The following is a 53287-nucleotide window of genomic DNA, read 5'->3' as shown; positions in this document are numbered from 1 at the left end:
AAGTTGTTGGAAAAGGAAGAGTTGTACTAAAGTTCACTTCTGGGAAGGAACTTACCTTTCTGAATGTTCTCCATGTTCTTGAAATTAGGAAAAACTTAGTTTCAGGGCCTTTGTTAAGCAATAAGGGCTTTAAGTTAGTGTTCTAATCCGACAAATTCTTGCTTAGCAAGGGAGGAATGTTTGTGGGCAAGGGTTATTTGGCTGAGGGATTATTCAAACTCAATGTGATTGATGATGTTTCTATTAATAATATAAATAAGGCTTCCGTTTATACTGTTGAGTCTGTTGAACTTTGGCATGCTAGATTAGGCCATATTAATTATCGATCAATGCATAGAATGGCTAATTTATGATTAATACCAAAACATGCTATAGATTTCAAAAAAAAAAAAAATGTGAAATATGTGTTGAATCAAAGTTTGCTAGGCAAACTTTTAAATTAGTTTTTAATAAGTCAAGTGAGTCACTTGATTTAATACATAGTGATCTATGTAACTTTAAATCAACACCAACTCGAGGAGGAAAAAATTATTATATTTCTTTCATTGACGATTGCAATAAGTATTGCTATGTTTATCTAGTTCATAGCAAGGATGAAGCCTTGAATATGTTTAAGACATATAAAGCCGAAGTTGAAAATCAACTTAACAAGGAAATCAAAGTTCTATGATCGGATAGAGGAGGCGAGTATGAATCTTCTGCCTTTGCAGATTTTTATAATGAACATGGAATTGTACATCAAACAATGGCGCCGTGTACGCCTCAACAAAATGGTGTAGTGGAAAGAAAAAAATAGAACTTTAAAAGATAAGATAAATTCCATGCTTAATAGTTCTGGGCTTCTACATAATATGTGGGGTGAAGCTTTGCTTACTGCAAATAAAATCTTAAATCAAATTCTACATAAGAAAACAAATCAATCTCCTTATGAATTGTGGAAGGGAAGGATACCCACGTATAAAATATTAAAAGTGTGGGGTTGTTTAGCTAAAGTTTGAGTTCCTTTGCCAAAGAGAACTAAGCTTGGACCAAAAACTGTCGATTGTGCATTCATTGGCTATGCTAATAACAGTGCAGCGTTCAGATTTTTAGTTGTAAAATCTGAAATTGTGGATATGCATGTGAACACAATTTTGGAATCTATTGATGCGGAATTCTTTGAGAAGATCTTTCCATATAAAGAGAATAAATTAAGTTCTGGTAAAAAGAGATCACATGAACAAATTCATGATAATGCTCCACCAACATTTGATGTCCAAATTACAGAATTGGAACCAAGAAGAAGCACTGGAATGAAAATCCCAAAAAAACTTTGGACCTGACTTTATTGCTCTCTTGTCAGAGGCTGAACCACAAAATTTTAAGGAAACCAAATCCTCTACTGAGGCTCCTTTTTGGAAGGAGGCTATACGTAATGAAATGGAGTCAATAATGCAAAATAACACATGGGAATTGGTTGATTTACCACCCAGTAATAAACTGATAGGTTACAAGTGGATAATAAAAAAGAAATTAAAACCGGACGGCTCTATAGATAAATATAAAGCACGTCTTGTAGCCAAAGTTTATCAACAAAGAGAAGGGCTGGATTATTTTGATTCGTACTCGCTTGTATCAAGAATTACATTGATTAGGATGCTAATTTCTATTGCAGCCATATATAATTTGGAAATACACCAATTGGACATTAAGATGGTTTTCTTAAATGGAGAACTTGAAGAAGAAATATACATGGAACAACCGGAAAGTTTCTTAGTGAAAGGACAAGAGAATAAAGTCTGTAAACTTGTTAAGTCCCTATATGGACTAAAACAAGCACAAAAAATTTGGCATGCAAAATTTGATCATACAATGATTACACACGGATTTAAAATAAATGAAAGTGATAAGTGTGTGTATGTAAAGAGCTATAAAACCTTGTGTGTCATTGTATGCTTGTACGTAGATGACATGCTCATTTTGGGAAGTGATAAAGACGTTATTAATTCCACAAAAAAGATGTTAAATTCTAATTTTGACATGAAAGACTTGGGTCTTGCAGATATCATATTAGGAATTCGAATTAAAAGAATTGATGAAGGTTATATACTGACACAATCTCACTATGTGGAATCAATACTTAAAAAATTTGGTCATTATAATGACAATGCTGCTGTAACCCCATTTGATCCCAGCTGCAAATTAATAAAACATGTTGGAGATCCAGTCTCTCAGGAATATGCACGAGTTATTGGAAGTTTAATGTACCTAATGAGCTATGCAAGGCCTAATTTGGCATATTCCTTAAGTAGACTTAGTAGATATACAAGCAATCTAGGGAAAGACCATTGGAACACTTTGTTTAGAGTACTACACTATTTAAAAGGCACAATGAACTTTGGACTACATTATTCAAAATATCCATCAGTACTTGAAGGATATAGTGATGCAAACTGGGTTTTAGATAGCTCGAAAACTAAATCCACAAGCGGATATGTTTTCACATTTGGAGGAGCAGCAGTGGCATGGAAATCTTCCAAGCAAACATGTATAGCATGTTCAACCATGGAATTAGAGTTCATAGCTTTAGAAATGAGCGCAAATGAAGCAGAGTGGCTTCGAAATTTTATGGAAGATATTTCGTTGGTGTTGAAGCCTGTAACAACTATTTGTATGGGACGTCGAGACATATAAGACGTAGACATAATACAATTAGACAGTTGCTCAAAATGGAATTATACCATTGATTACGTTAAGTCAAAAGAAAATATAGCAGATCCTTTGACAAAAGGCCTACCACGTGAGCAAATTAAATTTTCATCGAGCCGAATGGATCTAAAGCCAATATAATGAGTTGAACCGAATGGAAACCTAACCTAGTTGATTGGAGATCCCATGGTCTAGGTTCAATAGGCAAACTGGTTGGGTAAGACTCAATAGTTCAATAGGCAAACTGGTTGGGTAAGACTCAATAGTTGAACACACAATTGACCATTCCTAGGATGAATTTGTGTTGTCTGCAGTATGTTTTGGTTATGTATTTTACATTTAATGACACTGATATCTTTCTATAAGAGGAATGTAGCAAAACATTATTAATTGGTGGTCACCTATATGAGAGTAAATGTGGGGTCGCATTTTTGAGAATTTTTTTGTCTAAATTCTCTAAAGCTCTTATGAAACCAGGATGTTGTTTAGGACCAAAATGAACACAAAGGTATGAACCTAAGTATGTTGAAATGAAATATATGTGATTCTTATTGTATCGGTTTATCACAAAAAAGATGAATAATTCAAGATCATCTATATCCATTGCGTCATCTGGTAGACCCGATAACTACTCACTAAGAAAGGTTCAAGTCCAAAAGACAACTCTTCTTATGCATATTTTGTTTTGTTTTTCTATTCCAAGGCTGCATGCATTTCATTTGTGACAATTTCCATACAAATGTGGGGTATTGTTGGAGTTTGTATGCAAATTGTCACATATCGTTGGTGTAAATATTATCAAGATACTTGATATTACAATCTTCATATTAATAGTAATTTGGTGCGAAGAATATATTATATGGGTCTGATGGTAAAAGACCGAACATGTATTTGGATAAGCCAAATTCAAAATCTCATACTTTTCTCTTCAATTTGAATTTGACTTATGCGGGCAATTTCTTAACTTCCTAATACCTGTTGGAAAAGGATACCTAATATCTTATATAATAGCAAAGAGGTCAGACATGAGATATAGAATAATTATATACATCTACTGCATATAATATACATATCATTTGGAAGAGAAAGCATTCAAAGGTTCACCAGAATTCAAAGTTCCGGTGTTGGAACTTTGAATTATAGATAGTTGGATCCTAGGGGACGGACGCTCGTTGAACTACAAGCACGGAGTAGGGGCGCAATTTTATCTTTAGGACACTGCAAAATCTGCAGGCCTCTATCTTTTCGATCAAGTCATTTTTTTCTACTTTCTTGTTTCTTTTAGTTTACAATATTTCAATTACGAATTGATTGTAATACAATATTTGATTATAGTTATTTTAATTGTATATTATAATTTGTTATCAATAAAGTTGTATTCTGATTGTTTGTTCTAACAGGGCCCCACTTCATATCGACTTGGAATTGACTTAGCATTATAAAAGTGAGATAAGAATCATAAGATAAAAATGGGATGTGAAGGAAATGGTCAAGCTGACCTTATACGTAAGAGATTTGGTCATTTCGCCATCCCTTCATCGTGGTTGGAACTTGCCAACTTGGAGAGTCCATTTGTTAAAGAAAATGATTTAATAGCAAGCCAAATGATCTGTGTAAGTTTACAAGTCAGCTATTAGATCAAATCATTGCCGAGTTCGCAAGAAACATCCAAATTGGGAGTACTTAGCCTCCTGCTCATAAGACCATGTCATACATAAGTTTTTCTTTATGTGATGTTGAACTATTGAACCGAATGTCGTGTGACAATAAACGCGGTTTATGTGAGTTGCTCTCTTAAACTGAAAGCCCCAATACACTTCGTTGGAAGTAAATCATATGCCTTGTTCGGTGTCTAAGATTGGATATGTCACTAGATTTAATGTATGTTGGATGGGGAGATGAATGCCAACTTTTAATTTTGTCCAAGCTAAGATAAAAGAAGAAATAATCGTTTTTTGTTATCACATGATCTCCATGTAACTTGGAGGTTAATGGTTTTTATTAATTTGTATAATCTTGTAGTTCTCGATGCGTTTGGACGAGTGCTTGAAGTCTACTCATTGCTTTATGTTTAGTGATGCTTTTTTGTAATATTTTTAGATCTAGTTTGGAAGGATCCTTTTGGGGCTGAGTGCTTCATGATATGTATTTGTAGTGCCATTCTTTCAATGAATGAATTATCATACTCTTCTTAAAAAAATAGTAATTTTTTTTTTTTTTTTGTTAAGTGAGAAATAGTCATTTAGTAAACTTGTCCCTTCTATCCCTATCGTAGAGATTGAAATGGATGTCTTCAGGACTAATTTACCTTCAACTTGAAAAAATTTGAAAAAATAGCATCCATTTCAATTTTCAAAATAAGTAGAATTTAGTGAATAATCCATTCTTAGTCCTAAAATAAGGCCTAAATATCAATATTCTAAAAAGCACTAGTCACTAGTCAAGTGCGCGGGTAGGGGTCTAGCGCCTAGGGGACTAGGTAGGGTCTAGGCGGCTTTCTTATTTAAGTGTATTTATAATATGCGAAACATAAATTGCAACATAGAATAATAATAAATTGTAAGTACTAGAACATATTGAGAACATGAAGAACAAACATATAATGTGTTCATCCAACAATTGTTTTAAAATTTATTAAAAGGGTAATGCTACATAAACCAAATTTGTGCACTATGTTTGTGTACCAAATAATGTAACACATTCTACACCATATAAAATTTTATTACACACATTTGGTGCACATAAAATGCAAAAGGAAGTTATGTGAATTTTCTATTTGTGAGAGAGAGAGTTGTGACCCTAAATCATTTTATTAAAAAATAAATAAAGCAAAAAAGTCACAAAAAGACCCACCGGTGTTATCCTTATCTACTCTCTTCTCTCATGACTTTCTCTCATGTCTCTTTCCCCTTGCAAAAATAGACATTTTTGCACATTGCAGAGTCTAAATCCAAATATCAAAGCAAAACTAGAAACAGGCACTGCATTGCATAGCCTAATCCAAATGTCAAAAAAGAACCAGAAACGAGACTGCAACACAAAGTCTAAATCCAAATGTAAAAGATAAACAAGAAAACACTGCAACACAACATTTGAATCCAAATGTAAAAGACAAAACTGTTTGCTTCCAGAGAGTTACGTGATATACGAAGTGCAAGAGACACGAGTGATTCGCGAGGCCGACCTAATTGGAAATACAAGAATTTGGCCACTGTCAGTGGCAGTGGCATAAATTAGTAATTTTCGTTTGATTGAGATGTTATGGTATACCCAAAAGGCTCATCCAATGGATTGGTGAAGTATTGGAACTGAGTTTAGGCCAGAAAGCACGAAATGATATTTTACAGGTTTTTATTTTTATTTATTTTTATTATTTCTTTCTTGACAAAAAATAAAATGAATTCCTACAAATCCCCATCACAGTTGGATGCCAATTATTCGCATCTTCAAGAAGCCTTTTGCTTTCTTAATCTACTAACCAGAAACATACTTTCAATTACAAACGGGACGGGCGGATTGAACATGACCTAGTATCAGCAACTGGTGGACTTAAAAAGCTTGAAAACCATATTATGTACAGATTTTCCAAGTCTGGGGGCACACGGTGACCCGCTGATTCACTCACTTCCGTAGTCCTCGTCATCTCCAAACGAGAAAACGTCACTTTCGGTGCTTGAAGCCTCAAGGCCTGGGGCATTTCCACCACTAACACAAGTTTTTGGTTCACTAGCAGCAGCCCCCTGTTGGGAGTCCGTGTTTCCAATAGAAACTTGCTCGGTCGCATTTGTTAAACTTGAAATTTGATCTGGTTTGGTATTAGACTCGGAACTGGCGGTGGTACTGGCCACGGGTCCACCTGCGGGTGCTTCTGCTCGCCGGCTCTTTGCTGATCCACTTTCCTCTGCGTCACTATCTGAGAACACATCATCCTTTTCTTGATTTATGGGGCTTGTACATTCTTGTGGAGCAGCAACTCCACCCCCGTCATCTGAGGATGGTTTGGTACCTGAGCTTTCATCTGGTTTCTTAGTAGAAGGTTCGGTGTTGGGCGTTGTAGGACCATTGCCGTTGTAATCCACTAAAACCACCTCAACCTGAAATCCTGGGGAAGGAAGTTTTCTCTGCAGAAGCCCATTACAGATATGTTAACTAGTATGGATCAAAAACAGGATAAGTCAATTAGTGGTTTCTAATTGAATAATAATGCATGAGAAAATGGGGGTGAACACGTGTGCCTCGGTACCAAGCATAGAAAACAGAATTTGTTAAAGAATAGGGAAGAAGCAAACGGAGTCCTAGGAGTCTCCTTGAGATACCAAATCAACCACTGAGCAGTTAACTCCATCATAGAATACCGCACTGAGTTCACTCTATATGAAAGCTCCCAGCTATTTCTCTCAATGCACAAGGGGCCACATGATACTCACAAGCGGTGAGATGATTAGCACCAAAAGTGTAGTTACAATGAAATGTGCATGCACCCTTCTCAACATATAACAGCTACGTTTGTTTCAGCTACAAGTCTTGCTTCTATTCAACATATAAATTAATAAACTGAAAAACTTGCCAAGGCACTTTTTTCACTTCAAAACTTCTGATCTAAGACCAACCTTAAATATGTTATCCATGTTCTGGGCATATTTGGTACTAATCATCGATCCTGAGTTTATCCAGGTTCTGGGCATATTATAAAGCAAATACAATGCAAATATGTTTCAACGATCCTGATTTCAAACCAAGTTATGGAACAACAACAATGCGTTTCCAACGTTCTGTATTTTGTAAGTGCAAACCATTGCATCTTGAAATAAATTGCACCGTAACAAGAGATGTACCTTGTCAAACCCATCCAGATCATTGTTGGTTAAAACTTTTCTATTTTCCGTCATCGTTGTGTTCAGCCAGCTGGAAGTAAAAATAACAATTACAATATGAAAACATAAAAGAATAAGGCACAAAATAAACGGGGAGGAAAATAACAAACCAGTAAAAATCTCCTTGATGGTTGTGAAAATGGATTTTGAACTCCCCAACTAATTCTGTCAAACCCAGTTTCCCCGGCAGGGCAAAGACCATTACACCCTTCTTTGGAGCAGAAAACCAATAATCTTCTGGCTGTAGATATAATTTACATGCAAAACCCAAATTAGTAAAATGACAGAAGAGAGCTGAAAGGAATTAAGGCAGAACCATGGATAAAACTTGTATCTAATAGTTATCCAAGAGAAAAACCTACCAAAAGACCTTTTGTTCTAGGATGATCTTTCCTGGAGAAGAGAACACCTGAGGGAGTATCAAAGAAAACCATCAGCATGGTAATAAGCTAATAAACATGACATACAAACTATGCAGACTTAAAACTCTATCCAACATGGGTTTCAAGCTTTTATGAGCATCTGCAGGCATCAGTACGACATTGTTCAATTTGCATCATAGATGCATGTTGAGATCAGCTCCAGGGCAGCTCCAAGTATGGCAATGAGCTCATTGATTATTTGGTTCTTTTACTCTCACTTTTTTTCTCAAACGTCCAACATTCATATAATGAAATTTTCAGAGTTTTGAGGTATATTATTTACTATCCAATATCCTAGTGGATACGGTGTTGGGTTTCCACCCATGTGTCCCGAGTTCAAAACTCCCCCCTCCCCTAAATTATTGTAATGGTTTCAAATCTTCCCCCTTCCCCTTAATTACAATAATTTTTTTTTAAAAAAAAAAAACACAAAAAAAAGAAAAATTTACTATTTAGTAAAGAAAAACAAGGGTCAAGAATCTGCTGGTGTTGAGTTAAGACATCTTTCAATGTTCAACAATTGCAATAATACTTGGAATAAAGAACTAGTGCAGCGAGAGATTTCTCTAGCAGATAACCCTATGCAGACAAGGGTAAATAAGGTAAATATAACAGATGTATTTTGATAGTGGAAACATCCTAGGACAGCATAGTAGGAAAGTGAAGGTTGCAAACAGACAGACCAAGGATGGAAACGCACCATTATGATTAGATACAGTCATGGAGGGTCTTATCCAGTACGGGCACCTATGAAGCCGAAATCCCCTAAGCATGCACCTGCATATGATACAAAAAGTTTCTGTGTCGATGTGTAATATAAAATATACTACAATAGAGATATATAGCCAGAAGTATACCTGCGCCCAGGTGGGTTTTCACCGTTGAAGTATGTTAAGATGCATTCAAATTATTTAACGTACCTCTGAATAAACAACCAAAAAAAAGAAAAATTTAGCCCAACAGTCATGATGTTAGAAAGACAAGTAAGATATCAAGATATGTAGTTCTCAAAGAAAATATAGCAAATACTACTAACAATCTGACTTGGCAGAACAAGCCCTTTTCCATCAAAGCATCATTTCTGGTTGTAGTAGTCAATAGACTCCTCAGTGGTCAGAAAGAACTGCAGAGAAGGAAATTAAGTCCAAAGAATTAAGCAAAATACAATATGATACTGATACACTAACTTATTTTTCCATGAGATTCGTCTTCACATCTTCCAAAACAATACTATGAAGAAACTTACCTTTAAGTATAGAAGAAGACTGGAAATCATCAGTCCTGTTCTTTCCATTCCGGTCTTGCAATGCACAACCAGAACATTCTCAACATCCTCTTTCAGCCATGCATAAGCGCTTCGACAAAATAATGTTATTAAATGAATTGGTGGGCAGTTATGGTCATCAAATGGAAAACTAGCCACCTGCAGGCAAAATGATAAATCAAAAATAAAAAACTGTAGGAAAACCATTGCAAGGATAATTACAATTGCAGAAACAGCACATGCATGTGATTACCTATGTTTAGCCTTTTATTTTATTTTATTCTTGTTCAATGGAAAGGTTATATTCGAGGAAGTAATAACGCAACATTCCTTAAGTTTTATTGCCAGGAAAATAGAGTTGATGCTAAAAATTTTAAGACTTCTATAACAGACCTGTAAGAATATAACGTAAATGTGGAGTCCCATAAAATCATTGAGTTAGGTTACAACCATAAAGGGCGGGTCACTTCTACAAACCTAGCCTATGTTCTCAATATTCCAATACCATCAACATTTATTTCCTTCAGCGCAAAACATTTATTATTTTTTTGAGAAGAAAAACATTTATTATTAATATGCACTAAGTTCCAAATTGTACCATGTATATCCAATGTAAAATATCTCGAGCAGCCCAGGAAAAGAGGCTTTTTCGTACGATTAACGTCTGAATACTCAACAAATTGGAAAATATATTGATTGAAAATCAAAAGCATTAATTCAAGGCTGATTTGTAACATCCCGTCCCGAAACTAACGAAACGTACGTGTGAATTTACAATTTTACCCCCTAGTTCGTTTTTATCACATTAGTGTTGTGTTGTGTGGTGTTGTAGGACCACACACACTCATACCCTCTCTTTTTCTCCCGGGATTCCCTCTCCCATTGTCTCTTCTCTGTCTCTCTCTCTCTCTCCCCCCCTGAGTTCTTCTTCTTCTTCTTTCTTCAACATACGGACACACACACAAATATACTCAAACCTTCACAAATCAAGAAACCAAGACCACCCTCGTGCTCGTGAGGCTGAGAGGAGTCCAGTGGTGCCATTTTCAGGTAAGAACTTCGACGTTTTCACGTCGATATCGCCATGTCCGTTTTAGTTACCGTTCATGCAAACCTTAAACTAGCCTGTTTTTGGAATTTCTAAGCTTGTAGATGTCTTAGTGAGGTCCCAAGGAACCTCGGAGCACTTCGTTGGACGAGTTTGGACGTCGGGATCGTCCTGTTCAAAGTTGGCCGAGTTTTGAATTTGAAGACAGGTATGATCGTGTGATTTTTAGGCCTTAAAACTAGCTTATCGTGATTCTACTAGTCCTAAGCTTCATTTTGGTATAAAAATCGTGAAAAATGGTTGAAAAACGAAGGAGAAAACTAAGTTTGAAATTTTCCCAATTTTCCGGCGCCGTCGCCGGCGCCGGAGTCTCGCCGGAGAAGAAAGGAGAATATTCCGTTAAGCTTTAACGGAATATTCCTAACGGCAGTGACGGCGTCAGTTATGTTTAACGGAATATTCCGTCAGTTTAACGAAATATTCCTGACGGCGTCTATTGACACCGTCAGTGTGCATGGCACGTGGCCGCGCGTGGGGGGCACGTAGGGCCGTGCCTTGGCCGGCGCGTGGGGGAGCGTGCGGCGAAGGAAAAATATTCTAAAAATATGGTTGTGATCCTGAGGTTGTGTAGAGCACGTTGGTATATTCAATTGCTAGTTCTGAATAGTTCTTTCTGACTGTCCGTCTGTCTGTGGATGATATGCTGTACTGTAAAGTAGTCTCGTACCCAAAGCTTCCTGAAAAGCTACCCAAAACTTCGATGTGAATCGTGGGTCACGATCTGAGACAATACTTACAGGGACACCATGATACTTCACAACCTTCGAAATAAACAACTCCGCTAACCGGCTCAAAGAGTACTTCTCTCTCACTGGAATAAAATGTGCTGATTTAGTGAGCCGATCAACGATCACCCAAATGCCGTCAAAGCCATTATGTGTACGTGGCAACTTGTACACAAAATCCATAGTGATATTTTCCCATTTCCACTCTGGAACGGGAAGCGGCTGTAACAATCCAAACGGCTTCTTTCTTTCTGCTTTAACCTGCTGACAAACAGCACAATTGCTCACATACTCGGCTATCTCCCTTTTTATACCTGGCCAATAATAAAATGGTCGAATGGTATGATACATTTTAGTCGCTCCTGGGTGCATGGCATAAGCCGAGATATGTGCTTCATCGAGAATTTCCTTCTTCGAATCCGCATTACTAGGCACGAACATTCTACCCTCTAGCATCAACATGCCATCAGAGTCACGAACTCTGAGATCTCGCCTCCTTCCTTGATCTCGAGCTCGAATTAGTTCTTGAATCTGCTCATCAGCTACTTGAGCTTCAAGCACCCGATCAACCAAGATTGGCCTAACTTGAAAATTAGCAAGTAACGCCACTTCTCGATCTTCTGCTTCTAACCTTACTCCCGTAGTACGCAAGTCCACCAAAAGAGGAATACGACTAGCGTACAACGCATTGATACGGCCCTGTGACTTCCTGCTAAGTGCATCAGCCACTACGTTCGCACGACCAGGTTGATAATCAATCGTGCAATCGTAATCGCTGAGCAACTCCAACCACCTCCGTTGACGAAGATTAAGTTCCTTCTGAGTAAAGAGATACTGAAGACTTTTGTGATCTGTGAAGATTCTACACTTCTCTCCGTAAAGATAATGTCTCCACAACTTCAACGCAAAGATGATAGCAGCCAACTCCAAATCATGTGTAGGGTAATTCATCTCATGGGATTTCAACTGCCGCGAAGCATAAGCAATCACCCTACCATGGATAACGGTTTTTAATCGTCACCCGATTCAATTGTCTGTAGTCGATACACAGCCTCAAAGTCCCATCTTTCTTCCTCACAAACAACACTGGAGCGCCCCAAGGCGAAGTACTAGGCTGAATAAATCCCTTATCCACTAATTCCTGTAGCTGCACTTTCAATTCCCTTAACTCAGCGGGAGCCATACGATAAGGAGTTAACGAAATAGGATTAGTACCTGGAAGTAACTCAATAGTGAACTCCACATCTCGATCTGGGGGTAAACCAGGTAAATCCTCAGGAAAAACATCAGGGAAGTGTCTGACCACTCTCACATCCTCAACTCTGTTAGGAACGGTCTCATCTAACACCACATGCGCTAGATACCCCTGACAACCTTTAGCCAACAACTTCTTCGCTTGCAAAGCTGAAATAACGCCGTGTCTTACCCCACTCTGCTCACCCACAAAAGTAACCTCAGGTAATCTAGGACGGTGAAACGTAACTACTTTCCTGTAACAATCAATGTTGGCACGATAGAAATGCAACCAATCTGTGCCCGAAATCACATCAAAATCGACAATATCTAACGGGATAAGATCAGCGGGCATAACAACACCCTCTACTATCACTGGACATCCTGGGTACATACAATCTACAACACATCTCTCTCCTCTAGGCATAGCGAACTCTAAATCATACCCTAGAGGTGTGGGGCGAGGTTGCGTTACTTGAGCAAATGTATGAGAAATAACGGAATGTGTAGCTCCACAATCAATTAAGACTCTAGCAAAATAACCAAGAATGTTTAACGTACCCATAATCAAGTCCGGGTTGTTCTGAGCATCCTGCAGGGAAATATTGTGAATACGCCCCTGGCCCTACTGTCGTCCGCCGCGACCTCTGCTCGCTTGAACACCGCGACCTTGAGCTCCACGCCCCTGGCTGGACTGACCCATCTGTCTCGAAGACCCTGCACTACTAGTGGCAATCTCACCCTGTTGATATTGTCCTCCCTGGTACCATTGAGAACCACCTACCGGAGCTGGAGGATACGGCATGTAGTTGCTGGGATACGGGGGATAACTACCCTGTGAATACGGGTCCTGGGGGTACTGATACTGTCCCGAAGCATAGGGAACAACATCACCCTGATAGTGATAGACACCATCTCTACCTGCTTGACCATGATTACTCGGACCCTGGATTTGCCGAATTGGTGCAGGTGGCGGCATAAAGGTCTGTTGCGGCTTCTGCTGCTGACCCTGGGGACAATTCATCGCTTTATGTCCCACCTGTCCACACGTGAAACAACCACCGCTTCCATGTCTGCACTCTCCGAAATGTCGGTTATTACACCCACGGCAAAATGGAACTCGGTTTCGGCCACCATCACCTTGTCTCTGGCCTCGAGCACCTCCATAAAACCTACCTCCTCGTCCAGAGGCACTGAAACCACCACTAGACGAACTTGAACTAATACCACCCCTCTTGAAGTTCTGAGTCTGGCGAGGCCCAAGCGACATTTGACCTTTTCCTTTGTCATCTTTCTTTTCATCACTGTCCCTCGACATATTCTCAGAGTCCTCTATCCTCAATAGTATCTCGTAAAAATCCTGGTAGGACTCACAGTGAGTAGTAGTCGCCAAAGAACGCCATCTCTTCCTAGTGCCTAAGCGGAAACGACGAAGCATCTCCGCCGGATTACCAGTGACGTCAAGATAGTAACGAGACAGATCAGTGAACTTACGATAATACTCGTTAGCCGTCATCTTTCGCTGTTTCAACTCGGTGAATTCCTGTTTCCTACGATCAATATACTCAGGGGGTACAAACCTCCTCTGAAACACATCCTTGAAAACATTCCAATCAGTCCTCTGAGCTGGAGTCAACCTACGAAGCTCCTGTTCCCACCAGGCTGCAGACTCCATCTCCAGAAACCATGAGGTTGTCTCGACCCACCTCTCTATAGGAAGGTTCCCCTGATTATGCAACACACGGAAAGTCTTCTCTATGTGTTCCAACCACCGTTTTGCGCCTTCGTGACCCTCACTACCTTTAAACTTATCCAACTTCAGATTATACATAGTCTCCAGAGGAGTCCTCTGGGGAGGGCGCATCACTGACTGAATGGTTGTAGCAATAACTTCCCCCAACTGAGCAACATCGGGGAAGCTAGACTCAGAAGAACGACGTGGTTCCCGACGAGGCGGCATGATTCTGACAGAAGACACCAACTATTAGAATACTCACAAAGACACAGGACTGCCAAACCTAGGCTCTGATACCAAGCTGACACACCCCGACCGAGATCAGGGAGTGCTGGCCGTCACACGAAGGTGACGTAGCCATGTGCGCGTGCGGAAGCTATTAAGATAGTAAGGTAAAAGTACGAATAATTAAAAACTAGCATACAAAGTACTAAAACAATTGCTAGCGTATGTGAGACACAAATTCAGAGCAAATCTACAGCAGTCCAAAAGGAAAGATACGACATAAATACACCCGAAGGTGACCCTACAATGGTGAGTGTCTATCAGAAATGCCGGGACGCCCTCTGGGATAAACCACCGAACTTGCTAGACCACTAGAACCTAGAGGGGCGCAAAAACAAAAGCGTGAGTGGGCAAAAACAAAGCTCTTTGAAAACTCTTTAGCAAAAATACATTCTAACCCCTCGCCGTAAAACCTGTATACTTCCCAGAAAATGAACATATATACGTATGTATAGATATGCCAATCATGCTCCAAAATATGCCATTCATGCTCGAGAATATGCCACAACGGAATCTCGTAATCAAATGTAAATGCTCAAGCGTAATTCACATCAATAACATATAATCTGGCAGCCGGGAGTCACCTAACGTGACCTGTACGGCTGCATATAGAGCTCCAATCTCATCTCAATAACTGAATCTGCACACGAGTCGGAACCACCTAACGTGGTCTGTACGACAGGCTTGGTGTAATATATATATATATGCTCTAGTGCTACGATCACGTGAAGCTGGGCGATAAATCGCGGGTCACCTACAAGTCGGAACCACCTAATGTGGTCTGTACGACAGGTTGTGCACCTAACTTGGATCCAAGGCGAGCATGCGGTGCGGGAGGTGAACATACACGTGAAAGCTATGCCCCTAACTCTGGGCGGGAGCACTAACACCGGGGGTGCGGATTATGAGCTCTCTAAGCATCTCAAACTATATTGCGTACAAACATGAATACCACTTACCTGGCACGTACCTGTGCGTCCACAGCACCAATATACATATATAAATGTATGCCGCTACTAATGCATGTGATGATGCATAAGTGATAATAATAAAGTGCATGGCATAAATCAATTACCCTTTTTAATCTATTTCTGAGAATATAAATGTATATAGGTATATACGGAAAACAAAAGCCCACTCACTGATAAGTGGAAGGGTCGTAGCCCCCCTGCCTCGAATGCGTACGCTCGTCCTCGGAATACGTATCACCTATACGCGCAAAAGCTACGAAAACGTTAATTTAAAAGCACATAACCAATTTCTCGTAATAACTTCTCATACATTGCTCAAAATGGACAATTGAATATACCAACGTGCTCTACACAACCTCAGGATCACAACCATATTTTTAGAATATTTTTCCTCCGCCGCACGCGCCCCCACGCGCCGGCCAAGGCACGGCCCTACGCGCCCCCACACGCGGCCACGTGCCATGCACACTGACGGTGTCAACTGACGCCCTCAGGAATATTCCGTTAAACTGACGGCATATTCCGTTAAACCTAACTGACGCCGTCACTGCCGTTAGGAATATTCCGTTAAAACTTAACGGAATATTCTCCTTTCTTCTCCGGCGAGACTCCGGCGCCGGAAAACTGGGAAAATTTCAAACTTAGTTTTCTCCTTCCTTTTTCAACCATTTTTCACGATCTTTATACCAAAATGAAGCTTAGGACTTGTAGAATCACGATAGGCTAGTTTTAAGGCCTAAAAATCACACGATCATACCTGTCTTCAAATTCAAAACTCGGCCAACTTTGAACAGGACGATCCCGACGTCCAAACTCGTCCAACGAAGTGCTCCGAGGTTCCTTGGGACCTCACTAAGACATCTACAAGCTTAGAAATTCCAAAAACAGGCTAGTTTAAGGTTTGCATGAACAGTAAGTAAAACGGACATGGCGATATTGACGTGAAAACGTCGAAGTTTTTACCTGAAAATGGCACCACTGGACTCCTCTCAGCCTCACGAGCACGAGGGTGGTCTTGGTTTCTTGATTTGTGAAGGTTTGAGTATATTTGTGTGTGTGTCCGTATGTTGAAGAAAGAAGAAGAAGAAGAACACAGGGAGAGAGAATATATTTGAGTATATTTCTAAGCTTGTAGATGTCTTAGTGAGGTCCCAAGGAACCTCGGAGCACTTCGTTGGACGAGTTTGGACGTCGGGATCGTCCTGTTCAAAGTTGGCCGAACTTGGATCGTTGTTGCAGGTATAATTCCTTAATTTTTTTAGGCCTTAAAACTTGCCTATCGTGATTGTACTAGTCCTAAGCATCATTTTGGTTTAAAGATCGTGAAAAATGGTTGAAAAACGAAGGAGAAAACTAAGTTTGAAATTTTCCCAGTTTTCCGGCGCCGTCGCCGGCGCCGTAGTCTCGCCGGAGAAGAAAGGAGAATATTCCGTTAAGTTTTAACGGAATATTCCTAACAGCAGTGACGGCGTCAGTTAGGTTTAACGGAATATTCCGTCAGTTTAACGGAATATTCCTGACGGCGTCTATTGACACCGTCAGTGTGCATAGCACGTGGCCGCGCGTGGGGGGCGCGTAGGGCCGTGCCTTGGCTGGCGCGTGGGGGCGCGTGCGGCGGAGGAAAAATATTCTAAAAATATGGTTGTGATCCTGAGGTTGTGTAGAGCACGTTGGTATATTCAATTGTCCATTTTGAGCAATGTATGAGAAGTTATTACGAGAAGTTGGTTATGTGCTTTTAAATTAACGTTTTCGTAGCTTTTGCGCGTATAGGTGATACGTATTCCGAGTACGAGCGTACGCACTCGAGGCAAGGGGGCTACGACCCTTCCACTTATCAGTGAGTGGGCTTTTGTTTTCCGTATATACCTATATACATTTAAATTCCCAGAAATAGATTAAAAAGAGTTAATTGATTTATGCCATGCACTTTATTATTATCACTTATGCATCATCACATGCATTAGTAGTGGCATAAATTTATATATGTGTATTGGTGCTGTGGACGCACAGGTAAGTGCCAGGTAAGTGGTATTCATGTTTGTATACAGTAGTAGTTTCAGATGCTTAGAGAGCTCATAATCTGCACCCCCGGTGTTAGTGCTCCCGCCCAGAGTTAGGGGCATAGCCTTCACGTGTATGTTCACCTCCCGCATCGCATGGTCGCCTTGGATCCAAGTTAGGTGCATAGCCTGTCGTACAGACCACATTAGGTGGTTCCGACTCGTAGGTGACCCGCGATTTATCGCCCAGCTTCACGTGATCGTAGCACTAGAGCATATATATATATATATATTACACCAAGCCTGTCGTACAGACCACATTAGGTGGTTCCGACTCGTGTGCAGATTCAGTTATTGAGATGAGATTAGAGCTCTATATGCAGCCGTACAGGTCACGTTAGGTGACTCCCGACTGCCAGATTATATGTTATTGATGTGAATTACGCTTGAGCATTTACATTTGATTATGAGATTCCGTTGTGGCATATTCTCGAGCATGAATGGCATATTTTGGAGCATGATTGGCATATCTATACATACGTATATATGTTCATTTTCTGGGAAGTATACAGGTTTTACGGCGAGGGGTTAGAATGTATTTTGCTAAAGAGTTTTCAAAGAGCTTTGTTTTTGCCCACTCACGCTTTTGTTTTTGCGCCCCTCTAGGTTCTAGTGGTCTAGCAAGTTCGGTGGTTTATCCCAGAGGGCGTCCCGGCATTTTTGACAGACACTCACCATTGTAGGGTCACCTTCGGGTGTATTTATGTCGCATCTTTCCTTTTGGACTGTTGTAGGCATGCTCTGAATTTGTGTCTCACATACGCTAGCACTTGTTTTAGTACTTTGTATGCTAGTTTTTAATTATTCGTACTTTTACCTTACTATCTTAATAGCTTCCGCACGCGCACATGGCTACGTCACCTTCGTGTGACGGCCAGCACTCCCTGATCTCGGTCGGGGTGTGTCAGCTTGGTATCAGAGCCTAGGTTTGGCAGTCCTGTGTCCTTGTGAGTATTCTAATAGTTGGTGTCTTCTGTCAGAATCATGCCGCCTCGTCGGGAACCACGTCGTTCTTTTGAGTCTAGCTTCCCCGATGTTGCTCAGTTGGGGGAAGTTATTGCTACAGCCATTCAGTCAGTGATGCGCCCTCCCTAGAGGACTCCTCTGGAGACTATGTATAATCTGAAGTTGGATAAGTTTAAAGGTAGTGAGGGTCACGAAGGCGCAAAACGGTGGTTGGAACACATAGAGAAGACTTTCCGTGTGTTGCATAATCAGGGGAACCTTCCTATGGAGAGGTGGGTTGAGACAACCTCATGGTTTCTGGAGATGGAGTCTGCAGCCTGGTGGGAACAGGAGCTTCGTAGGTTGACTCCAACTCAGAGGACTGATTGGAATGTTTTCAAGGATGTGTTTCAGAGGAGGTTTGTACCCCCTGAGTATATTGATCGTAAGAAATAGGAATTCACCGAGTTGAAACAGCGAAAGATGACGGCTAACGAGTATTATCGTAAGTTCACTGATCTGTCTCGTTACTATCCTGACGTCGCTGGTAATCCGGCGGAGATGCTTCGTCGTTTCCGCTTAGGCATTAGGAAGAGATGGCGTTCTATGGCGACTACTACTCACTGTGAGTCCTACCAGGATTTTTACGAGATACTATTGAGGATAGAGGACTCTGAGAATATGTCGAGCGACAGTGATGAAAAGAAAGATGACAAAGGAAAAGGTCAAGTGTCGCTTGGGCCTCGCCAGACTCAGAACTTCAAGAGGGGTGGTATTAGTTCAAGTTCGTCTAGTGGTGGTTTCAGTGCCTCTGGACAAGGACGAGGAAGTAGGTTTTATGGAGGTGCTCGAGGCCAGAGACAAGGTGATGGTGGCCGAAACCGAGTTCCATTTTGCCGTAGGTGTAATAACCGACATTTCGGCGAGTGCAGACATGGCAGCGGTGGTTGTTTCACGTGTGGACAGGTGGGACATGGAGCGGTGAATTGTCCCCAGGGTCAGCAGCAGAAGCCGCAACAGACCTTTATGCCTCCACCTGCACCGACTCGGCAAATCCAGGGTCTTAGTAATCATGGTCAAGCAGGTAGAGGTGGTGCCTATCACTATCAGGGTGATGTTGTTCCCTATGCTCAGGGACAATATCAGTACCCCCAGGACCCGTATTCACAGGGTAGTTATCCCCCGTATCCCAGCAACTACATGCCGTATCCTCCAGCTCCGGTAGGTGGTTCTCAATGGTACCAGGGAGGACAATATCAGCAGGGTGAGATTGCCACTAGTAGTGCAGGGTCTTCGAGACAGATGGGTCAGTCCAGCCAGGGGCGTGGAGCTCAAGGTCGCGGTGTTCAAGCGAGCAGAAGTCGCAGCGGACGACAGCAGGGTCAGGGGCGTATTCACAATATTTCCCTGCAGGATGCTCAGAACAACCCGGACTTGATTATGGGTACGTTAAACATTCTTGGTTATTTTACTAGAGTCTTAATTGATTGTGGAGCTACACATTCCGTTATTTCTCATACATTTGCTCAAGTAACGCAACCTCGCCCCACACCTCTAGGGTATGATTTAGAGTTCGTTATGCCTAGAGGAGAGAGATGTGTTGTAGATTGTATGTACCCAGGATGTCCAGTGATAGTAGAGGGTGTTGTTATGCCCGCTGATCTTATCCCGTTAGATATTGTCGATTTTGATGTGATCTTGGGCACAGATTGGTTGCACTTCTATCGTGCCAACATTGATTGTTACGGGAAAGTAGTTACTTTTCACCGTCCTGGATTATCTGAGGTTACTTTTGTGGGTGAGCAGAGTGGGGTAAGACACGGCGTTATTTCAGCTTTGCAAGCGAAGAAGTTGTTGGCTAAAGGTTGTCAGGGGTATCTAGCGCATGTGGTGTTAGATGAGACCGTTCCTAACAGAGTTGAGGATGTGAGAGTGGTCAGACGCTTCCCTGATGTTTTTCCTGAGGATTTACATGGTTTACCCCCAGATCGAGATGTGGAGTTCACTATTGAGTTACTTCCAGGTACTAATCCTATTTAGTTAACTCCTTATCGTATGGCTCCCGCTGAGTTAAGGGAATTGAAAGTGCAGCTACAGGAATTAGTGGATAAGGGATTTATTCAGCCTAGTACTTCGCCTTGGGGCGCTCCAGTGTTGTTTGTGAGGAAGAAAGATGGGACTTTGAGGCTGTGTATCGACTACAGACAATTGAATCGGGTGACGATTAAAAACCGTTATCCATTGCCTCGTATTGATGATTTGTTTGATCAGCTGAGAGGTGCTTGTGTATTTTCTAAGATAGACTTGAGGTCTGGCTACTATCAGCTGAAGATTAGTAGGGATGATGTTCCTAAGACGGCGTTCAGGACTCGTTACGGTCATTACGAGTTTCTGGTTATGCCGTTTGGGTTGACGAATGCACCAGTAGCTTTTATGGATTTAATGAACCGGGTATTCCAGCCTTACTTGGATAGATTTGTTATTGTCTTCATTGACGATATTCTAGTGTATTCTAAGTCCAAAGCGGAGCATGTCCGACATCTTACTTTGGTGTTGAAGAGGTTGAGGGAACACCAATTGTATGCTAAGTTTAATAAGTGCCAGTTCTGGTTAGATCAAGTCGCGTTTTTGGGGCACATCATTTCTGCTCAAGGTATTCTGGTTGACCCTCAGAAGGTTGCAGCTGTGGAGAGTTGGGAGCAACCACGAACCGTCACTGAGGTGAGAAGTTTCATTGGTTTGGCGGGATATTATCGGAGATTCGTTAAGGATTTTTCGGTGATTGCCTTACCATTGACGAGGTTAACGAGGAAGGATGTTAAGTTTGAGTGGAATGATAAGTGTGAGCAAAGTTTCCAGCAGTTGAAGCATTGTCTCACTCATGCACCTGTTTTGGCACTCCCGGACGATAGTGGTGATTTCGAGGTTTATAGCGATGCTTCCTTGAATGGTATGGGATGTGTATTGATGCAGCATGGTAGGGTGATTGCTTATGCTTCGCGGCAGTTGAAATCCCATGAGATGAATTACCCTACACATGATTTGGAGTTGGCTGCTATCATCTTTGCGTTGAAGTTGTGGAGACATTATCTTTACAGAGAGAAGTGTAGGATCTTCACAGATCACAAAAGTCTTCAGTATCTCTTTACTCAGAAGGAACTTAATCTTCGTCAACGGAGGTGGTTGGAGTTGCTCAGCGATTACGATTGCACGATTGATTATCACCCTGGTCGTGCGAACGTAGTGGCTGATGCACTTAGCAGGAAGTCACAAGGCTGTATCAATGCGTTGTACGCTAGTCGTATTCCTCTTTTGGTGGACTTGCGTGCTACGGGAGTAAGGTTAGAAGCAGAAGATTGAGAAGTGGCGTTACTTGCTAATTTTCAAGTTAGGCCAATCTTGGTTGATCGGGTGCTTGAAGCTCAAGTAGCTGATGAGCAGATTCAAGAACTAATTCGAGCTCGAGATCAAGGAAGGAGGCGAGATCTCAGAGTTCGTGACTCTGATGGCATGTTGATGTTAGAGGGTAGAATGTTCGTGCCTAGTAATGCGGATTTGAAGAAGGAAATTCTCGATGAAGCACATATCTCGGCTTATGCCATGCACCCAGGAGCGACTAAAATGTATCATACCATTCGACCATTTTATTATTGGCCGGGTATAAAAAGGGAGATAGCCGAGTATGTGAGCAATTGTGCTGTTTGTCAGCAGGTTAAAGCAGAAAGAAAGAAACCGTTTGGATTGTTACAGCCGCTTCCCGTTCCAGAGTGGAAATGGGAAAATATCACTATGGATTTTGTGTACAAGTTGCCGCGTACACATAATGGCTTTGATGGCATTTGGGTGATCGTTGATCGGCTCACTAAATCAACACATTTTATTCCAGTGAGAGAGAAGTACTCTTTGAGCCGGTTAGTGGAATTGTTTATCTCGAAGGTTGTGAAGTATCATGGTGTCCCTCTAAGTATTGTCTCGGATCGTGACCCACGATTCACATCGAAGTTTTGGGTAGCTTTTCAGGAAGCTTTGGGTATGAGACTACTTTACAGTACAGCATATCATCCACAGACAGACGGACAGTCAGAAAGAACTATTCAGACCTTGGAAGATATGCTGCGAGCTTCGGTGTTACAATTTAGTGATGCTTGGCACCAGCGGTTAGATTTGATGGAATTTGCTTATAACAACAGTTTCCATTCGAGTATTGGCATGGCGCCATTTGAAGCCTTGTATGGTAGATCTTGTCGCACTCCGTTATGTTGGTCAGAGGTTGGAGAAAGAGTCTTAGTAGGTCCGGAGATTGTCGAGGAGACTACTCAAAATGTTCAGGTAATTAGGTCTAACCTGAAAGCAGCTCAGGACAGGTAGAAAAGTTTAGCAGATTGGCATGCTACGGATAGAGTGTATAAGGTCGGAGATTGGGTATTTTTGAAGCTTTCACCGTGGAGAGGTGTCGTGCGGTTTGGAAAGAAGGGGAAGTTGAGTCCCAGGTACATCTGACCATACATGGTCACAGAACGAGTTGGTGAGGTAGCTTACAGGTTGGAGTTGCCTCCGGAGTTGGCTAAAGTGCATAATGTTTTTCACGTGTCTATGCTCCGACATTATGTTGCTGATCCGTTGCATGTGATACCTCCTCAACCGTTGGAGATAAATCCAGATTTAACGTATGACGAGGAACCGTTAACGATCTTAGATTGGAAAGAGAAGGTTCTGAGGAACAAGACGGTGAATTTAGTGAAAGTTCTGTGGAGGAATCATTCAGTCGAGGAAGCGACATGGGAGACAGAAAATAGGATGAGGGATTTGTATCCTAGATTGTTCTTTGACCATTAGGGGTGTATTTGGTTATTTTGAATTTCGGGACGAAATTCTATTAAGGTGGGTAGGTTGTAACATCCCGTCCCGAAACTAACGAAACGTACGTGTGAATTTACAATTTTACCCCCTAGTTCATTTTTATCACATTAGTGTTGTGTTGTGTGGTGTTGTAGGACCACACACACTCATACCCTCTCTTTTTCTCCCGGGATTCCCTCTCCCATTGTCTCTTCTCTGTCTCTGTCTCTCTCTCTCTCCCTGAGTTCTTCTTCTTCTTCTTTCTTCAACATACGGACACACACACAAATATACTCAAACCTTCACAAATCAAGAAACTAAGACCACCCTCGTGCTCGTGAGGCTGAGAGGAGTCCAGTGGTGCCATTTTCAGGTAAGAACTTCGACGTTTTCACGTCGATATCGCCATGTCTGTTTTAGTTACTGTTCATGCAAACCTTAAACTAGCCTGTTTTTGGAATTTCTAAGCTTGTAGATGTCTTAGTGAGGTCCCAAGGAACCTCGGAGCACTTCGTTGGACGAGTTTGGACGTCGGGATCGTCCTGTTCAAAGTTGGCCGACTTTTGAATTTGAAGACAGGTATGATCGTGTGATTTTTAGGCCTTAAAACTAGCCTATCGTGATTCTACTAGTCCTAAGCTTCATTTGGTATAAAGATCGTGAAAAATGGTTGAAAAACGAAGGAGAAAACTAAGTTTGAAATTTTCCCAGTTTTCCGGCGCCGTCGCCAGCGCCGGAGTCTAAACGGAGAAGAAAGGAGAATATTCCGTTAAGTTTTAACGGAATATTCCTAACGGCAGTGACGGCGTCAGTTAGGTTTAACGGAATATTCCGTCAGTTTAACGGAATATTCCTGACGGCGTCTATTGACACCGTCAGTGTGCATGGCACGTGGCCGCGCGTGGGGGGCGCGTAGGGCCGTGCCTTGGCCGGCGCGTGGGGGCGCGTGCGACGGAGGAAAAATATTCTAAAAATATGGTTGTGATCCTGAGGTTGTGTAGAGCACGTTGGTATATTCAATTGTCCATTTTGAGCAATGTATGAGAAGTTATTACGAGAAGTTGGTTATATGCTTTTAAATTAACGTTTTCGTAGCTTTTGCGCGTATAGGTGATACGTATTCCGAGGACGAGCGTACGCACTCGAGGCAGGGGGGCTACGACCCTTCCACTTATCCGTGAGTGGGCTTTTGTTTTCCGTATATACCTATATACATTTAAATTCCCAGAAATAGATTAAAAAGAGTTAATTGATTTATGCCATGCACTTTATTATTATCACTTATGCATCATCACATGCATTAGTAGCGGCATAAATTTATATATGTGTATTGGTGCTGTGGACGCACAGGTAAGTGCCAGGTAAGTGGTATTCATGTTTGTATACAGTAATAGTTTGAGATGCTTAGAGAGCTCATAATTTGCACCCCCGGTGTTAGTGCTCCCGCCCAGAGTTAGGGGCATAGCCTTCACGTGTATGTTCACCTCCCGCACCGCATGCTCGCCTGTCGTATAGACCACATTAGGTGGTTCCGACTCGTAGGTGACCCGCGATTTATCACCCAGCTTCACGTGATCGTAGCACTAGAGCATATATATATATTACACCAAGCCTGTCGTACAGACCACGTTAGGTGGTTCCGACTCGTGTGCAGATTCAGTTATTGAGATGAGATTGGAGCTCTATATGCAGCCGTACAGGTCACGTTAGGTGACTCCCGGCTGCCAGATTATATGTTATTGATGTGAATTACGCTTGAGCATTTACATTTGATTATGAGATTCCGTTGTGGCATATTCTCGAGCATGAATGGCATATTTTGAAGCATGATTGGCATATCTATACATACGTATATATGTTCATTTTCTGGGAAGTATACAGGTTTTACGGCGAGGGGTTAGAATGTATTTTGCTAAAGAGTTTTCAAAGAGCTTTGTTTTTGCCCACTCACGCTTTTGTTTTTGCGCCCCTCCAGGTTCTAGTGGTCTAGCAAGTTCGGTGGTTTATCCCAGAGGGCGTCCCGGCATTTTTGACAGACACTCACCATTGTAGGGTCACCTTCGGGTGTATTTATGTCGCATCTTTCCTTTTGGACTGCTGTAGACATGCTCTGAATTTGTGTCTCACATACGCTAGCACTTGTTTTAGTACTTTGTATGCTAGTTTTTAATTATTCGTACTTTTACCTTACTATCTTAATAGCTTCCGCCCGCGCACATGGCTACGTCACCTTCGTGTGACGGCCAGCACTCCCTGATCTCGGTCGGGGTGTGTCAGATTTCTTGTTAAATTGTTTTTCCTTTGGAGGATCAACCAAGAGGGAAGTGCAATGGTTTTCGATAAGAAGGTGCTTGAGAGAGTTCTAGTTAAATACAATAATTTTTCAAGCACAATAATAAACTAACCATGCTTTGAATGTCCAGCCTGTCTCAGTTCGGATCACTAATTTGAATGGTTTAAATAAAAATCATTAGCACAACCAAAGTGACAAATCATGACTCACCTTTCTTTCAAATAAAGACGCGTCATACAGCCTTTCAGAACAAAGGTTATATACTTTGTACTTGTCCTGCACATATCCCAGGATAACATATTCGAACATTTCTTTAAACAGCAAAGTAAATCAAGAAAGGGTGCAATGCAGCCACACCACATGAGAAAGTTATGGAAACAATATATAACATCTGTCTAAACCATATGAAATAACACAGAGCAGTAATAAAACATTATGCTTTGGCTGTATGTGGGTGCCTAAGTGTTGAGTGATTAAAATCATTATTACCACCAAACAACATCATGAGAGTCTCGTGGGAAAAAGTTAAGAGTAAAGCAAAAGGTGAATTTAGCTCAAAATTGTTTTGCTCTGGTACACTTGTATTTGATGCATCTGACATAAGGAACATATATATTTTACATAAAAATATATTTCCATCTCTTAAAAATTTCAGGTAGGTACTCCAAATAAATCTAGAAAAGATACTAACTGATCAAGTGGAGACGGCATGATTATCCTCAGCAATGTTATCATGGGATCATCATGAGGCAATAAGTGTATAGAGAGAGAGAGCGAGAGAGAGAGAGATGCATGATTATCCTCAGAAATGTTATCATGGGATCATCATGAGGCAATAAGTGTAGAGAGAGAGAGAGAGAGAGAGAGAGAGAGAGAGAGAGATCATGTCATGAGGCAATAAGTGGAATACTAAATGAATATTAAGCATTAAGAGGATTTTAACAATGCTATCCAACTACAAATGTATATACCACCAACCAAAATGTATTATCACCTTAGATGGGTTTCAAAGAAGTTAATCGCTTCTTCCATATGATTTCTGTAGAAACCCAGAGCTCATATCACCAGCAGGGAATCCCATGGCAATTATGTTCTCTGTAATATAAGTCATGTCCAAATCAAATCCGCCTTCCTGTATACAATGCAGAAACTTGAGGTTATACAAATGCTTATAAAACCATACCAAGCAAAGACGTCCTGTTTGTTTAGAAATGGTAGAGACCATAGGGAGATAAAGCAAAAGGAAACCAGTGTATGACCCTCTACTTGACTGTAAGAAGATAAATTAAATTAGACGGCAGGAGCCAAGAAATCAACACAGGAGTTCACCTGGTATCTTCGTTTGTTTTGAGAGACAACATGCCTGGCCTTAACCTGAACAGCTTTCACTGCACTCTTAGAAGAGTCAACTATCCCTTTAGTAATAGTTCCAATGAAACCCGCTTGCAGCATTGTTGGACTTTCATTTTAAACATCATCTGCAGGTCAACCTTTTGGAGACAAGCGTAATCCTAACCCACTAGTAAAGCATGAAAAACTTGATTGTTCAGCATTCCCAATCTGAGAGCTGTCCTGTGTTGGTGCTAATGGCTGAGGAAGTTTCAGATTTTTGGCCCATGATGACAAGCCAGAAGAAAATTGCTTAGCTGGGGCATCATGAGAATCTGATGCAGAGTCTGAAGCAGGAGGAGGTTGTGGTTGAGGAGCTTTAACTGGTGGTGCAGTTGAAGAATCAGCAGGTTCTGCATCCATCCTATTACCCCAGAGATCGTGATGAAGAATGGGATATTGAAAATAGTTCACAAACCCAACATACGATATACCTTCTGTAGCTTGGAATTGCAATAACTGCTTCAAATACAGACATAAGAATTATTTAAAGACAAAAAAATGAATAATCATGGGCGTTTTCCTTAAATCAATAATATATACGAAAAAAAAAAAACCAACATATGCCAATAATTCTGTGTTTCCCGTCCTCAGTTTCTAGTTATTCCTATTCTGTCCATGGTATAAAACAGAGGAGAAAAAGTTAATGTAGAATAATAAAGCTGAACTGCTTACGATTTAATGCTATCATACTGATGGTCAACTGATCGACTATCACAGTATCACTCGACAAATTGATATAACAAGCGAGACCAAAAGATAAAATAGACACAACCCTGGTTGCTCTGAAGATGTAAAATATCCTAAACGTAAAATAAATCTACGTCATAACAAATTGGGATTGCAAATAGGGAAAGAAAAAAAAAAAAAAAAAAAAAAAAAAAAAAAAAAAAAAAAAACCATAACAAATATCAAATCTAAAAGACTTCAATCTGACAATTAAAACAGAAAGGTTTTATAAACAGGTTTTTCCCCAAATTTGAAAAACTGTTTCCATAGCTTTCCTTGCATGGCCGGTTATCAACACTGAATATTAATTGCTACATTTCCAAGAGTTCTTGCCCTCCCTAAGCCAACCACCGAAACGAAAGCCTATTTTCTTCAAATAAGAACCAATGCTCTATTTCTAGGAATAATCACTGTCTAACACTATTGCCCTTCGCAAACTAAACCAAATCGAAAAAAAATTTCAGCTTATCATCACTCACTGATAATGTTGCCAATGCAAGCACAACAATTCCAAAACCTATAGCAATTTTAGATTATTTCGAGAATTTAAACTACCAAATGATCAAATTATTTCGAATAATTCGCAAACTAAACCGAATCGAAACAAAATTTCAGCTTATCATCACTCACTGATTATGTTGCCAATGCAAGCACAGCAATTCCAAAATCTATCGCAATCTTAGATTATTTCGAGAATTTACATTACCAAATGATCAAATTATTTCAACTAAATCGGAAACTAAACCGAATCGATACAAAATTTCAGGTTATCATCACTCACTGATAATGTTGCCAATGCAAGCACACAATTCCAAAATCTATCGCAATTTTAGATAATTTCGAAAATTTAAACTACCAAATAATCAGATTATTTCGACTAATTCGCAAACTAAACCGAATCGAAACAAAATTTCAGCTTATCATCACTCACTGATAATGTTGCCAATGCTAGCACAACAATTCCGAAATCCATCGCAATTTTAGATTATTTCGAAGAATTTAAACTACCAAAGAATCAGATTATTTCGACTAATTTAAATTGAAAGACCAAAAATAGAAAATACAGAGATATAAATTGAATCGGAAAAAAAAATGAAATAAATTGAACATGCTAACTAGGAACAAGAAAACGAGAGATAATTGACTTATTAAGGAGGTTGAGATCGACGAATAGGATCCAATCTTACCGAGATGAACAGCTCCGAGAATTTAGAAGCGTCGAGTGACCTCAGAGCCTGTCTAGGGTTTAGGAGAGAGGGGAGAGACAGGAGCTTGGTCATCGGGCGAGTTAGAGCAACTCCAGCCCTACCCAATTGCCAGGAAATTGGGCAATTCAACCCTCCAAAACCCAAAAAACCATCACCCGACTCAAGGACTCGGGCAGGCCCAAGGTTTCAGGACCAAGTCATTAGGCAATTCTTGCCCGCCAGAGTTCATTTGACGTAAGACTGTCGTCAATCAAGGTTTTTTTTTTTTTTTTTTTTTTTTTGTTTTACATCAGACTTGTGCACTTCACGCGCAAGTGTCAGATGTCAGCCGATCATAAAAGGTAAGTGGGGCCCAGCTTGCAGCGCAATATGCTTGGGGCTATATGGCCCATTTTTGTCCGTTGGATTTTCAACGGTAAAATATTTGAATAGTTGGATTTCCAACAATAAAAAAAATTCATTTCTAATCCAACAGCTTGTACACGTGGCTCGACATGGACTATTGAATTTCTAATTGTTTTATAATCTATTTGTCAATATTAATCCGTCCTTTTTAGGTATAAAAATTTTCAAAAAGAAAAAAAATATATATATAGACCCACGTGCCACAATTTGGACTGTTAGATTGCAAAATAATTATGTTGAAGGGCACACATTAATTTGGTTAGAAAGTGATGTTATAAATTGAAAACTACAAAAAAATAAAAAATAAAAAAATTTAAATATTCCTACGAATTACCCAACCATACTCTTTCACTAAAATTGTAAGTTCGTATAATGATATGTGATGTGATAATATTAGTTAAAAATCCTATCTAAAATTAAACATAATATTATCTTTTTATTAATTAAAAAAAAATCTTTCTAATGCTAGTTGTACATACAATTGATGTCACAACCCGTCCCGGAATTTTAATTCCGAGGATGTGAAGTTATGAAAATGCCCTTAAACGGGACTAAGGGGCGTAAAATATGTTGTAACTTGATGATTTAGGGATTGGGTAGGATCCCACCTCCCTCAAATCTCTCCCTCATTCCCGTGCCTTGTCTCTCTCTCTCTCCTCCCTCACAAATCTCTCATTCTCTGAGAGTTCTCTCTCTCTCCTTCGAACTCACACAGACCACCCACAAACCACCCCAAAACTATGCCAACGAAGGATCTAAGACCACCATCGTACTCCTGAAGACCACACGAACACGATGGTACCAATTTCAGGTGAGTTTCACTTCGGAAAACATGGATTTCAATTTCACTGTGCGTGTGCACTGTTCATGCACACGTAAAGATTGATGTTTTTTGGGATTTTGAAGCTTGTAGGAAGCTTGGTGAGGTCCTAAGGAAGCTCGGAGTGCTTCGTTTGAAGGATTTGGACGTCGGGATCACGAACTGTAAGTCCGGCCGAATTTTCGTGATTTTTGGAAAAGTTTGATTCCGTTGTTTTTAGGCCCTAAAACTAGTCCAACGTGGTAGATTATGATTAGGGCTTCATTTTGGTATAGATTACGTGAAAAATGGACGAAAGAACAAGGAGAATGACAAGTTCAAAGTTTGGCCGGAGCTTTCGGGGCTTTTTCCGGCGAATCCACGGCCAGTTAGGGGTCAAGGTAGGTATGGATGTGTTCGTCTCATCAATACCTTCATTTTGATATATAGTACGTCGAAAATGGTTAAGAAATGAAGAAGTTATGACACTTTGAAATTTACCCAGAAATTCCGGCAAAACACTATTTCCGGCGAAACCAGTCCGGCGACGCGAGGAAGAAGATGCGCGCGTGGGCAGCGCGTGAACAGTGCGCGTGGGGGCGCGTGAGAGCTCCAAATTGAGTTCTGAAAATTGTCACGCGTTCGTGACGTCGTGTAGATCACCGTGGTATATTCATACACCCAAATTGAGCAACGTATGAGAAAGTTATGGACGAATGTTTGGTGTATGCACGTTAAATAACGTCAATTTGGTTACTTTTTGTATAGGTGAAAATTATACAGAGGAAGAATGTAACCAAGCTAGGGGAGGTTCAGGAACCTATGAGACGCCGATGTGATCAGTGAGTGGGCAGTTATTTTTCAGTATATATATATATATACGTATGCTTGACGTATTTCCCAGAAAACGTATTTTAAAAGAAATACGAATTAAATATCTTGTCATATATGCATCATATTTTAATATGTGCATTACCATAATTATGCATACTGTTGCATGGTGCTGAGGAGGCCCAGGTAAGCTACGATTGAAATACTATCATCACATGCATTAGTAGTGGCATACATTTATATATGTGTATTTGGTGTTGTGGACGCACAGGTAAGTGCCAGGTAAGTGGTATTCATGTTGTTATGCAGTAGTAGTTTGAGATGTTTAGAGAGCTCATAATCTGCACCCCCGGTGTTAGTGCTCCCGCCCAGGGCCAGGGCACAGTCCTTCACGTGATGTTCACCAGCACCACACGCTCGCCTTGGATCCAAGTAGGTGCAAGCCTTGTCGTACAGACCACATTAGGTGGTTCCGACTCGTAGGTGACCCGCGATTATTCGCACAGTCTTCACGTGATCGTAGCACTAGAGCGTATATATTACACCCAGTCCTGTCGTACAGACCACATTAGGTGGTTCCGACTCGTGTGCAGATTCAGATATTGAGTTGAGATTGGAGCTCTATCTGCAGCCGTACAGGTCACGTTAGGTGACTCCCGGCTGCCAGATTATATGTTATTGATGTGAATTACGCTTGAGCACTTACATTTGATTATGAGTTTCCGTTGTGGCATATTCTCGAGCATGAATGGCATATTTATGAGCATGAATGATATATCTTTGAGCATGACTGGCATATCTATACATACGTATATATGTTATTTTCTGGGAAACTATACTTGTTTTACAGCGAGGGGTTAGTATATGCAAAAGAGAAAAGAAGGTTTTGAATACGTTCGTTTTGCTGACCCACTCAATTTTGTTTTGCGCCCCTCCAGGTTTAAGGAAATGCAAAGGTGTGGTGACTACGAGGAAATTCAACGGTGTTCTGACAGAATGGCCAAAAAATTAGGACTCACCTTTGGGTGTTTCATCTTAGAAATTGTATCTTTAAAGCTTCCGTACTGTGTAAATGGTTACGTCACTCTCACGTGACGGCCAGCATGCCCTCCTTCGGGACGGGGTGTGTCAAGTTGGTATCAGAGCCTAAGTTTCAATCTTGGACATCTTGAGAAGTTCTAGTGAATTCTGTCAGAACTACACCGCCTCGTAGCAAACCACGTAGTTAGAGGAATTTAGTCTCCCTGATTTAGCTGTTAAGGGAAACTATTATTTTGGTGATTCAGTATATTATCTAAAAGGGATATTTTAAGATGGGTTATGAGTTGAATTTGAATCACCTTATGAAATGATGAACCTGAGGGAGCAAAGTGATGGATTAACCAATTGGAAAAGATGTTTTAGATTATGCAAGTCAAAGGAATCTTCCTTTTGACAGAAGGGTTGAGACGACTACCTGGTTTGAGTTATGAACTTGTATCCGGGTGGAAACAGGAGTATAATTCGTTGTCACCTGAGGAAACAGCCGATTGAGAATTGTTTAAGGACTTGTTTAAAGAAAAGAATTATTTCCTTTGGCATCTTATGATGGTAGAAAGCAAGAGTTTGCAAATGTGAGACAAGGAAAGCTGACGATCAATGAGTATTATAAAAAGTTCTCAGACTTGCCTTGTCCCATTCGAATATTGCCGCTATTTTGATTGAAGTGTTATATTGTTTTAGGCTGGGTGGCATAAGGCAATGGTATTTTGGGTGACCACTATCCATTGTAATTCTTACCAGGAGTATACAAGATGTTGTTGAGCCTTAAGGACTCTGAGAACATGTTCAGCGAGAGTAAAGAAGAATGATAAAAGAATGGGAATCAAAAGAGGACGATAAAGTTAATGATTCGTCATATCAAGAATATAGAAAGATTCAGAGCTTCAAAAGAAGTGAAGCTAATTCTAGTTCTTTTGGCAAAGGTTTTAATGTCATTGACCAGAAGCGAAGTGATAGATGTATTGGTAATCCCAGATCTCAGAGACAAGGTGATTTTGGTAAAGGAAATGTACCTTTGGGCTGTAGGTACAATAATGGACACCTTTGAGAATGTAGGCAAGAAAGCAGTGGACACTTTACAAGTGGATAGATGGGACATAGAACTGCAAATTATGTCCAAAACCAACAGAAGCCCTAGCAGTTTTCTTTGCCATAACTGGCGCCGATCCAGCAAGTTCCTGGATCTATTAATTATGGTCAGTTAGGCCGTGGTGTACACGAGCGAAGTATTTACACTAATAAAGGTTGTGGGAGACGACAATAAGCCCAGGGATGTGTTAACCACACATCACTGCAAGATACTCAGAATTATTTGGATTTGATTAGGAGTACGATAATTATTCTTAATGACTTAGCTAGAGTCTATTTGGTAATAATGTAGAAATTTTACGTTATTAATGTTATTGCCTAGAAAGTATTAATTAAACGCGGTTGAGACGTGTGTATGTATTTCCCAATGAGTGGCAAAATAGTAATACTACACCCTCGAGAGTTGTTGCTTACTTATCGAGACAACGATGATTTATCAGTATTGCGGGCTGCAGACCGTAATATTAATAACTTATTCGTGGATTCGTTAAGCAAGTAAACCGATAGGTTATCCTATGTTAGTATCGTACTTATTTAGAGTGCTCAGTATTAGTAGAGTATGTATTGTTGCCAGCTATTTTTGTTTCATTAGATTGTAGATTTCGATGTTATTCTAGAGCATATTATGTTATATACATGATATGATGAGTTATATATGCAGCCGAGGGCTGAGTTGATTAGAATGAAAGAGTATGAGCTATGTTTATAGCCGAATGTTGAATTGATTATATGTTATTTTCCATCGGTCTGGATGACTAGAGATTACTTTTGTTAGTATGCAAAGTGAAGTGAGGCAGACCGTTAATTATGCTGTGAGAGCAAAGAGATTATTATCAAAAGGCTGCCAAGGATACTTATCTCATGTGGTGCTAAGAGATGTCACTTTTAGTAGTGTGGAAGAAGTGGGAGTAGTCAAACATTTACCGGACGTTTTCCCTGAGAATTTACCTGGATGGCCGCCAGTTAAAGATGTAGAGTTCACTATGGATTTGTCTCCAGGTACAAACCATATATTATAGAATGTTACCTTTTGAACTAAGAGAATTGGAAATTGGTTGATAAAGGTTTTTATTCAACCTAGTACATTACGTTGGGGGAACCTCAGTTTATTGGTGAGAAAGAAAATGGACGTTAAGACTGTGCTTTGATTATAAGCAGTTGAATCGAGTAACAATTGAAAACCGTTATTCGTAACCTCACATTGATGGTTGTTTGATCAGCTTCTAGGTGGTTGTATATTTTCTAAGTTTGATTTGAGGTCTGGATATTATTAGTTGAAGATTATCGGTGAGGATGCCCTTATGATAACTTTCAGGACTTGTTAAGTTCATTTCAAGTTTTGGTGATGCCATTCGGAGTGACGAATGCATCTACTACTTTATGAATTTGATGGATGAAGTATTCCAGGAATGCCTTGATAAATTGTTATCATTTTCATGGACGATATTCTGGTACATTCTGAGCCAGAGCAGAGCATGTAAACATATTAAGTCGGTGAAGTAAAGATTGTTAGAACGTTGGTTGTATGCTAAGTTTAGCAAATGCCAATGTTGGATGAATCAAGTAGCATTTTGAGATATGTTATATCTGCTTCAGGTATTCAAGTTAATTCATAAAAGGTAGCAGAAATTGAGAATTTAGAACAATCACGAATCGTGATTGGGATTCGGAGTTATCCTAGCTTAGCAAGCTATCATGGACGGTTCGTGAAAGATTTTTCAGTCATTGCTTTGTCATTGATGAGATTGTTGAGAAAAGAGGTTATGTATGAGTGGGAAGGAAATTGTGAGCAAAGAATTCAACAACTGAAGTATTTCCTCACTCATGCACGTATTTTAGTATTCCCAGAGATTAGTGGTAATCATAAATTTTAGTGATGTTTCTTGAATGGTATTGGATGCATGTTGATGCAAATGTTAGGGTGATTACATACATTTCACGACAAAAGGAACCTCATGAAATGAATTACCCTACTGGTGATTTGGAAGTCATGATTACCATTCTTGCTGTGAAGTTATGAAGACATTATATTTGGTAAGAATGCAAGATTTTTACGAATCCAAAAAGTCTCCAATATCCATTACTTGGAAGGATTTTGATATGAGACAGCGAAGATGGATTGAATTGTTTAATGAACATAATTGTACGACCAGGGTGATCGTAAAATTGTTCTAGCTGATGCACTTGGTGAAAAGACTGTGGTAGGAGTTGATGTCTGGCACGCTTGCCAAGATTATCTTCTTGTGGATTGGAAATCAACTGAAGTAAAGTTGAGAATGGAAGTTTGAGAAGAAGTTGTAATTGCTAATTTTCAAGTTAAGTCTTTTTAGTAAGGTCGTACTCAAGACTCAAATGGTTAACAAAGAAAATTAAGAATTAACCAAGGTAAAGAAAGAAGGGAAAAAGAAAGATTGCTGAATTTGAGAATAGGATGGTTATGATTGAACTTGAAGTGATAATTGATCAATGTACCAAGTTAGTACATTTACTCCAGTGTTGAGTAACAACCACAGTGCAACAGTACTTATATGTTTTATGGAGAAGAGATTTGGGTTACGGAATTGCTGAGTTTCTTAAGTATGTTAGTTGCGCAGTTTCCGAAGTAACGCCATAAGGACCATGAAATGTGTCGATTTTTGTTGATTTGTGGAAGAAATGCTTCTGGATAGAGAAGATTCGATCACGAAAGAGTTTTGGTAGGCCCTGAAACTATGGATGAGTCTTCTCAAAGTATTCAGGTAATTAAGTTTAACCAGAGAGTAGCCAGGAATGGCAAAAGAGATTAATAGTTGAACATGTCACTAATCGAGTGTTTAACGTAGATGATCTTATAATTTTGAAGTTTTCACTTTAGAAAAGTATGATACGGCTTGGAAAGGAAAGCAAATTAAGTCCTAAGTATCTCGGACTTTATGTGATCATCGAAGAGTAGGTGAAGTTGCTTGATTTACTTCCAGAGTTTGTAAGAGCATGATGTGTTTCATGATTCAACATTTTTAGAAATTTCTTCACGAAAAGAAATAGTGAGATTTGGAAAGGAGACAAAATAAGACTTAAACACATCAGACCGTTTTTGACCACTAAAGGAATCGATGAAGTTGCATACAAGTGGTGATGTTTTCAAAATTGGCTAAGGTGCATAATGTATTATATTTCGATGCGTTGTCACTAGGTGGCAGATTCGTCACATGGAGTTCTGGTGCAACTATTGAGAATTAATCTGGATTAAACTGGTTGAGGAACCAAGGACGATTTTGGATTGGAAAAAGAATGTATTGAGAATTAAGACAGTGTAATTGGTAAAGAATTTGTGAAGAAAGCATTCAGTGGAAGAAATTACGTGGGAGAAAGAGAATCGGATGAGAGAGATTTATCCGAAGCTATTGTATGAGTTTAGATGATTAAGTTGGTTGTTGGAATTTCGGGGACGAAATTCTATAAGGAGGGAAGGTTGTCACAACCCGTCCCGGAATTTTAATTCCGAGGATGTGAAGTTATGAAAATGCCCTTAAACGGGACTAAGGGGCGTAAAATATGTTGTAACTTGATGATTTAGGGATTGGGTAGGATCCCACCTCCCTCAAATCTCTCCCTCATTCCCGTGCCTTGTCTCTCTCTCTCTCCTCCCTCACAAATCTCTCATTCTCTGAGAGTTCTCTCTCTCTCCTTCGAACTCACACAGACCACCCACAAACCACCCCAAAACTATGCCAACGAAGGATCTAAGACCACCATCGTACTCCTGAAGACCACACGAACACGATGGTACCAATTTCAGGTGAGTTTCACTTCGGAAAACATGGATTTCAATTTCACTGTGCGTGTGCACTGTTCATGCACACGTAAAGATTGATGTTTTTTGGGATTTTGAAGCTTGTAGGAAGCTTGGTGAGGTCCTAAGGAAGCTCGGAGTGCTTCGTTTGAAGGATTTGGACGTCGGGATCACGAACTGTAAGTCCGGCCGAATTTTCGTGATTTTTGGAAAAGTTTGATTCCGTTGTTTTTAGGCCCTAAAACTAGTCCAACGTGGTAGATTATGATTAGGGCTTCATTTTGGTATAGATTACGTGAAAAATGGACGAAAGAACAAGGAGAATGACAAGTTCAAAGTTTGGCCGGAGCTTTCGGGGCTTTTTCCGGCGAATCCACGGCCAGTTAGGGGTCAAGGTAGGTATGGATGTGTTCGTCTCATCAATACCTTCATTTTGATATATAGTACGTCGAAAATGGTTAAGAAATGAAGAAGTTATGACACTTTGAAATTTACCCAGAAATTCCGGCAAAACACTATTTCCGGCGAAACCAGTCCGGCGACGCGAGGAAGAAGATGCGCGCGTGGGCAGCGCGTGAACAGTGCGCGTGGGGGCGCGTGAGAGCTCCAAATTGAGTTCTGAAAATTGTCACGCGTTCGTGACGTCGTGTAGATCACCGTGGTATATTCATACACCCAAATTGAGCAACGTATGAGAAAGTTATGGACGAATGTTTGGTGTATGCACGTTAAATAACGTCAATTTGGTTACTTTTTGTATAGGTGAAAATTATACAGAGGAAGAATGTAACCAAGCTAGGGGAGGTTCAGGAACCTATGAGACGCCGATGTGATCAGTGAGTGGGCAGTTATTTTTCAGTATATATATATATATACGTATGCTTGACGTATTTCCCAGAAAACGTATTTTAAAAGAAATACGAATTAAATATCTTGTCATATATGCATCATATTTTAATATGTGCATTACCATAATTATGCATACTGTTGCATGGTGCTGAGGAGGCCCAGGTAAGCTACGATTGAAATACTATCATCACATGCATTAGTAGTGGCATACATTTATATATGTGTATTTGGTGTTGTGGACGCACAGGTAAGTGCCAGGTAAGTGGTATTCATGTTGTTATGCAGTAGTAGTTTGAGATGTTTAGAGAGCTCATAATCTGCACCCCCGGTGTTAGTGCTCCCGCCCAGGGCCAGGGCACAGTCCTTCACGTGATGTTCACCAGCACCACACGCTCGCCTTGGATCCAAGTAGGTGCAAGCCTTGTCGTACAGACCACATTAGGTGGTTCCGACTCGTAGGTGACCCGCGATTATTCGCACAGTCTTCACGTGATCGTAGCACTAGAGCGTATATATTACACCCAGTCCTGTCGTACAGACCACATTAGGTGGTTCCGACTCGTGTGCAGATTCAGATATTGAGTTGAGATTGGAGCTCTATCTGCAGCCGTACAGGTCACGTTAGGTGACTCCCGGCTGCCAGATTATATGTTATTGATGTGAATTACGCTTGAGCACTTACATTTGATTATGAGTTTCCGTTGTGGCATATTCTCGAGCATGAATGGCATATTTATGAGCATGAATGATATATCTTTGAGCATGACTGGCATATCTATACATACGTATATATGTTATTTTCTGGGAAACTATACTTGTTTTACAGCGAGGGGTTAGTATATGCAAAAGAGAAAAGAAGGTTTTGAATACGTTCGTTTTGCTGACCCACTCAATTTTGTTTTGCGCCCCTCCAGGTTTAAGGAAATGCAAAGGTGTGGTGACTACGAGGAAATTCAACGGTGTTCTGACAGAATGGCCAAAAAATTAGGACTCACCTTTGGGTGTTTCATCTTAGAAATTGTATCTTTAAAGCTTCCGTACTGTGTAAATGGTTACGTCACTCTCACGTGACGGCCAGCATGCCCTCCTTCGGGACGGGGTGTGTCAATTGATTTATGGGATGAAGATGCATTCGGACAATTATTATTGCCTTTGTGAATAATAATTGTCCGAGTACATCACCCTGTTGTTCGGGCAACTAGCAGCCACTATTCATTAAGGACTTGTCGAATGTGTTTTTAAAATGACTGAAAGCGTTTTTAAAGAAAATATTTTTGGGTTCCAAGAAGCACTTTAAGTGCTTTTCCAGAATTTACTTGCATTTTTACTAAGAATTAGTTCCAAAAACATTTTCATCAAAGGCGTTTTCAGTCATTTTAAAAGTACATTCAAACGAGCTCTAAACCAATTATAATAATTGCTTATTCATTTGGGCTATCATTTTTCACGTGCTTGGATTTTGGTCAACGCGATTGACGGTGGTGATATGGGTTTACCGTCTGAACAGGATGAAGATCTTCGGTTTGATTGTCATCTCGTGGGAATTAGAGTCAGGATGTTGGGCATGTCATGGAAGTTGAGTAGCGGCTTAAAACGGTAAGGTTCGTAATGCTCGTAGCATTCTTTTCATTGTTTTTTTTTTGGGCAAAGGGGTTTTTCATCGTTTTCCTTTTAATTAGTAACATTAGAGGGTTGGGTTTGGTATTCAATTTGAATATATTAATGGGTTTGAATACAATAAATTGGATCTAAAATTGTCATTCTCATTGCCTTAAAAAGTTCTCATTTTCATTATGTGTCTGTAGTATGCCATTGGATCAGTCGGTCATTGCGACTTATACTCACCCACATTTTCTTAATTAATGTCATAAATCACTTGAAATTCTAATAAAAATTTGTTGTGAAGCAAATAACTTAAACGAGTAGGAGGTGTTACCTACAAAAGCAATTTTAAACGAAGCTAATGACTCGTTTGCTAACTCGTACTTAGAATTAGAGGAATTTTGAATTGAAGAGGAAATAAATAAAGTCATGGTGAGATTAATTGAGGCAATACCACATTTGCCAGTATTGGCGCTAGCCACATTCCGTTCCAACCTGATGTAACCAGCCTCGCCCCAGCTGGGACCCCATGAGTTCCTCACGATCCAGTAGTCTACACCATTTTCGGTACCATAACCAACAGCAACCACACCGTGATCTAGATCTGTTCCACAACGTACAGTGAAGACACCCCGAATGGACAGAAAATTTCAATGTTGTCAGACTATAAATTGGGGCGAACATTGTTCCAAAATCAAATGATTAATATTCATAGCTAAACAACGTAGCATACCAAACTGTCCACAAAGAGAACTCTACCGGTTTTCCAAGACACCGACTTTCCAAGACATGTACACATTCATATTATGTTGTAGAAAATCTAAAGTAAGATAGAAGGAAAGGATTACCGATTGGTAAAGCTGGAATTCCCTGCCACCAGCTTCAATGGCAGCACTAACTGGTTGATGTGCCACAGCCTTCTTCAATGATTTCTCATCATTTTCTGGAACATCTTCATACCCATCAATGGACACAGCCCGGGCATTTTTTCTACAAAATAGAAAAAGAAACATTCACACAATGATGAAACATGTCGTACACAAACGAAAGCCAAAAAAGGTTGAACCTGGATGCATACCCTGTTAGGATCACACAAACCATCTCGAGCATGGTAAGGGTAATCTGCTTCAGCATCAATGCGGCCATTGTTGATGATGAATTGGAAGGCATAGTCCATAAGACCTCCATTGCATCCCTGGTTGTATGATCTGTCACAATCCACTAGTTCTTGCTCAGACAAAGAGATGAGCTCACCAGTCACAATCTTGTTTATTCCTTCCACTGTGCCGACTGTTGAGAACGCCCAGCAACTCCCTTCAATGCAAAACACATAAAAATTATTAGTAAGAAACTAAATGCAGCAGCAGATGAGCACAACAATACATCGGATCCCGAATTCTACGATAATATGCATGCAGACATGAAAAAAATCTCATCATGCTAATATAAGTTCACACATTTCTATCTACAGATTAAACAAGAAGCTAAAGCAAACATCACAACGAAAAATTAACCGATCATGTTAACTTTCCGATAATATAATCTCAATGCAGACATGAATACTTCCATAACTATTGATTTTTCTGATTTTAATTGTAATGTATTTCATATTTTGAAAGCCTTATGGGAAGGCATATTTATACATAATACAAAGAAAGTTGAAAGCTTTACACCCTACACACTTGTAATCTGACAGCACACATGCACTTGCACTTTCCTTGCTGTGATGTTCTTGCTGTGCTGTCTGAGCACGTTCTGTCTGTGATGACCTTGCTGTGATGTTCTTGCTGTGCTGTCTGAGCACGTTCTGTCTGTGCACGCTGTGCACGTTCTGTCTGTGCACGTTCTTCCAATACTCCCCCTCAAGCTGGATCCAGTAGGTTGATGGATCCAAGCTTGGAGAGGAGTCTTTGAAATTGATGAGAAGCCAGAGGTTTGGTGAATATATCAGCCAGCTGATCGAGGCTTTTTACATAATGTGTCTGAATCACCTGCGACTGTACTTGTTCACGGACATAATGACAGTCGACTTCAATATGCTTCGTCCTTTCGTGAAAGACAGGGTTTGATGCTATGTGCATGGCAGCCTGGTTGTCACAAAATAAGGTCATTGGTTGAGCTGTGAACACACCTAAGTCACATAAAAGTCCTTTTAGCCATATTAGCTCACACGCGGTTGAGGCCATTGCACGATATTCAGCTTCGGCACTTGATCTTGCGATGACAGTTTGTTTCTTGCTCTTCCACGTGACCAGGTTTCCACCAACAAAGGTACAATAACCAGTGGTGGACTTGCGATCGATTGCGTTTCCTGCCCAATCAGCATCACAGTACCCCATGATTTGAGTGTTGTCATTCTTTGCCATGAGGATGCCACGACCAACAGACCCTTTTAAGTAACGTAAGATTCTTTTGACAAGATTCAGATGCTCGATGGTGGGAGAGTGCATGAACTGACTGGCAATACTTACTGAATGTGAGATGTCTGGTCTGGTGATCGTTAGGTAGATCAGCTTGCCGACAAGCCTCTGATATAAGCTGATATCCGAGAGTGGCGTGCCTCCCAAGTCAAGCTTGAGCTTGCTATCAAGAGGGGTAAGTGCAGGCTTGGCATCACTCATATTGGCATCTTTAAGTAGGTCCATGACGTACTTTCGTTGATTAAGAAATAGTCCCTTGTAAGAAGATGCCATTTCGATTCCAAGAAAATACTTCAACACCCCAAGATCTTTAATCGCAAATTGTTGTTGAAGTGACTGTTTGAGTGTGGTGATTTCAGCAGCATTATCACCTGTAATTATTAAGTCATCCACATATATCAACACAACTAATTTGCTTGCAGCTCTTGTGCGAACAAATAATGATGAATCTGCATTACTCCTTTTGAAACCAATGCTATGAAGAACGGTACTTAGTTTTGCATACCAAGCACGTGGTGATTGCTTCAGTCCATAAATTGACTTATGTAACTTACACACCAAATTAGGCTCTTGGCTTTGAGGGTGTCCTGGTGGCAATCTCATATAGACTTCTTCTTCAAGATCACCATGTAGAAAGGCGTTCTTCACGTCCATTTGATACATAGACCAACCTTTATTGACGGCAACAGACAATAGAACCCTTACTGAGTTCATTTTTGCAACAGGAGCAAATGTTTCCTTGTAATCCACCTCAAATGTTTGAGTGAATCCTTGAGCCACCAGCCTGGCTTTATGCCTCTCAATCGAACCATCAGAATTAAACTTGATCTTATAGATCCACTTACAGCCCACTGCCTTTTTTCCTTGTGGAAGTTTGGTGATGCTCCAGGTTTTGTGTTGGTCTAGTGCTTTAAGTTCTTCTCTCATTGCTTCTTTCCACACAACTTGATTATTAGCCTCATAAAAGTTTTGAGGCTCACTGTGACTTGAAATGTTGTTAAGAAAGGCAGCATGAGATGGAGTTACCTTTTGATACGACACGCAATTTGAAATTGGATGCCTCGGTTTATATGTGACAAAATCTTGAAACCTTGTGGGAGGTTGTCTATCACGCTGAGGATTGCGTCGAGGTACTAGGAGGTTTGTCTCATCCTCATTCAAATTGTCATCCACTCCTTGAGGATTTTCTATGTTGCCGTTGTCATCATTATGCACCGAGTCATCATCATGCACAGAATTATCAGGATGAGTACCTTCATTATTGACTTCAATGGGAGGTGTAGAAGTACAGATTCTTGGTAGAGGAATTAGGTCTAAGATGCACTCCCCCTGACTTGTGGCTTCATGTGATTTGCTGAAAAAAGGGTTAGCTTCATGGAATTGTACATCTTTAGATACAATTATTTTTCTTAGTTGAGGATCATAGCACTTATATCCTTTTTGTGTTGATGAATAACCAAGAAAAATACATTTGAGAGCTCTAGGGTCCAACTTATCTCGATGGTGTGACTGTATATGAACAAAACAGACACAGCCAAAGACTCTAAGATGTGAAAGGTCGATTTTTCTTCCTTTCATGACTTCAAGTGGAGATTTAAAACCCAAGACTCGGCTAGGAAGTCTATTGATGATGTACACAGCCGCCATGACTCCTTGTGACCAAAATCTCTTTGGTACGTTCATTTGTAACATTAATGCTCTTGTTTTTTCTAGAATGTCACGATTTTTCCTTTCAGCTACACCATTTTGTTGAGGTGTGCCGACACAACTTGTTTGATGCATGATACCATGTTTGCTCAAATATAATGACATGATATGGGACATATATTCGGTGCCATTGTCAGATCTTAAGGTTTGAATTTGAGAGGAAAAATGGTTCTTAACAAGATTGTGAAAATCCTTAAAAACTTCAATCACTTCACTCTTAGACTTTAAAAGGTACAACCATGTGGCTCTAGAGAAATCATCAACAAAAGTTACATAATACTTATAACCATCAAAAGATTCAAACGTTGGTCCCCATACATCTGAGTGAACTAGTTCGAAAACTTTACTAGTCCTAGATAAGGATGAGGTAAAAGACAATCTGGTGGCTTTAGACAAATGACATGTTTCACACGAAATTAAATCATTACCTAAGTTTGGAAACAAGGAAGACAAAACAGGTTGGGAAGGATGAGCTAAACGTTGATGCCATAATTGACTATCTTGGGATGGACTGGACTTGGCTTGAAATCCTCTGGGACTGTTTTTTGATATGTAATAGAGGCCATCAAGGTAAAACCCTTCACCAATCGTCTTCTTGGTGAGGCAATCCTGAAAAATGACATTGTGAGGAGAGAAAATGGCCAAACAATTTAAGGTATTGGTGATTTTTCCCACAGATAGAAGTTGAAATGGAAAAGAAGGAACAAATAAGGCTACTGACTCAATTTTGTCCGATATTAAGTTGACATTTCCCTTCCCTAAAACCTTAGAACTCTCACCATTGGCAGTTGAGACTTGAGACGGTTTTGAAAATTTTTCAAACTTGTGAAACTTAGAAACATGGTTGGTCATATGATCTGTGGCACCCGAATCAACAATCCACAAATCATGCATCATATTTACATTAAGAGCAGTTTTAAAAGCAGTCATGATACCTTGCATGTCATCTTGGGCCATGTGTTGCGTTTCTGTCAGAAATCCAGCAAACTTGCCTAGCAAAGTTTTTGAACTTCCATCTTCAAAGCCAACCGTTTGGTCACTCTTAATCCTTTCTTTCTTGCTTTGAAGATACACTGCAAACTCATTTATAAGTGCAGCTGGATTTGCAGTGAAGCTCTTGAGTGCATCAGACCTATGAGAGGTTGAGGTAGTTGCATTGTTGGCTCTATGTGGTGCACGGTTCAGTCTTTGTGAGCCCTTGTTATCCTTCATGAACTCTGGCTTTAATTCTGGATGTAAAATCCAGCATGTCTCCTTAACGTGACCAGTATAGTTGCAGTGTTGGCACTTTAAGTGTGGATTCTTCACTTTGTATTTTTTTTCGTTGGCTAGATAAGCCCTTGCTTCAGTTACACTGGTTTTTGTGCCAGTGTTCATGACTTTCCTTCGTACTTCTTCACGTTGGATTGTTGCACATACGCTGGTGAAGGAAGGTAGTTCGGGGTTCATGAGTATGTGGCTTCGTAGGCCTTCGTATCCTGGATCGAGACTTGACAAGAGTTGAAATATCTTGTTTTCTTCTGCCCTTTTCAGTAGTAAAGACGCCTCAGTTGTGTGAGGCCGATACATTTCCAGCTCATTCCACATGCTCTTCATGCTGCCTAGAAGTTGAACAAAGGGCTTTCCTTCTTGTTGTATGTTGGAAATGTTCTTCTTCAATTGAAACACACGTGCAGCATTGTTCTGGCTGCCATACATTTCTTTGACTGTCTGCCATAGTTTGAATGATGATTCAGAATAACTGAATATTTCAGCTAGTTTACGTTCCATGGAATTTAGGAGCCATAACATAACTAGCTGATCTTTGCAAAGCCAGATTTCATAAGTTGGTGAAGAAACATCAGGAACTTCGATGCTTCCATTTATGAACCCTAGCTTGGACCTTCCACCTAGGGCAAGACTCACTGCTCTTGACCAAGGTAAGTAATTAAACTCATTTAACAAGACCGAGCTTAATCTTTGATTTGGATTGACATCCACCTCAGACACGGTTGAGGAGGAAGGTATCTGGGAATCTCCAAACGAATAAGAATTCTCTTCCGCCATATACAGAAAATATATTTATATCAGCTTAATTCCCACGCGTGCTCGATGAACTGCCCGAATCAAATCTTCTCGAGCTTCTCGGCTGGCGTTCTCCTCCCTCCCGAGGGTCTTGAAATCGAACAAGCACGCGTGCTTCTCGGGGTACCTGTGAACCCCGCAGAACGTGGTCCCGCACCTGCACTTGAACCCAGTCAACCCGACCCGTTTCCTGCACACGGTGAACCGGTTCGGCTGCGACACCACCACGGAGTTAGTTTGTATCTGGCAGTTGCAGAATGCCCATGTACGCCGAGGCTTTGAGCAGCGTCTCGAGTTCTAGCTCCTTTGCGCCGTCGACGGTCACCAAGGTCCCGCCTTTGCTCTGTTCCTGCTCTTGCTGCCGTTTGCTTTCGTTACCCTTTTTCGGATTCTGCTCTGTCTGATGTTCTTCGGAATCGGAGGCTGTCGTGTCGGAGCTTGGTGACAGAGGAACTAAAACAATACTATACCAAGGTAAAGGATATAGCAGATATAATGCTCAACCATATTCGAAAGGTTGAAGAAGAAGAAGATAGAGCTTCAAGTGACGGAGAGGTTCAGAGACAGAGTGGTTGACGAAGGATACAACCCGAGCTACGGAGCCAGGCCTCTAAGGATACTACCCGAGCGAACGACATGGATAAGATGATGCAGAAGCAGGTTATTTTTCCTGCTCTGATACCATATTGATTTTTCTGATTTTAATTGTAATGTATTTCATATTTTGAAAGCCTTATGGGAAGGCATATTTATACATAATACAAAGAAAGCTGAAAGCTTTACACCCTACACACTTGTAATCTGACAGCACACATGCACTTGCACTTTCCTTGCTGTGATGTTCTTGCTGTGCTGTCTGAGCACGTTCTGTCTGTGATGACCTTGCTGTGATGTTCTTGCTGTGCTGTCTGAGCACGTTCTGTCTGTGCACGCTGTGCACGTTCTGTCTGTGCACGTTCTTCCAATAATAACAACGACAAATCAGAAGAAAAATAAATAAGTTAAGGATCTTTGGCCAAAGATATTTTCCGGGAAAACAGCATCACTTTTCTCTCCAAACAAACCGACCCATAACGATGTTTCACTACATTCCAGGGTCAAATTCTGTTCAACCGGACAATAATACGACCCCATAAACATCCTTAACAACAAAACGCATACGCACAAAATAAAAACCACAAAAACGAAAACCAAAATCTCACCGCATTGGCCTTGATCCTTCACCGCAGCAACAGCGCCCTTAGCTTTCCAATCGACGGACTCCGGCAACTCGTCGCCAGCCCGGAAAGTGTACCGGTCGCTCTTCCTCGACTCAGAAAGCCTGGAACCCCGGTCCACCTTGGCGCCCAAGTAAACAGACCGTTACTCCTCGTTGGTCAGATCGGCGAACCAGTTTAGACCCACCTTGTAAGTCCGGCTCTGTATGTTGTGCTCGTCGATGAACCTCAGATTATCCTTAAAGATCTCGAATCTCCGCTCCTTCTCGCCCAAAGCGTTGTAATTTTTGCCATGCTTGATGAGCCAGGACTCGTAGATGGCTTTTGCCTCCGTCTCGGTCGCGGTCAAGCCGTGCTTGTCATTGAAGTCGATGATGGACAGGTCCATGGCGGCCGCGAGGGGGAGGAGGACAAGGAGGGCCATGCCGGCCAATGAAGCCGTGGCCCCAGAAGATCTTGAGGATTGTCGTTTCATTGTTTGACGAAGGTTTGAGAGAGAATGGGATGGGTTGAATTGGGGTTGGTGGGTATAAGAGGACAAACAGGGGAGATAGGGAGGAGGATTTTGAAAGGCTGGATGATGACAGAAGTCTGAACAGAATGAAAGGTTCAGAATACCGAAGTTGCGTTGAAGGAGGATAATTCTCTACCTTGGTGTTCTTATTCATTTTCATCCCTTCCTCTAAAACATTACTTTTTATCTCTTCACTCTAAAACATTACTTTTTATCTTATTATCTTTATAAAAAAATCAATATAAAATATTGATGTGCCTTAACCGTGATCGTTCAGATAGGAGGGGATAGAATGACAAAGAGATTAAGAGGGTAAAAAATCCTACTCATGTGTTAAATTGGGAATGAGAGAGTCATGTTGTGCCGTGTCGCGCTTTGGTTGGGTTGGAGACTTGGTGGTGACCACCCCCTATAAATTTTGGTTTTTTTCTTAAGAAAAGTGAAAATTAATTGATATTTAACTTGTTTCGAACTAAAAATTTTTCAATATAAAGTAAAAAAAATACTACTAAACGTTACAATTATCTACTAGGTTAGTATACTTTCTGGAAATTTATGTTTTTCCGCTCGTTTGGATTTTTTCTCTAGAAAAGCACTTGTTAATAAACGTTGTTACTAAAAGTTTGTTCTAAATGTTGAAAATTTTATTAAAAATTCAAATACTTTCATAAAAATTATGTCAAATGTGTTTCTAGAAAACGCTTTCATGAGTCAAAAGTACTTATAACTCTATCTTCCAAACACAATCATATGTGATTTTTACTATCGAAAGTGTTTTTAGCCCTTGCACAATGATCTCAACACATGCACTGCTCAGGCGCCTAAGCGATCTTGATTCTTGGATCGTATTTGACCATTAGTGGTGTCACATTCTGATCCCGAGATTCATCCAATATCAACACGTGACATCGCCACGTACATGTTCATCTATCATGTCTCACCTCTGAGATATGAACAAAACATAACTTAAGGTCCAATAGTGTAGTAACTTTTTGTTTACTTAATGGCTGCAACTAAACTTTGTGTTAGATTGCCTACGTACATTCAAACGGAATTAAGCCAATTGAAGTTCTCCATTCAATAGACTCTGACATTTATCATAGTAATATGTAGTAGAAAAATATAGAATTCTAGAATCACTCAATGGAACTCAACGAGCATGATTTGTTGGATTCAAACTACTTAAAGCAACCAATTCACGACCAGGATTGTCATTTATCATTCATATAAACCACAATGTTTCCTAACATAGATTCACAATAACAACAAATAACCGATTCAATGTATCAAAGATGCATAATTTATGTGACCACCCGTCCCTAATTTTATGTTTTATAAATTTTAAAAGTATGAATTGTCGAAAATGCCCTAGAGAAGGATTTTGACTTCCGTTGGGCATTGTTTAGAGAGATGTATGAGTCATTCTTTTGGAGTATTTGCATAGTAATTATTGCCACGAACGCATAGGCAAAAGCTGTTTGCGAGTCCGGGTTATAACGGTATAATTACGGGTATTTGAAATTGGTTATTTAAAGTTTAGTTATAAATTATTTGAACTCCCACCTTGTGGGAAAGAAAGCCCAATCAGTTTTAAGCAAAGAATAAGGGACCAATCAAATTAAGGAATGACCAATCAAAAAAAAGAAAGGAAGGAGCAACCAATCAGAAAATGTGTGTGTGTGTTGGGGGGGGGGGGGAAGGAAAGGAAAAACACAAAAAAAAAAAAAAAAGAAAGAAGAAGGAAAAAAGCCCAGCTTCTCGTGCACCCGTGCACCAACCCGACTACATTTCCGGCGGTTTCCGCCATTCTTTCCGTCAATTCATCACCATTCATCTCCTACAACCTCTTCCTCAACTTTCCCTCTTCTATCTCCACCCAAATTTGAGGATTTTTAAGGTCCAATTCGTGTAGAACCCCACCAGAGCACCGGAGGTGCTCCACGATGATTCCTCTAATCCGGCGAGTTTCACCACCCACCATCAATCAACTCCCCTTGGACCCAGGAACAAGACCCAACTGGTTAGAGGGACGTTGGAGCACCGAGGAAGTCAAATCGAAGAACACCCACCTTAGGGTTTCCGGCGAGTTCGAGTCAATTTGGAGCCTTTCCCTGACACACCCCGACCAAAATCAAGGCGTGTTGGCCATCACGTAAGGGTGACGTAGCCATGTGTGCAGTGCGAAAATGATATTGATAAAAAGAAATGCGAGTAACTAAGAACCAAGCTAACTAATTTACACTAAGCAAATATAAGTGCAAATCCCGATATTTAAGTGTGATACACCATAATCAAAGCATAGGTAGCCTAAGTGCAGTCTAGCAGGACAAGTACTAATTATACAATACCAAAGGTGGTCCTACATTAGTGATAATCTATCAGAACCGCCGTCAATTCCTCGTAAGCCACCAACAAACACTCCTACCTAAAACCTGGAGGGGCGCAAAACAGAAAATGTGAGTGGGCAAAAACAAAGCTTTTCAAAACCATTTCAATTATCAAAGGTAGTAACCCCTCGCCGTAAGACTTGTATAATTTCCTAGAAATTAGAATACATATCTATATCACAACCATGCTCAGAATAGCAAAATCCATAGGTATACCCTGCCAAAAATCTCAGTATAACGAATTAGGTAAACTAGGTGAAGTCAATGACAAGTAACATATCAGCTGGAGTTACCTAACATGACCTGTATGGTTGAATCTATAGCTCATCCATCCAGCCAGAGTCACCTAATGTGACTTGTACGGCTCAACCAATAGCTCAACAAGTATGCTTGCACATGAGTCGGAACCTCCTAAACTGGTCTGTACAACAGAACTGGGTGTAAATAAATACGCTCAAGTGCTACAATCACGTGAAGACTGTGTGAATGATCACGGGTCACCTATGAGTTGGAATCACCTATAGTGGTTTGTACGACAGGACAGTGCACCTAACTTGGATCCAAGGTGAGCGTATGGTACGGGAGGTGAACATCACGTGAAGAACTGTGCCCTGAACAGGAGCGGGAGCGCTAACATTGGTGTGCAGGTTATGAGCTATAGATACATCTCAGCACAATGATGCAACTCACATCCACAATCTATAAATTCACCTGGAATTTACTTGAGCGTCCGCAGCGTCAAACATAAATATGTGCAACTACTAAATGCATATTATAAATATAAAACATTTGGCATGGCATTTTAAAACACAAGTCCATTTAAACATGTTTTCTGGGAAAATACTAGGTGTGTGTGTCTATATATTTACTGAAAACCAAAAGCCCGGTCACTAATATGTAGAAGGGTTGTAACCTCCGAGTCTCGCTTGACTACACTTGTCCTCTGGAAAAGTCTCACCTATATGCTAAACAACTATTTTAACGTTATTTTTAAGCTCATATACAAAACTAGGTAATAACTTCTCATACGTTGCTCAATTGAGGCATTTGAATATACCATCGTGGCCTACTTAACCCCACGAAAATCCCCAAATTTTTAGAAAAATTTTCTAAGTTCTCATGTGCCGGCCAAGGCACAGCCACACGCACGGCCACGCGCAGTCACGTGCCTTGCATGTTACACGGAATCCCTAACGGCGTTAGGGAATATTCTGTTAAATAACAACATATTACGTCTAAAAACTAACGGTGTTACCTTACGCCGTTAGCATATTCCCTCAAAGTTGACGGAATATTCTCCTTCGTCTCCGATGGTTCGTCGGATTCCGGCACTGACCGCCGCTGTACTCGCCGATTTTTAGAAAAACTTCAAACTTCAATAACTTACTCAATTCTCAACCAAAATTCATAAAATTGGTACCAATGTGAAGCTCAAGACAAAAAGAACATATCCTTACCACTTTTAGGTCCTAAAACCAATGGAATTTGGCCGGAAAAATCTCGATAGTTCGGCCACCCCTGCAACTCGACGAACTCGAGTGTACTGACATCCAAAACTTTCCAAAATTCTTCTATGAGCTCCGCGAAGAAGTTTTAAGACTCCCTAGGACCCTAAAACTCAATGAAACATTTGCGATCATGACAGAGTAACAGTGCACCTCGTCGGAGCTCTCTGGTTCTCGAGTTTTCGAAGTCTTCACGTCTAACCAAAGCAATAGTTCGATTTCTAAGCTTGAAAGGAACATGAAGATAAGATCCACAACCTTGATCTGTGAGTGATGAAACGGTTTGAGAGAGTGACCGTACGGGTTGTACAGAAAATGGAAGAAAATCTGAAATGGAGAGTGTGTGTGTGGTCCAGGTTGGCCAACCAAACAAAATAAACAAAAAAAAAAGATCTTAAGTTATAATTGGGTCCAACTACTTAGGAAGAAAAATGAATAGGTCCAAATCCTAAGCTCGTTCACACAACACGCTCAACGTTCAAGGGCATAAAAGTCATTTCCATGCTATCGAGGACAAAATATATTATAATTCGAGACGGGTTGTCACAACCTACCCCCTTAAGAAAATTGTCCCTGAAATTTCGAAGTATAACATAACAATCCTCTAATAATCATAAAACAAGCGTGGATACAAATCCCTCATACGATCCTTTGTCTCCCAGGTAGCTTCATCAAGTGATTTCTCCACAAAACATTCACTAAGTGCATGGTCATATTCCTCAAGACCTTGTCTTTCCAATCCAAAATCATCACTGGCTCCTCGTCATAAGTCAAATCTGAATTAATTTCCAATGGTTGAGAAGGTATCACATGTGATGGATCTAAGACATAATGACGAAGCATGGAAACATGAAAAACATCGTGTACTTTAGATAACTCTGGAGGTAACTCAAGCCTGTAAGCAACTTCACCGACTCGCTCGGTGATCTGATACGGTCCGATGTACCTAGGACTTAGCTTACCCTTTTTCCCGAACCATACTACACCCTTCCACGGTGATAACTTTAGAAACACCCAATCACCAACTTTATACACCCGGTCAGTGGCATGCTTGTCTACTAGACTCTTTTGTTGATCCTGGGCCGCTTTCAGGTTAGACTTAATTACCTGAATATTCTAAGTAGTCTCATCTACAATCTCAACGCCCACCAATACTCTTTCACCAACCTCCGACTAGCACAATGGCGTACGACAAAACTTACCATAAAGTGCCTCAAAATGTGACATACCCATGCTCGAATGGTAGCTGTTATTGTAGGGAAACTCCATCAAATCAAAACGCTTATGCCAAACAACACCAAACTATAATACCGAAGATCTTAGCATATCCTTAAGCGTCTGAATAGTCCTCTCAGATTGCCCATCCGTCTGTGGGTGATACACCGTACTATAAAGTAACCTCGAAACCAAGAGCTTCCTGAAATGCCACCTAAAACTTAGAAGTGAATCTAAGATCTCGATCAGAAATAATACTAATTGGAACCCTGTGGTATTTAACAATCTTCGATATGAATAACTTAGCTAATTGGCTTAAGGAATATTTCTCTTGTACTGGAATAAAGTGTGCTGATTTAGTAAGTCGATCCACTATCACCCAAATGCCATCGTAGCCATTTCATGTACGAGGAAGCTTGTGCACGAAATCCATGGTAATATTTTCCCATTTCCACTGTGGAACAGGAAGTGGTTGCATTAATCCAAACAACTTCTTTCTCTCAACTTTGACTTGCTGACAAATCACACAATGACTCACATATTCAGCAATTTCTCTTTTCATGCCAAGCTAGTAATAAAATGGTCGAATGGTATGAGACATTTTAGTACCTCCAGGATGCATTGCATATGCCGATATATGTGCTTCATCAAGAATTTCTTTCTTTAATTCAGCATTATTTGGCATGTACATTCGTCTCTCTTGCATAAACATACCATTAGATTCCCAAACTCTAAGATCTTTCTTCCCCCCCCCCCCCCCCGAGTGAAATAGCCTGAATTAACTCCTGGGTTTCTTCATCATTCATCTAAGCCTTGAGTACACGATCAATTAAAATTAGTCTGACCTGGAAACTAACAAGCAAAGCTTCCTCCAGATCTTCCACCCCTAACTTCACTCCAATGGATCTCAAATATGCAAGAAGAGGGATACGACAACCGTATAAAGCATTAATTCGGCCTTGAGACTTCCTACTAAGTGCGTCTACCACCACATTTGCACGACCAGGGTGATACTCAATCATGCAGCCATAATCACTAAGCAATTCAATCCATCTTCGTTGTCGAAGATTAAGATCCCTCTGAGTGAAAAGATACTGAA

The 53287-nt window shown here is 40.6% G+C and overlaps 2 pseudogenes; both read right to left on the bottom strand.

The window, feature by feature from the left end:
- Positions 1 to 6038: 6038 nt before the first annotated feature.
- Positions 6039 to 28923, bottom strand: LOC137729438 (phosphatidylinositol 3,4,5-trisphosphate 3-phosphatase and protein-tyrosine-phosphatase PTEN2A-like; annotated as a pseudogene).
- Positions 28924 to 39422: 10499 nt separating this feature from the next.
- LOC137728160 (cysteine proteinase COT44-like) lies at positions 39423 to 47042 on the bottom strand (annotated as a pseudogene).
- Between the last annotated feature and the right edge of the window lie 6245 nt (positions 47043 to 53287).

The sequence above is a fragment of the Pyrus communis genome, chromosome 3, assembly GCF_963583255.1.
Source record: "Pyrus communis chromosome 3, drPyrComm1.1, whole genome shotgun sequence".
Taxonomy (NCBI): domain Eukaryota; kingdom Viridiplantae; phylum Streptophyta; class Magnoliopsida; order Rosales; family Rosaceae; genus Pyrus; species Pyrus communis.
This window is presented reverse-complemented; position numbering and strand designations above follow the sequence as displayed.